Raw genomic sequence first — 72,089 nt, 5'->3', positions numbered from 1 at the left:
CAACACCGTTATTCAGAGGTCAGAGATGAGCACCTTGAGTAATTATGATGTCTTCAATGTACACATAATCTCCAATGAAACCAGGAACCCATGCAAACAAGTTATAAGTACCTTCATGAAACAAATCCACTCTTGACCCCTTGTTAGCACAGCTTTGTTTCGGTTTGCCAAGATCCGGCTACACCTGGTGCAGCAAGTCCAATCCAAGCATAACTTCCATCCATGATTGTCCTCAATTTATACCTAGAAAAGGTAGTCAAATTCAATTTATAACAAGAAAATGATAACCATGACAATAATTGAAACAAAAGGAAGTAGCTTCATAGAGATCAACCTGTCATGGATCAACAACCGATCAAATACAAAACCGCGTTTGTTCCGAGTATGGAACTGGGAAGGTTGTCTGGATAATCCTGGCCATGTAGAACAGAGCAAATGTAAGCTACCCTCGGGGGTTTTACCGAGTGTAATCCCCCGTAATTTTATACATTTTATTATTATATTTTGACGTGTAGTTAATTATATTTAAATAGAATTTACGAATTTCAGAAATAAATATGTAATTAACGAATATTTATTTTTATACGTTTTAAATATTTCAACGGTTTATGAAATTAAAATAATTTTAGAATTTTACATTGAAAATAATTTTAGAATTTTACGTTGAAAATAATTTGAATTACGAAAACACGTTCGAAATTGGAAATACAATCCTAACCATTTTGGATTTAAGCAACCTCAATCCTAATTCTAGCCCAATTGGGTGAAGCCCAAATAACAAAAACCCAAAATTCTTTACTCCCTCCTCTTCCTATTTAACGCGCGTGAAAGGAAAAAACCCAGAACCCTTCCCTTCTCCTTCACGTGAACCAGGACCCTCAACCTTCAACCTCCTTGTTGCTGCCGCCACGCCGCCGGACCAGCCACCAACGACCTCCGTCGTCCTTCACCACCTTGCCGCCGGTAACTTCTTCTTCTTCCTTTCTCTTTCGTTCTTTTCTTTCTCTTACCTCGTGTTTCTTGCACTTCCCCTCACTCAGATGTTTCTGTTTTGCGCCAGCGACCACCACGTCGCCACCACCACCAGCCACCTGCGCCGAACCATTGCCCTACTTCCACCAACGTCCTGCTGCCGCGCCGCTGGCCGTCAGCCGCCCTCCTCCTCCTTTCTCCTCCACGCGTGCAACAACCTCCTTCTCTTCTTATTTCTCGTATGAGGCAGCACAACCACCGTCATACTCCTCCACCTAGCGCCGCTGCACCCTCCGGCCAGCCTTCCTTTCCCTCACTTTTGGTTATTTCTAAACCCTTAAAACTAATTAATGTTTAATTATGTTTTAATAATTTGATTTATGTTTCTTGAATTAAATTTATGATTTATTAGTATTTTCAGATTATATATTATGGTTAAAAAATAATTTAATTTTCAGATTATGTAATTACATTGAAACAAGGATTTGAATTATTTAAAGCATGTATTTTAATGTTTTAATGGTTTTAAATCATGGTGGAATGAGTATGAATTATTAAAACTATTATTTTTGTGTTATAAGCATGATAATTTGGTTTAGGAAAGTTTTTAAATGAATTTATATTGCTGAAAATTAAAGTATAATGTTTGCAAAGAGTTTTCAACCAATCTCAATCACTAATTCAATAATTATGATGCTAGGAAATCAAATATTCAAGTTTTGATATTGGGGAAGGTTCTAAATATGTTTAGGATGCATTTAGAATGCTTTATTCACTAGTAGAAAAACATTTATTTGAGGCGTCACTTTTATATTAATTTGCTGCGTTTTTGGCGTAGCAGCAAATGGAGGGGCAGCAAATCAATGGGTATTCATTTGCGGCGTTTGTAAACGCCGCAAATAAATGATTTATTTGCGGCGTTTTTTGTTTAAACGCCTCAAATCAATCATCTTTTTTCCACATTAATGTGTGAAAAACGCCTCAAAACAATGATTTGCTTGGGCTATTTAGACAAAAAAAAACGCCTCAAATTAACAAAAATAATATTTTAAAAAAATTATTAAATGAAATACTAGCTATACGCCTATACCACCATCAGAAAAGCTAGCATACCACAATATAACTTCCATTAACACCATGCCACTATCATATACTACAAGTCATTGCCACCAATGCCATAACTAAATGTAATACATATTCCAATCCTTTTGAAAACAGAAAGAATATTACAACTAAAATAAACCTAATCTATGTACGTACAAAAAAAAAAGGCAAATTCATCTCCTTGTTTTGTTGAAATCATATATTCACTAAGAATTTACTCAACAGAAATACTCTATGTTGTTCTTCAGCTTCATACGGTATTTGGATAGAAGTTAGAGCGGGAGGCCGCGGTATCGGAAACTAGCCTTACATTTGCTTTCCCATAAGAGTCGTTATTTTGACCTTGTTTTTCTTGAGTGCTTTATCATCTATCTGGATGGTATGATTTATATATGGGATGACGAGATTTACCAACTGCTCTTGCTCTTGCTCTCTGCAAATCTGCAATACCATTTTATTAAATAAAAATAAAAGATGTCATACTCCATAGCTTGACAACACTTAAAAGAACAACGATTATAACCTAAGAATAATATATTTAATTTTTATGGTGCCAAGAATAGAATAAATCAATAAATGGAACGAGCTTCATAATCCTTGAGAATAAAACAATGTTGTTATTTTTTGAGGTTCTTTTCTAAGAGAAGTGAATGAGACTTTAATAAGACCATGCATATAAGGAACAATCACCAACATTAGATGGCATGAAGTTCCAAGCGAGACTTGATATTAAAAGGCACTGTCAATGTCAATGCATATCACAACGTTTTTTTATCAGTGGACTAGTTGATGGATAGTGAGGCATTTAGTGTCAATCTGGAAATCTTTTAGGTGGTCTTATAATAAAAATAATCTAATCAGAGAAGCCTGAGGAGTGTCGAGCATCTATTACAACGAAAGAAGATCAACGTACCAATGTGTCCTTTGTGTAATAAGGAATGCGAGGTAACCTCAGTATCGTTATTGCAAACCAATCTGTTACTGCATCAACCGAGAGATCTCCTTCATACCTACTTGTACAACAAGCTCATAATCAAATGGCAAAACATTACAAATGCTAGGCATATATCTCTAAGAAACTCCAATTAACTTGAATATTGAAGCTTCAATTCATAAACTACAAAGCACTCCGCATATTTGTCGGACATACATAACTAGCTTACCTAACAAGACAGTTGGATGTTTTACAGCCTTGAGGAACTGCAATCAGAGAAGGAAGACCTGCAAAAACAAAATAGGTAAGCATCTAACTAAAAGAAAAACATAGATCCTACATGAGAGTTCAAAGTATGACTGACAAACAACATGGGAAGAGCGTGAAACTCGAGCTCAATACAACCTAGCAAAAAAAATAATGCAAAAACAGATAGACTGAGACTTTATTGCTGGTACAATTACAAACCGCCTCACCACACTGGAGTTGAAAAGAGTTTCAGATGTTGGAAAAATAACAAGATAGAAGCTGGAAAAATGAAGGGATTGGTGGTTTAGATTATTTTACCACACTGGAGTTGAAAAGAGTTTCAGATGTTGAGCTACTTCTCAATGATTTATCGATTCTGTTCAGTCGGTCTTGTAGACTCCTAATTTGTGCATTAAGCACTGTAGCTCAAAACTTTGTGTAGTACACCCTGTGTTAAGAGAGATATCACCAACATTACTATTACATAGGACTCTCCAAGCTAACTATTTTTGTACAACAACAAGAGTAATTAAATGAGTTAACATAAATAGTGAATCAATGAAAATAAGCAGAGAAATTAAACAACAACGAAGGAAAAAAAAAACCTAATTTCCAGAGAGATTAAGAATTAGAAACTAAGGGCACAAAAAAGAAAGTCCATAAGGGACACTCTGGGCAGCAAAATCGAGATGTTATTTCAATCCATTCAATCAAACTAAAAAGCATAATCCGCTCAAAAGTTTATATTATTGAAGCTCCACTAACCAAAAAAAATCAAGGGTTAAAATTACCAATCACAAATTCATGTCAACTAACTCAAACTAGATCAAGCAAAACTGAATTCAATCACAAATATCAGGAATCGAAATGTAAACTACAATGAGCCATGAAATCTATATAATCATACAGAACATACTTTTTACCCAAAAAGATAGAAGAACATACTCGAAGAAGAGCCGACCCTTTCATTAAGAAATAACAAGGAAGCTATTCAGATTATAGACAAATATATGGATATTTACTCAAATCCTTAAAGTCCCTACACAATTTGTTACCTTAGTCCATGTATAAGCATCTTCGGCAATACATTCTGATTGCGTTGTAGGGTTAGAGAGAGCCGTAATCAGAGGTTTCTAGACCACATTTTCAGATGTAATTAGTTAAAGAACCATATACAATATTTCTACTATATCAGACTGCAGTGAAGAGGATAGATTACCTCGTAAAAGAGGCCATGGCCTCAATAAATTCTTTTGAAAATTGTTATCCTACTCCAGATCAATCAATACTGTCGAATTAATTTCCTACACACATAAAACACAGATCTATTTACATCACAAGATACAAACATAAACCAATAAAATACACCTCATTTAGTTTAAATTTGCACCTTGATATTGGAACTGCCTTCTTCTCGTTCACTCACAACGTCAGAACCCCCGGCAACAGTGCAGTCCGCATTCCTCACTCCTCACTCCAAGCGCTAGATTGATTACCTTCACATAAAATACCTAATTCCTAAAATCAAACATAACCCACGAAAAAATAAGAATCAACCAATAAAACCCCCAAAAAATTAATATCTTATAACTAATACAAATCCATATTGTGGTTATGGCAAACTTCAAAATTATCGACAATAATGGTTGGAAAAAAACTCAAATAATTATAGTCAAATAATCGAATAAAGAAGGAAAGTTCATGAAATTAATTTGAACGAAACAAATTATTAAAAACAAAAAATTAAGATCAGGGATCTAATAGGAGAGACAAACATACCACCAGAAAATTATGAACAAGCTAGGATCGCCGCCATTGAAGAACGAGGAGACTCAGGGGAGAGAAATAGCATAAGTAAATTGATGTAAGGAAAATAATGGAAGGGAAAGGCGTGATATTGAACTTTACGAGAGTGAGAACATGATCAATTATCACTTGTTGTTTTAAGAGGAGAGGATCTGCAATGGAGAAGGGGCTAATGGAGTTGAGGTTGTGGAGAAGCCAGGGTTTTGAAAATGTTGGAAATGAATGAACGGATAGGCGTGAGTTTTTTGGGAAATATTCCCTAATTAGTTTGAGGCGTTTAGATATTAACGCCGCTGACAAATGGTTGTTATTTGTTCGAAGCGATTTCACCCAAATCTACGCCGCAGATCAATACTCACGATTTAAATTGCGGCGTCTATAGAAAAACGCCTCACATTAATAGCCGCAAATAAATATTTTTCTACTAGTGATTATGGTTGCCAATGATTAGAAATTGATTGGGATTATTTGTTGGTTGTTTTAGGCAGAGAATTCTCTTTAGGCGACTTTTGAAAGTGTTAAAGTGGCCTATCAGTTTGTTTACATAAGGTACGTACATACCTGTGTGCTTGGAATGTGTGTGATTTGTTGAAACCATGTTGAAAGTGTTGATGAACTTGGTTATGTTGAAATTGTTGATGAACTTGGTTATGTTGAAAGTGCGTGTTTAATATTGTTGGATGGACATGTTAAGCATATATTTCATTATGAGAATTATAACATGTTAGTAGATGATTGATGCAAACATGTTTGATTGGGAACACTAGATTACTTTATATATATTGATTCAGATCGATTGATTGTTGTTCCCTTTTAGCTTTTCACTACTTTATGAGGGCCGAGGACCTTGTTTAGTAAGTTGAAACCTTATACCCATATAGAGGGGTTGATCAGTATTAAAGGAAAGGCTGGATTTAATTGGAATGAGTCTTGTTTGATACCTTTGTGATCACTTACTTAATTCCAAGATAAAACAATGGAGAATAATTGTTGATTGTACGACTTATGTGATTGTTGAGTCATAACAGAGTTTAATCTGTAAATCATGTAAAGTGAAACTGGGTAGCAATAGCTTTAGACTGTGCACGTCTAAAGTGACGGACAATCAGGAGTTGGGGTCATGGGTCGCCTATGGCTTTCTTTGGGCCGGATTGATCACCGGTTCTATTTTATTCAAAAGTCCCTCGATATCACAGGTCATTGGGGTTTACGGAGTCGCGCCCGTACCTCGTCTTCCTTAGTGAAGAAGTTTCTAGTAGTCAACTCAGTCCATTGACTATTTCAATTAAAATAATATTAATGTTATAAAAGTCTAGTCTAGTCTAGTCTAGTTAAGTGTGGTTTCAAATTATTATGTTTTGGTTGTCCTTAAGTACGTTATTAGTATCATGTTAGGATTGTTCGTTTAATAGAATCATGTTAGGATTATTATTGATTTAGTATGTAGTACTCAGCTTTGCTGATTACGTGCTTTTGCTTGTGCATGTTGATCATGGCTATGCCTTATTGATCCTGTGATGACCCAATCTTTGGTGAACAGTTTCTAGGAATCCATAAGCATTGTCCATTGTAGATTTGAAGATGATGCATCACTGGGGTTCGGGATCTGGAGAGATTTGTGTAGTCGTTATTTTATTTCATTTGTATTTGGTTTTGTTGGACTTGTTTTAATGTACTCGGATTTTATTTGAACTAATTAAGTCGACTTCGGTTTGTTGGTTTTGGGTAGTTGACTTATTTAAATTATTAAAGTTATTTATTATGTTTTCCGCTGCAAAATTCTGAATAAGCCGAAACGTTTTCACACGGGCGATAATACCTTGATAATTCTCTATAGTTATATTTATAAAAAGGGTTGTTTTAGAAAAAGGAGAATTATCGGGGTGTTACACCGAGAAGACCCCTTCCGATGCCTAAGTCAGCAAATAGATAAGAAGTCTTTAGAGAGAAAATATAGAGAGAAGGTGGAGCAAGTACCGTGTGTTAGAATGTGTCCCATCACGAGTGACGTGGGTGGTATTTATAGGCGTACTATTCTGTGCTTTGGCCTACTCAGATGTCGCCACGTGTATGAAGACGATGTACTTTATCTTTTTCGTTTAGCCTGCGGGTCCTCTTTTGGACTTTTGCAGTTCTACAAGATCATGCTCTGTACTCATGCATGCTTTGGGACCAATGGTCTGTCTGGCCAATATTCACTTGGTCTTAAGCCTGGGATCTCTCCCATGACTTTAGTTTATTCTGGGTTGGTGGATTTTCTCTGCCATTGGTGATCTTCCCTCGATGGGTAGGACCCCGTACAACGTTCTATAGACTTAGGAAAGTCATTTGATAATGGAAATTCGTAAGGCCAAATTTTAAGTTTCTTGTATCATCTGCTTCAAACATCAGTTGTCAACTTGTATCATTAGTTTTGATTATAAAGCATTAAGCGAAAAAAGGAATACATAAATGTATATGTACCTGGTGCTTTGCATCATCCTAGAGTTCATGGAAATCTCTGTCCTCAGAAATTGAATTCAGGTAAACACAATAAGGCCCAAACACTTTCTTCCATGGTTCCCCTTGTTGAAATGACATCGTTACATCATAACCAGCATAACGTGCACTGTGAAACATATGTTCCAAAGAGTTCGAATATTTTATAGGTGTAATAATAACTTTATCCAATGAATGATTTTTCTTCCCGGATACTCACAGCTAATGAAATTGGGCCAACATGGGATGTGAGATCTTACTTTACAGGTCCGCCAGAACGGAACTTATTGCTCGGTGTAATAATCCATAACCCAATTTGTGGATCAAATGATATCCAACCGTGCACCTTATTGTTTTTGTCCTCGCACGAGTACCGGTACTTGTCATCCACCTGGAATTCATTTGACAATGTCATAACATAAGCAGGTAATGGTAATTATTTACTGAACCAAATACATATAAACTCTCTAATCCTTTGACATGTGAAGTAATTAAGTTGATGCATCAATTATCATGCAGGTCAGACTCGCAACGTAGCTAGTGTTGGAAGTAAAGCTTGAAAAAGTAGTCCGCTCGATGATCATCGGGCGGATTGCGCCCGACCGGGCGCGCGTTCAAAGAAAAAAAGTGGGCGAGTGATTCGCCCGATCGGGCGGTGGGCGCTCGATCGGGCGGTGGATCGGGAGAAATGCAAAAAGACGTAAAAAGACTTTTTTTGGACGTTAGTTTTGCTTCCTTGGGATTCCTTTTGTAAACAACCTTTTTTTTGATATTTTGAGTGACTTAATTGTTCCAATTATGTTGAGTTAAGTTGTTTGATGATCCCCTATTAAGGAGGTTATTTAAACTCTTCATAATCATACTTAAGTCTATTGATGATGGTCATTAGATTCCTTTGAATCCTTTGGCTTCCTTGGGTTGTTTTGATTCCTCCACTAAGTCATATGTAACCTTCATTTTTCTGATTTTGATGAATTATTCTTTGTGGTTATTCTCCATGTTTATGGAGATAATTAAATATCTCATGATTATGAGTGATTTTATTATTCTTTATGGTCATTGATCTCTTTAGATCTTTGAACTTCTTTTGGTGGTTGGTTTTCCCAAAACCTTAGAGATTCCTTCTCTTCTTGATTGGAATATTATATATATATATATATATATAAGTTCTTTCATTCTTGGAAATCGAACATAAGAAAGGTTCACTCTTGTCATCTATTTCTCTCCTCTCATTTCCTTCTTTTGGGCATAAGTTTATGTGGCTCCATCTCATCACCCAAAAGTGTCTTTGTGTGATGAGGGTTGTGTAAACCTTAGGGAACGAATCGGTGAATACAATTGTGCACCCCGGTTGCACCGAATCTCGTTTTCAAGGCAGTGGTTTGGTTACCACGGCGCAACGATTTCCTAAACACATTCTTATTCTTATTCTAGTATTTTGCCTTGAAAACCCAATTATTACAACAATTTGAAAACGAGATTTATTTCAATGGCTAAATACTTCTTATAATTTGTGAGGTGTTATAAATATATTGTATTGTGGATGCCCATTATACCCCTGACATCCTTATCCTATATAATGTATGTATGTACATATTATATTGATGGGAATAAGAATATAACCGTTTGTTTCTCTCTTCCTTTCTCCCCCTTTCTCTCTAATTTTATAACACGTTATCAGCACCATCGCTAACCGACGGAAGATAACAATGGAAACAAAAAACGAATAGCAAAGGAGATCATCACTAATGTAAGTTCAGTTTTATTAATTTAAATTTGATTACTATGTACCGACAAAAAGTATGTTATTGTTCGACATATATTTTATATTTTTGGGGCTTATGATTTATCTACTTCGGTTTTTGGGTTGCGATTAATTTTTGTTCTTTGTCAATTAATTGTTAGTATTGTGATTTTTAGTTTTGTGCCACAATTAATGAGTGCATATCATACTGTTTTTTAAATTTGTTGGATTATTTACTGTATTGCTTTTGATGCATTAACCGTTTTTTTTTTTTGCAACTTTTAAATGTTGTATTCTTGCGTGTGTTTATCATCACTAATGCATATGATTGATTTTGTTTTGTTTGGGTGAAGAATACAATATTGAACGGTTATTCATAATGTGTTATATTGTGTTGGTATTAATTTAGGTGTTTTATTATCATATGATGATGATGTGTTAGTATTTTGATCAAATTTTCTTTTTTATACTTCGTAGTAGCATTTTTAATTGATGTTGGGGGTTGAATTTCCTAATTTGTTTGTTCTGCCCGTAATGAAGAGATATGTTTAGTGGGTATGTTCAATTGCTCCAACAATAGTTAAGAACAGAATATATGCAAAAATCAGGGGGAGATAGCTTTTAACTTTACAAAATAGTGATATATGGATTAAAATGGTACATGGATGTTAAATGTGGTACAGATTTTTTTGTTCATAAATTATGAAAATATAAGTTTATGATATTGATATCGTCCTGAAGATGAAGAAAGATGAATATGTTTATTGAAATTGATATGTACCACAATTACAATGTATACTCCAGAAGAGTACAAGCTATCTTCCCATAAGTTTGTTGAATTGTCTTGCCATTACAAATGAGACACCAGTTTGTGTCGTTATATCACATCAGAATATGTTCAAATTATAGTATGTTATAATTACAGTGATCACTTTGGGAAGATAACCATCAGTTATCGAATGAAACATTTGAATATGATATTATATATGTACGATATGATAATTAAGGCCATCCGAATTTAAGAACACCCGTCATGAGAATTTGAAAATTCATGTTAAATAAAAATTTATGTGCTGACATTCCCTCATATGTTGTATATATTCAAAGGCAAGACATAATGATGAGGTTGAGTTGTAATTCAATCGAATAGTTATAATGAATCGATTGAGAAAATAATACAAGAGATATTAATTACTTTGAAAACTTCTATAATGATATGATAGGTGACTTGAAGTTCACCATGATAGTAAGTGACCCGAAGTTCACTAAAAATGATAGTAAGTGACTTGAAGATCACCAAGAAGTTTACAAGTGTTATGTGATTGATTTAAGTATCATAAATCTCTTGATTGGGGCAATCATACGTCAGCACGAAATGAGAAAATATGAAGAAATACAACTGCACAGTGTATCTACTCCCCATGATTAATATTAATCTCCAGAAGAGAACGAAAGTATGAAACATTTATTAAAATACACGTTGAAAAGTGTATTATTAGTTGGTGAAAGATTTTATGCCCCATAATATATTGAAAATATTTTCCCAACTTAGGGGGAGACGAGCTAGAATAAGTTGGAAAAATTGAAAGATAATATATTGATCCCCATATGAGTAAGTGTAAATGCCAATTGTATGTCCTGAAAGTATGTTTGGACATAAATATCTATGACTTAATTATGTTAAGTTTTACATGTCTAGAGACATAAAGGTATATGTTAGTCATAGTGCTCGATGTTACACATAGTAAGTGTTGAGAAATATATCTTGCCAATATTTATTTAAATCTCTACACCTGAAGTGTAGATTATATATACGGTTCCAACATACTGATGAGTTACAAAATTATTTATATGAAAAGGCAAGATAATGCAGTTGATAATATTATTGAAAATAAAGAAAACATTAATATATAGTGTATGAAATACCCTTGAAGTGGTATAGATATCTGAACTATAATAGATGGCCCGTGAGAAAAGATGAATGGTACCTATTGAATAATTATTCAGATATCATTGATGAATAGCATGCAAAGTATATGTTAAAGAATTTTGATGATACCGGTATATGATGGAACCGAAATATAATGCATATGCGAGAAATAATGGATTGAATAGGGGATTGTAAATTTATGTCTATTTCGATGTAGACATCATTATAATGATCAAATGATCTCATAGACCTGAAATCCAACAAGTTATGGATTTGAAATATCCACACTGTACAGTGTTTTGCATCTGAGTCTTGCATTCATATACATGTGTAGTTAATAGGTAAATGCATCATTTATCATACATTTATTTTGTTTTATGTTTTGTCATGCTATGATTTTTATATCCAGTTATAATTTTATATTACATGTTTCAAAACTATTATTATGTCGTATATGAATATGCATCCAAAGAATGGTAAGACGGATTTGCAACTTTATGGAAATTTATAAGAGGGGGTTCTTACTCCATTGGGCTAATAATTGCGAAAGAAATATGTATCATTGATTTAATAGCATGTTATGAATCATGCAAATAAGAAAAGTTCCTGAAGAACTTATACATGATGTTCTTAAATATCTAGCCCTTTAAGTTTTACATATGAATGTCATAACATTGATCAAATATTATCTAAACTCTTGAAGAGTGTTTTTGAACTGTCGTCTCAACCAGTAATTTGAGTACTTGAGAATTATGAAATATACATATTAGTTTATGCACGGAAGAATTCTTGTACAAATATGAGTTGATTCAAAATTATAAAATAAGAGTATTTAATGTCCTTACATTGAGTTTTATTTTATGGTCCAGAAGAACCATAAATTACATTATACCCTAAGTTGGACATTGATATTATTATTTATCATGTATTGTCATGAAAGTATGACTAGAGAAATTTTGATCAACATTGATGATTACTACTACTTATGACCTCCAGAAGAAGGTTTAAATATGTCCAATATTTAAGGATACATTTTGTAATATTATGTACAAGAAAATATATTTATTTCAGGTATTATTGTCAAAAGTCTGGTGATATAAATACTCACCTAGAGTATATAAGTGAAGATTTGAAAATTCAAGTCAAATTGTGGAGAATCGATTTCCAAGGAGCTTCATGTTGCTACATTTGAAAAGTTATCAACAATATTAGATTCATTGAATTGGAAGATCTCAAGTGATGTATTCATCAGGGGGAGAAAATACGCGTTGCACTCTTTTTCCCTTAACCATGGTTTTGTCCCATTGGGTTTTCCTGGTAAGGTTTTTAACGAGGCAACATCCCAAACGTATTATGATGAGTGTTGTACTCTTTTCCTTCACTAGGTTTTTATCCCACAGGATTTTCCTAGAATAGGTTTTTAATGAGGCATTATCTCATGTACATTACAGAGTCATTGTATTATTTTAGATAATGGACATCCAAGGGGGAGTGTTATAAATATATTGTATTGTGGATGCCCATTATACCCCTGACATCCTTATCCTATATAATGTGTGTATGTACATATTATATTGATGGGAATAAGAATATAACCGTTTGTTTCTCTCTTCCTTTCTCCCCCTTTCTCTCTAATTTCATAACATGAGGAAATTTATATTAGTGAGTTTGAGTGAAAGATAAAGGGAAGTTAGAGGGTATCCAAAGATATTTTTCATTCACGTTTTTCTGGGAGCAGTCTCAAAGATTGACCCCAATCGAGGGTCATCCGTGGTCCGATTGTCCTGAAATTTTTACACAATGTCCGGGACTTCTTGGGCTTGATTTTTAACGGTCGGATTGTCAATTGATGATCTTGATCTCCAGTTACATATACCACAACGAACCTGATTTTTTTTTGGATAAGAAAAGTCAAAAGTAATGTCTTGGAGAAGATGATTGATGAATGGTGGTCATGATATCGTGATGGAGGATTAATTGAAGATTTTGGAGTGTCTTACAATACACATACTTGATTTAATATCAAGGGAGGTTCATTCTAAACTACTTCTTTTAATAAGATATTATTCTAACATGTTCATTTCTAATAGCCATTTCAACAAATTATATTTTGTGAAAATGACAATATTAATATTGATTTTTATCTTGTCAAATGATGTTTGTTGGAATGATTACTAGAAAGTAGATTATTTGAATTATTTATGGTGTATGAACATGTTATTGCACTCTATAGTTAACTTTGGTTTCATGCATGTTTAATTTCATGAGGAGACCTTGGTTTTATTAGAGTTATGTTCTTAGTCTTTTAAAGACTAATGTGAATTATTTGTGCATTGTCATATTTTCCTTGGTAGAGGAATTTTAGGCTTGTGACTTTGTGTACTTGTTTTACTAAGGGTATTTAGTAAGTAGTTTTATTCTAATGGTGATTAGATTATTAGCCTTGTACGTTGTCATTTCAAGCGCTAAGTTGTCATAGTAATATTCGTGCATATGTATAATTCCATGTTCTTGTTTATTACCATGAATATTGGGTATGTAACTTCATAGTTAATGGTTCTTGTTTATTACCATTAATAGTTCTTATGCATTGTTGGAAGTATGCATATTTAATTCCTTGGAGTTTTTTGTGTACCCATTGGAGCAAGTTATCATAAGCTTGTGATGACCCCCTAGAACATTAGTGTTTGAGTTTGTGGAAGCAAACTATGTTTAACCCTTTTCCTTGGAATATGTTGAGTGAGTTGTACGTGTAATATTTTCCTTGGATGTATACCTGATTATTCGAGTCACTACTCTTTTGGAAATTGGACCATTAATCTTGTCATGATTGGTATGGTGTTGTTTAATGAGTTTTCTATGGTTGAGACTAAATAGACTTTTTATTCTCATTTTGTGTTGGTGTTGGAATTTCATTAAAGTTGGCCAAAAGTTTTGAGACTTGAGTTTTTAGGGTTGATTGATCTTAAATGGTTTTATGGGAATTGTTGAGTACATAATTTTATTATGGTATTTCTCATAGTTTAACCTTGTTGAGTGATCATTTTATGATCTTAATTTTTGGGCTTATTATTTCCATGTGGGGGTTGTATTTTGTATGCTCATGTATCTTGAGAGTTTCTCTTGGGAAACCTTTAGACCCCGTTGTTTTTTGGAAAGTGATTGTAAGTCCAAGTCCTCGTTTCCGAAGTTTTAAAATTTAGGCGTCATGCAATTGAGACTTTAAGTCCTCTATGTGGGAAGTGCCTAATATTTCAATGTTGGACTAGTTTTCTCGGTCCTTGTATTTTTGAGGGTACTCATTTCATTTTGCGTTTAAACCCATGACTTTTTGGGTGTCCTCTTATTGATGAGTCTTAATATGTATTTTAGTAGTCTCATTTTAATGGTAATTTTCTTTTAGCATGTTTGTGCATGATGAATTTAATTGTTTGGCTATGCACATTGGGATTAAAGTGTCTCTTGCTTGATTGTTCTATTTTCTTCTAATTCTTTTGTTAGTAGTGAACAAGTTGAATTTAGAAGAGACCTGAAGTTAGTGTTTTCAAAGCATGAGGATTGCCCGTTATGCTAAAAGACGTTTTTATGTATGCCTTGAATTTATGTTGTGTTTTCAATTCCTATGAGTAAGACCTTAATTCCGTGATTTGTCAATGGAGACTTTTTGTCGTTAACCTTTGAGAGGGAACTATTAGGAGTAAGTTAAGCTTACTTAAGAGTTTCGCAACCTACCTAAGGAATGTGGATATCTAGATGTCTTCTTGAAAGGTTTTGTTGACTATTCACCGGATGGTTATTAGGAGTTTCAAGGTCGTACTTGATTTTTGGGAGAACCTTATCAAATTAAGGGATTGAGATTTTGTGATTCTTATTATTTTGGGATCAAGTTTTATGTCACTTAGATTTTTGGCGATTTGGCTTTCATTTCTATATTGCATGCTCTTTTTACCAAAGGTATGTAAAGTGATTGTTCTAAGTGGTAAAAGCATGAGTTGTGAGTTCCCATGTTTGAGGATAAGAATTATGTGTTTATGGAATTCATTATTTGTATTGAGGTTATCACCTTTGTAATGGTACATGTACCTTATCAATATCTTGATGCATATTGATTGTGTAGAATTTTAATTCTCATAGTTTTTTGAGTAATGACTTGTGTGGAGAATTTCAATTCTTAGTTTTCCAAGGTGATAATATATTTGGTTGTTTTACTCTATATGTTGGTGATGTGCTCAAATTAGTTTTACATCACATGTTGAATATTGAGTTTCAAACCTTCATTGAATTCCAAGTCTTCTCCCTTGAAAGTTGAAAGTGTTATTTAATTAAATGGTTTTGAGTAATATATGAAAACAAATGTTTGGTTTTCATAGTAAGCCATTTTCTTAAATTTTTGAGAAGTTTTGTGAAATATAAAATCATATCATTTGTGGGTGTGTGGAATGTACTATTTAGCACCAACCTTTAAAAGGACCTAAAACGTTATTTAGGTAGTGTATGCTAATATGTTTTCCACTATGATAATGATATGTAGTGTTGGTATTTTGACATAGCAAGTATTTGTGAAATTTCTGTGAAATAAGTGACTTGGTTTTATTTTCACAAATTTTATAGTGAATGTGAGTTTACTTCATTTTTTCAAAGTACCATGGATAAGGTATAGCGGTCTTCATTTGCATTATTTTCAAGGTATGTTACTTTGAAATTTTCGATGCGAATTATAGAGGTTGATATTGATGAAGTACTTTCACTAAGAGATGTTATGTTGATCTTGAGGATCATACTTTAATTTTTGTAAAAGAGAGTTATACAAAAGTGTCCCATCAATTTTAATTTGTTTAACCAAGAACAAATTGTTTTATGATTTCTAAACCATGTGTGATTTTGAGTAATCATATATTATCCTTGTTTGTGGTTATATTTCTAACGGAAATTGAAATGCAAGGTACGCACTATGGTAAGAATATTTAATTGGGACTTATGATGATCCTTGAAGATTGAAATGTCGAGTGGGATAGGCTTTATGCCCATTTGAGTAAATTAACAAGCATTACTTGTTTATCCCTATGACATGTGTTGTAATGCTTTGATGAGGTTGAGTCTTTGAACTCTTAATGGTAAGGTGCTAGTAGAGATGCACTTTGAAGAGAACCACCGTTTGTATGAGGGTTGAGTTGTATAAACTCTTAATGAATCTAACATATTGAAATGGACGCATTCAACTTGTGGATTCACCAACTAAAATTATTTGAGAGGTTGAACATTATATTATGTTCTTAATGAATTTATGGTCTTGTGGGGGTTGATATAGCTACGAGGTAGCTCTTGATGGTTCACTAAAAGTGAACATATTCTAACCCTATTGACTAAGTGCTATTTTGAGAAGCACTTGAAGATTCACCTACATGGTTGTGAAGACTCGCCATCTTCTATGGAAACTTGGGCGGTTTCCTAGAGCTTCCATGAGAACTAAGGTAAACGCATGGCTTAAAACGCGTACACTTTGCGGAGCCCACATGATCTTTGGAGTAAGGTATGTGTTGTGGGGGCGTGGCTTAAATCTTAGAGTTTCAAGGTTAGTCCACTCTTTGATCAAGAACTTGAGGGTTTCAAGGTTCATCCACCCTTGGGTTTGTGAGTCATAGTTCCACTTCACTAATCATTTGGTTTCAATTTACTTTATGTAACACCAAATGTTATGTATTAAGCTCCTCTTATGCCCAAAAATTCATCTTCTTTTCATCATTTTTTTTTCTATCTTTAGTGGGGGATTGTTGGAAGTAAAGCTTGAAAAAGTAGTCCGCCCGATGATCATCGGGCGGATTGCGCCAGATCGGGCGCGCGTTCAAAGAAAAAAGTGGGCGAGTAATTCGCCCGACCGGGCGGTGGGCGCCCGATCGGGCGGTGGATCGGGAGAAATGCAAAAAGACGTAAAAAGACGTTTTTTGGACGTTAGTTTTGCTTCCTTGGGATTCCTTTTGTAAACAACCTTTTTGTTGATATTTCGAGTGACTTAATTGTTCCAATTATGTTGAGTTAAGTTGTTTGATGATCCCCTTGATTAAGGAGGTTATTTAAACTCTTCATAATCATACTTAAGTCTATTGATGATGGTCATTAGATTCCTTTGAATCCTTTGGCTTCCTTGGGTTGTTTTGATTCCTCCACTAAGTCATATGTAACCTTCATTTTTCTGATTTTGATGAATTATTCTTTGTGGTTATTCTCCATGTTTATGGAGATAATTAAATCTCTCATGATTGTGGTGATTTTATTATTCTTTATGGCCATTGATCTCTTTAGATCTTTGGACTTCTTTTGGTGGTTGGTTTTCCCAAAACCTTAGAGCTTCCTTCTCTTCTTGATTGGAATATTATATATATAAGTTCTTTCATTCTTGGAAATCGAACATAAGAAAGGTTCACTCTTGTCATCTATTTCTCTCCTCTCATTTCCTTCTTTTGGGCATAAGTTTATGTGGCTCCATCTCATCACCCAAAAGTGCTTTTGTGTGATGAGGGTTGTGTAAACCTTAGGGAACGAATCGGTGAATACAATTGTGCACCCCGGTTGCACCGAATCTCGTTTTCAAGGCAGTGGTTTGGTTACCACGGCGCAACGATTTCCTAAACACATCCTTATTCTTATTCTAGTATTTTGCCTTGAAAATCCAATTATTACAACAGCTAGCTAGAACTAATGATCAAAACTACAAACAACAATATAATAAGCACAAGCCAGCCCAATGACCTTACAGTATTCTCCCGTGCATGAGATGAAAGAGTATAAATATAATCATAAAAAAATCTGATATTTATTCTGTTAGTAGCAATTAAAATGTCGCCAACAACTACATCAAATACCTGAAACAAAGCAAACAGCAAGCTCATATGAGCATATTTTAAGGAATCTGAGTAGAGTTCATGTTGCAGCTAGGTATACAGAATTGCTCTCAAAGAAAAGTAAAAAGTTGAGGCAAGGCAACAGACAATAGATTGATATTAAACATATATAGAAGCAACAGGTAAATTTAAAAAGAAATATGCTTAAGAAAATGCATACACTACTGTTATGTCATTGCTACTACTTGTAGTTCTAGTTGTCCATAATACTTAATTTTTGTTCACAGATTGCACCTGCAACACCACCTTGCTTTCAAATTAACCAGTGAAAGTAAATAAATTGACAAGATTAACCATACCAAAAGCAAAAGAATGACAACTAACCTTGAATTGGGAGTTTGAGTTTATATAGCAGAACCATAAACTAATCCAACATGCTCCTTGACTGACATTACAGAGTATAAAAAAACTAAAATCAGAGAAAGAACTACTATATACATTGTAACCCTAATCTCACACCAAGTAATCAAAGAATAAATAAAAAAAATCCAAATCAACAACGAAATTACAACATTTGAATCGATTAATATAATAACACAGATAAATCGAAATGATTGAATCACGAACAGCTTAGAGCATCAAATTATAAAACATAAAAATCGCAAAAAAAAATCAATCGAATTAGTAAACCGCAAATTTCAACCAGAAATCAATCAACACAAAGTAGTAGAAGAAAATGCGGCATTGAAATCATTAATAGATAAATTATCACAAAAATAAGCATGATAAATTAATCAATCGATCTCATACTGAAATATCGACAAACCTAAGATAAAAATTGTTGGAAAAAAAAGCAGAAAAACAACAAATAAAAGATATCTAAATAAAGAGAAAATTGGAAAATCAAAAGCAGGAATGCTTACACAGGAGTAATCGCTACCGTCTATGGGTGAAGGACAAGGAGGAGATAGAATGAGGGAGTCGGAGCCATGGCAATCGCTGATGCAAGGAGCTTGGATGATATAACTAGAAGTTGAAGAGAGAAATGACTCAATCATTCAAATGAGTAATGAAGTCAAAATATCATTTTTACAAATAACGCGACACTAGAAGATTTGCCCTGCATGATTATTCATCTTCACAAATAGGGCGACATTTACACAATCGCCCCTTTTGTAATTATCAAGGAAGACAATTTACAATTCACCCTGTTTGCTACTGTTAAGGAAGACAAATTTTGAATGTCCTATTTGATCTTATCAATTAAGACAAACTAAAAGTTGCCTCCCTTGTTGCAAAAAATTTGCCCTCTTTGGTCATATTTCTTGTAGTGTCTATCCTACATTCTTTCTACTTACTTTCTTTCTATAACATGTATAATTCTATTTTTTACAATAAAGTTAATCTCTGATATAGCTTTACTATTAATCAACTACAATGTTTTTGTTTGAATTTGTCATACTCATTTTTATAAAAATAAAAATAAAAATAAAATAAAATATGCACATTGTCAATCTATATTATACGCAATATTCATTTTGATTTTTAAGGTAACTTTGCCTGTAATATAAATTGGAACTAATTTTATTTCATAATTAGTGTAGAAACATACAATTACAACCCCCTCCAAATGAGTGTCTAATTACTATATAGAAATAACCAATAAGACGTCTAGTACTATCCAATGAAAAGGCCCAAAAATGGCAAAATTATTAATAATATTGTAAATTATTTTGGAAATAATACAATAATATAACCATAATGTTTGAAAGTATCCTAAAAAATTTAAATGCACTAAAATAATAATAAAATATTAAATTAATTTTCTCATGTGATCACTCAGCTAGGAGTTTATCCCCGGTAGTGGCTATCGTAATGTTTGGGAAAAATATCCTCCTAAAGTTTACTTCGATAATTTTATTTCGATGATCACAAATTTAGTTGTTTTCAACTCATTCGACACAAGTTTTAAGAAATTAATTTACACTCTATATTTACAATCATTGAATATAAAAAGTTTCACATCAAACTTTATGCTACTGTATTATTAGGTTAATCATAAATTTGTCATCATTTTGTAAATTACCAGATAGAATTTTCTCAAGATGCATGATGCAATTGACTAAAATAAAATTACTTGTTTTGTATGATTAATCATATTTGTCTCTTTCTTGAAATTTTATTTGACAACTTTTAAAAGTTTTAAATGAGGACATAATTAGAATTTAATATATTTGATAAGTGAAAAAAATAAAATATATTGATAACAATAAATATTGAAAAAATATGGCAAATCTATAAGAATAAGTCATTGAGTATCATGCATGTTCCTAATTGTTAGACATTATTTTCATAATAAATGCCGCCAAAATTAAATACCTTGGTGTCTAACTTAAATAGTTACACTGACATTACATTTTACTATTTTAAAATAGTTGTCAAACACGTTATTTAAAATTTGAGGCATGCATCACGAGCATTTAGATCCAATCATAAGCCTGTTGTAGCATATGTGCATTTGTACTCGTGCAATATCCACAATTTACAAATCCAAATACATAATTTGTACCAAATCAAATAAGTTCCATATAATGAGAATTGTTGTATTCCCTCCGGTATTTTTGTTGGTTACACTTTTTATTTTCATTCTTTTTTACTAGTTACGTTTCTAGTTCATTCCTATTTTGAAAAAGTTTTATCCCTTAATCCCACACTAACCATAAATAAAATTAACGTAGAAAGTACTATTCATAGTTAACATATTAGTCACTGTTCCATATTACATTGATTACCACAATTTGAGTGCTCAATAGATGTATTACTAAATTATTTCATCGGGTATTTTATAAATTTAGTTATGAGTTTGAATAAAATTTCATGTCCTCCACATCTCTCCTAATTTAACCATTTTCCCATTGGAGGGAATAACTCTAAAAGAAGAGTTGAGTTTATAAGTTAACACTATATCGAAACATTAACATTATGATCCTAAATGGATCAAAAGGAAGTCTCCTAGGTGTTTGTACTTTATTTTGTATATTTATAAATTATCAATTTTAAATGTTACGTCTCTTTAATTTTTGGTTTTAATGTGATAATACTAATTACTTAAAATGTTTGATAATCAAGAATAGAAAATTTGGCACAAAATATTTTTAGATTGTAAGGTGTTTTAAAGATTCAGGAACATTAGCAAATTAAGTCAAGATATATTTTCTTACTCCATATCAGATAAAATTAGCTAGATTGTGCTATGTGTTTTATTCATTTTCTCAAGGGATTTACCTTCTTGTTCACCAATACTCTTTCGAGTGAGCAACACACAAGATCAATTGATTCTTAATTGTATATCAATAATGTTATCGTGAACCCGATTGTTTCTTTGTGGGTCCAATAAATTAAAACACTATTAGAAAAGCGTATTATCTCGTGCCTTGAAAATTTTATTCGGTCTTCCCACAATGATTTTTGTAACAAGGTTAACCCTAAAAGAATACGGAGTACTTATAAAGTTTGTCCAAGTTGGTGGATGAGTCGAAAGAAAGTCCATATATACAAAGTTTGATTGTGGCATTATTTCATGCAATTGGATTGAATCACGCATGGGGTTTCATGACTGATGACTCAGTTGTTGTTGACTTGCATTCAGGGAACCTCATGAGTCAAGCTTATTTCTAGCTACTTGGATTTTAAATACATAAATCAAATAATATCGTACTCTATCCGTCTCTATTTGTTTGTCATGTACTTCCTCCGTCTTTTAATATTCGTAACGTTTGGACATTTGCCACTATTCATATAATCTACTTTGACTATTCTTAGTGCTTTTTATATAAGATAAAACATAGTCATGTGGGATCTTGTTAGATTCGTCTCAATGTGTATTTTCAAAATATCAATTTTTTATAATTTTTGCATAAAGAGAATTTAAGATATAAATGATCAAAGTTGTGCATTGACATGCGTGAAACTAACAAACGTTGCGAGTATTAAAAAACGGAGGAAGTATTATTAGACAACCTTATAAATCGGGGCTTTTTTTTCTAGCTAGCTACCTGGATTTTCAATTAATATTCAAATATTGTACATTATCCATGTCATTTTCCTTTAAAAGTACCTGCAAAACTACAAGTAATACTGGCATATTGGAGTTTGGGGTAATTAAGCTAGCTCATGGCCTCATGGATGCATCCCTCGTGTTGTTGGATTCATACCAGGATTATCATTGATATCCTATTAAATAATGCTTCAGCTACATTCCTAAATAAAAAGTTTTCTCACATTAAATTTGCGCCTCATAAAAAGTAGACAATATGATAATGATCAAATACTTTATACATGGTGCATGAAAAGATTGATCTAAATTTTTAACACTAGAGACTTAACCTTTAAACTATGAAATATATATACGTGGTACTTGACCAAAAAAAAAAAAAAAACGGAGTACAATAAGAGGCATTACAATATATAAAAAAAAGTTAAGAAAAAAGTGAAATTCAAATAAATTTTATGCATGTGAGCAATTGCAAATTTGCAACAAGTTACTAAAAGGGTTGTAGCTTTTTTTGCCATCGACTTGAAAAACTATTATCCCGGCCATAAAGCTACATTTACTCCAATAATACATAGTAAGCAACAATCTCGACAGATTTTTTTCAAAACCTTAGACTACCTTAGACGTAACCAGGTAGCTTTACAGAAATTCATTATCTTATGCTGGACAATTTGGAAATTAAGAACGGAATGCCTTGGTGTTCTCTAACACTAAGGTCTCTCCTTGTCGCTGCTATTTTAAAGCCTTCAATGCTTATAAAGAATGGGAGTTCAGGCTCCTTATCGACTCTCATCAACTTAGAGGTACCCCATTTCACCACTCACTCTTCTCCTTCCAACCAGCCAACCACTTCACCACCCATTTTAGTGAGGTGGTTTCCGCCCCCTACGGGCGCCTTCAAACTTAATTTCGACGGGTCACGCAAATCTTCGTCAGCAGCAGGTGGAATCATCATCAGGGACAGTACTGGGAAAGCAGTCGTAGCCAAATCTTACAATTTTGGCAATTCACAAGTCTATATGGCATAAGCCCTAGCTTTGCATAAAGGCATTCAAGAGGCAATCAGTCTAGGTATTAAAGACATCCACATAGAAGGCGATAACTTACTTGTCATCAACTCTCTGAAAGGTAATGGAATCCCCCTTGGAAACTTCAAAACATAATCCAAGACAGTAAGACTCTTCTTCAGCATTTTGACTCATTCCATATCAAGCATATTTTCCGAGAAGCAAATAGAGCGGCAGATTGGATAGCTAATGTAGGACACCTTATTATTGAACCTATTTGTATTTCCCCGAGCTCCAGCCCCAAATTAGAAGATATTGTAAACAATGATTACTTAGGTTTCACCCTTGTGCGAAGGGGAACCTAAGCTCTTTTTCCTTACCTCTTATAAAAAAAATAAAAAAAAAAATAAAAAACAAAAAAAAAAACTTGGTTCGGTTCCATACTTCCATGTATCTCAAGTTCGCGCTATAAACTAATAGAAGATGATGGGAAAAAAAAAAGTTACTGACGCAAAACAAAATTGCCAAGCTAGCTAGCTTTAGCCTAAGGAAGGCTTGAGCCATAAGTTATTGTGATCTTAAACTATTCCATACCTCTATCCACAACCCAATCAACCATTCTATCAAACTCCCTATTGAAATTGAAAATACAACACATATAAGGGTTTTGGATACAACGCTTCCTTTCCAAATGTACCTGAACAGTGGCGGTGCCAGTAGGGGTTTAGTGGGTTCAATTGAACCCTACTAGATTTTGTAAACCTAAAAAAAGAAAAATAAAAACAGAAAGTTATATACTATTTCCCGCACTATCTAGAGTAATAAAACGAGATGGTTCAGTGGTGCAATATTCCCTCTCTACTATCATGCAGACGCGGGATCGATTTTCTTTGTTTATGGTCTTTTCCCCTTTTTTCGACCAATTAAACTATTTTAAAAATAAGTTCCAATCGGTTAACTAATTAATATTTTTCTTGGAAAACTCTAAACCCTTAACATAAAATTTCTTACAGCGCTACTGTACCCAATGAGGGCTTGCTAGCATGGGACATAAAAGACTGCGATCGTGTTCGCCTATCCCACACCTCTATTTGCTTACCCGTCAGCTATGCTATTTCCTCTCCAGGTGTTGTTCCTTGGTAGTCAATTTCTAATTTTGTTGTAGAGAGTTGGTTAATGCCCTGTTCTTTTTGGCTTAATTTCAGTTTCAGGACTTATTTGGCAGTTCAGTTCAGTTCAATTCAGTTCAGTTCAGTTCAGTTCAGTTCAATTTAACTTATTAATAATAATAATAATAATAATAATAATACTTATATTATTATTTATATTATTATATTACCGGAGTACTTATTATTTATATTTATATTTATATTATTTATATTTATATTATTATATTAAGGAGTACCTAAGTATTGTTCCAAAATTTGCCACATTTAGGTTAGGTAGTGAAATTTCCCCCAAATATCCAAATCAAGTGTTTCTACAGAAGGTTTGACGCATGAGATCGCATCTGCTTGCATCACCCATTCACCCCCCGCGAAGAATAAAAGCCGCATGTTCTGACCCATGCCTTTTCGCCGTTGTTTCTTCTTCATTCTTTCTTTTTACAATTTAACATTCTTTTTTTCTCTCTTCTCTAATCTTCTACCAAATCTTCCTCAATCCCGACTTACCTGTATAAATACCTGGAAGATTGGAACACCAAATCACTCATCTTTTCAACCTTTTAATTTAATCAAATTCAACCAAACTTCGGGGAATATCCAACAACTTTTCGGCTGCTTCTTCTTCTTCCAACAATCATGGCTTCTGTCTATCTATCTCCTCCTTCTGCTGCTCTCTGCAATTCACAGTATGTTCTCTCTTCCTCTCCCTCTTTTAATTCGTACTTGGATTTCAGCACTTTTTCTAGGATTGGTAACTGGGTTTTCTTTCCAATTGTTTTAGCATTGGAATTATGTAGGGATTTGATTTTTAGCTTTAATGTTTCCTGGGTTTTTCCTTAATCCTAAAGTTATCATCTTTTTGTTTAATTTCATGATTGAATTACTGGGATATTTTTAATTTGGGTTGCTGGGGTTAATATGATTGATGGGGATATTGAAATTTGTATTAGGAGCTGATCCATGGTTGAAATTGATGGGGATAGTTTTGATGGTGATTTCTTCCAGAAGGATTCTGTCTCCAGAAATTAATTAGGAATTGAAAAGGTTGATGATTTCCTAATCAATTTGAGTTAGTAGAGACGATGAAGATGAAATTAGTTTACAAGCAATAATCAAGTAAACTTGTGCTGTCATGTACAAGCTTTTCAAATTAGTTATTTGCTTGGAATTTGATTCAAACATCTAGATATTTAGATGCTTAGTTCGTTTTCCTGTAAGAGTAAATCCTCGTTGATTATGAAAAATGTTGAGAATGGATTTTACTTAATGTAGAGCTAGCAAAAACTATGAAGCAAGGAATGGATTGCTTACCACAAAGGTTAGCTTGGCTGGAGGATTGAAATCAAATTTAGCCATGGTTTGTTTAGGGAGTAAATCATTGCGCAAGGTCAAGGGAGATTTTAGAACTAGAGCTGCTATTGTTTCTGGAGAGGGTGATCTATTGTCTTACTCCAGCAACAATGGTATATTGGGCCAAAATATTCTTGACAATGATCAATCCCTTGGAATTGAGAGGCAAGCCGATGCAGTAGCTTTGGGGGCACTTTCTGCAGATACTGCACCTACATCTGTTGGGTTTTCAATGGAGAATGATGAATGTGATTTAGATCGCCCAACTGAAGGTTTTGCTTCTATTGCTGAGGCAATTGAAGATGTTCGTCAAGGAAAGGTTTGTCCTTTTACGGGTTTGTTAATAGTAGAAGTCTTTGTGCTTGTTAAGGTAGTTATTCTGCTAGGACATGTTAATTGAATAGTGTGTTTGTAAACTTGGTGATATTGCAGATGGTGATTGTGGTAGATGATGAAGACAGAGAGAATGAAGGAGATCTGATAATGGCCGCAGAGTTAGCAACACCTGAGGCTATGGCCTTTTTTGTGAAGCATGGAACTGGGATTGTTTGTGTCAGCATGAAGGAAGACGATTTGGCGAGACTGCAACTCCCTCTCATGGTCAAAGATAACGAGGACAAGCTTTGCACAGCATTTACTGTTACAGTGGTAAGTAACATGGTTCTACATGTTTAAGCAATATCTGGTGAACTAGTTTCAAGAACTTCCTTTTGGCTAGATATTGTTACCTTAAACTACAAGGATCAAATTGTCTTGGAACACACATTTTTTTGATTTTCTTTTGACTCGTTTGGAAATCTGTAGGATGCAAAACATGGTACAACCACTGGCGTGTCAGCTCGTGATCGTGCTACTACAGTAAAGGCCTTGGCATCAAAGGACTCCAAGCCTGGGGACTTTAACCGTCCTGGCCATATCTTTCCATTGAAGTATAAAGAGGGAGGTGTTCTGAAGAGAGCTGGACATACTGAAGCTTCTGTTGATTTTGCTATGTTAGCTGGATTAAATCATGTTGCAGTTATTTGTGAGATTGTGGATGATGATGGCTCAATGGCTAGATTGCCTAGGCTCCGTGAATTTGCACAGAAGGAAAACCTCAAGATAGTCTCTATTGCAGATCTAATAAGGTATTTTATCATATTGTTCATTTGGATCATTGATCGTCTAGTTTTACTTTTTTTCTCGTAGAAAGAAAAATGATATCTTGTGTGGAAGGGACTGAGGTCAATTTTCAGACTCACAGATTTTTATTTAGTGTGGTTTATTTTTCCTTTATGGGTTTGAACTCCCTACATTGTTATAAACTGACTGCGCTCCCGGCCTCCCCCACTCTCTAAAAAAAAATTGACTTTTACGTTGAGGATAGGGGTTAAGGAACAGCAACACAGTGACTGCAGAGAAAAGTTCTGTCGCTTTTTCCCATGGATTGTTCGAGAAGATTTCAGAACATAGGTAAATATGTGTAAGGCGTAGTAGAGAAATGTATGCTGAGCCAGTTGAGGTGGATATATGGGAACACCGTGAAGGATAGAATTAGGAATATAGATGTTCTGAGGGAAGTTGGAGTTGTGGATATTGAGGATATGTTGGTTTGGGCATGTGAGATGCCGACATGAGGGTGCATTGTAAGAAAGGTGGAGGATTGGGATAATGGAGATTTCAAAAGACATTGAGGGAGCCAAACATGAAGAATTGCATGGAGAGAGTTAAAATGACAATTAGAAAGTGAGTTTGGAAGGGAGTAGCATTCGTTGGAAGAGGATAGAGGAACAGGATCTCTGTGGATCACTATGGGATATGATTCGTGGTTTATGCAACCGACCCAATACATTAGAGAGTAAGGCTTTGGTTTTGTTGTGGTAAGTGCAAAGTCAAACAATAATCTATTACTAAGGAAAAGTGGAGGACAAATATTACTATGTTTCTAGACTTCATATATGTAGGAGAGTGAAATTCAGATCTGAATTATCATCTTATCTTAATATTTCTGGTATTAATCTGCATTAATAGTTGGATACTTGAATTCGTTACGCTGAGGAGTTGCCGAGTTGGTGGAAAATCCTTTTGGATACTTTTTTGGGAGCCGAGGCTTGTAGATAATGGACTTGTAATACATGTTGAATTTTAACAGTGTACGGACTGTGGAAACAGCTTCCCTAGCTGTTAGATTGGTAGCAGTTCTGTTAAGCTGGTAATAGTTTCCGTAAGACTGAAGCATCATTTCCCAGTTTGAATTTTGGCAAAAGTTAAGGTGCAAGATTCCTCTTCAGTATGTCCTTACTTTTTGGCACAATGCTGGTTCTCAAATTACTCTAAATCTCTAATATCAACAGTGATGTCTGTTGTAAAAAAGATTGAGGTGGTGAATTTAACTTTCTGATTACTATTTGGATCCTCACTCAAGCTTGGTTTCCATACCTCTTTCAGTTCAATCTTGATAAGTTTTCTGTTTCCAATTTGACTTCTCTATTATTTGAGAACCAGGATTTGACTAGCCTATTGACAATTTGCCATTGACATCACCCTGAATTAAATGATTGACTGATGTTGTGATTTGCAGGTACCGGAGAAAAAGAGCCCAATTAGTAGAACGTTCTTCTGCTGCAAGGATCCCTACAATGTGGGGGCCTTTCACAGCTTACTGTTACAAGTCATACCTGGACGGCATAGAGCATATTGCAATGGTTAAGGTGAGTGGTTTTTGAAGAGGTCGATTGTGATTAATTATTTTCTTCTTAATTCCGGTTTATCTTTGAATTACAGTTGACCTATGGAAAAAATGTTCAAAGAAACCTAGGTGTTCTGCCCTTTTCTGCTTGTTATTCCTTTTTCTTGTCTTGTTTTTTGCACCTTGAGTTCATTTAGCAATAGTTGTACTTGGTCATCAACCCTTGGTTTTTTCCTCAGACTAATTTTTCTGCATCTGTAACTGATTCATATTTTTCTTTTTCTTTTTTTCCCAATAATAGGGAGAAATGGGCGACGGACAGGATATCCTAGTAAGAGTTCATTCAGAATGTCTTACAGGAGACATATTTGGTTCAGCCAGATGTGACTGTGGAAATCAGCTTGCACTTGCAATGAAACAAATAGAGGCTGCTGGAAGGGGAGTGTTGGTCTACCTCCGTGGCCATGAAGGCAGAGGAATCGGTTTAGGCCATAAGCTTCGTGCATATAATCTACAGGATGCTGGTCGTGATACTGTTGAAGCCAACGAAGAACTGGGATTGCCTGTTGACTCACGAGAGTATGGAATTGGTGCACAGGTAGTAAACTTCACCCCTTCCCAATTTTTTTTCCAGTTCCTTGATTTCTTCTCTAATTCTCATACTGGTACACTAGATTTTTGGCATACTAAGAGCCCATTCGGTATCGTTTTTTGTTTCCATTTTTCTGTTTTTTACAAAACTAAAACCCAAAATATGAAAACCACAAAAAGTAGTTTCCAGTTTTGAGAATTAACATGATTACTATAAGTAGGATTGTTTTTTAGTTCATGATTCAATATAAATCATATGACTTATAAAACCAAAAAACCAAAAACTGGGAATTGACAGTGATACCGAACCAGCCCTGATATGTTACTACCTGTGAGATTCTTAAAAAGTTAGAGTTGATCATGAGCCACGCTGAAACGACACCAAAAAAACAGCTCATATCAGCCTTAAACATCTTTCTTGATCAATATTTTGGGCCGGAAAATTTTGGCCAACCCCAATAAAATTATTTGGGTGAAGGACAAGGTATAATACTTGTCTGGCCAATCTAGCAGGTTCTTTTTGTACAGCCTGCCTGAATTGACCCGGGTCTGCCATTGTTTGATCAGCTCTGATAAATGTATTCTATGAATGACTATGAGAACAATGCTAAGTTTGTCTGAGGGACATGACTTGGTATGAATATTAATTTGACCTTATAAACTTGGGCATATATGATTGCAGATATTGAGGGATTTGGGAGTTAGAACAATGAAGTTGATGACAAACAACCCAGCAAAATATATAGGGCTCAAGGGTTATGGTCTTGCTGTATCTGGGAGAGTGCCTCTTGTTACTCCGATAACAAGTGAGAATAAGAGATATCTGGAAACAAAGCGTAAAAAGATGGGTCATGTTTATGGCCTAGACCTAATTAGCAGCAATGGAAGCAGTCCAAAGACCGAAAATGGCAAACTCAACACAAACAGTTCATCAGATGCTGCAGTTAACTTATAGGTTTGAGCATTTGACTATATATATATAAAAATATTCTACACACTAATTTAAAATCCAGGCAAATGCTTTTAGAAGCTCCTTGATCAAGCCCCTTCACGTTCATGCTATGGAGTATGCTTGCACCTCGATGTCAAATGATCTGCAACTGTGCTTTTATACGCTTTTGTATTCATAGAGAAAGATCTCCGGTTTTTTTGTAATATCATGTCATTTTTTCGTTGATGTGTAAAATAGCTTTGAGCAAGTCTCAGAGGAATGTAATTTGTCTACTTCTCATTCAATGGAATAACACGTTCTCTATATGTTGACTCATTTTACAAAAGTATCCACTTTAATTCTTCAAACGTTCGACTCAATTTACAAAAGTATCCATTTTAATTCTCTAATTCTTGAAGATCTGTGTAAAGTAGGTTGGTCTCGGAGTTGTAATCCTTCATCTTCAATAAAAATACGAGTTGTGGCACCAATATAGACTGGTGTATTATACATCCTTTAACCAAGAAGTATTAGACTTGAAATTAAAAGTTAAAATTGTTGAAAAGGAAACACAACAGAAGCGGTAATTAAAGCATGCATAAATGAATTCTTGCTAGTTGTTATGCTATGATACTTGAAAGAAGCTAAATGGAGTGTTAGCTTTGGACTTAGAACAGTTCAAGATAACAACTTTCTACATTGCAATGTATTGAATCAGAGTATATAACAAGGATTTTCGAATGCCCCAAACCACGTGCTTTTTTAGAATGAATATCTACCACTAAAAAGTCCAAAGCTAACTCCAAATTCATAATCACAATTCATAACTGTAAATCCGTAAGTATATATATATCTGCTAAAGCGTCACAAAATGGGAAAATACAGGCTTATGGTCACAATATTCACAAATCACATGTATATTATGTATATATTATTGCAATTCTCAATTGTAAGGGATTGGAGATATGATAAACATACTATCCCGTTTGGGAGAGTCACCATCTTTTGGAGTTTATTTAATACCACTAACATACATTGCTGCATAAAGCTTTAAAACAGAAGAGAAATGTAGCTGCTCCAATCAAGTGTTTCATTCATTTCGGCTTACCCTAATGTGAGGAAAGCAAGGCTTTATATACAGCCCTAGGAGTTTACACAAACCAGTAAGAAGAGGACAGCTAGCATGCTAAGCAAATCAACCTAGAGAAGCACACCATGTGATCCTTAGAATCAGTCACATGATGCAACATAAATGATTGACAAAAGTAGTAAAAACGGCTAGCAGTACATGGTCTTCACATGACCTTTTACTTAACATTTTAGTACACTTGGTTGGGCTTCATTATGGCTCATATGGCCTTGCTTCAATACTCCCCCTCAAGCTGAGAGTGAGAAGTTCGAACTCCCAGCTTGGATAGAAGGTGGTTGTGTTGCTGAGTGGTCAGAAGCTTGGTGAAGATGTCTGCTGGTTGCTGAGAAGATGGGATATAGACAGGTTTAATCAGCCCTGCAGAAGCTTGTTCTCTTATGAAATGGCAGTCAATGTCAACATGTTTGGTTTTTTCATGATGAACTAGATTAGCTGCAATAGCAATAGCTGCCTGATTATCACACTTGATTAAGGTTGTGTCTAGTTGTTTGATTCCCAGATCTCTTAGCAGCTGTTTGAGCCACATAACTTCACACACAGTTAAGGCCATAGACCTATACTCAGCTTCAGCACTGCTTCTTGCTACCACATTTTGCCTCTTTGACTTCCATGAGATAGGTGAGTTGCCTAGAAGGATGCAGAATCCAGATGTGGACCTTCTTGTAGATGGACAACCAGCCCAGTCACTGTCACAGTAAGCTGTCAGGGTGGCAGCTGACTTACTTCCCAATAGAATCCCTTGATTTGTGCTATTTGCAAGGTACCTGAGAACTCTCTTTGCAGCTTGCATGTGAACAGTTGTTGGTTTATGCATGAACTTGCTTAGGACATGGACAGTGTATGCTATGTCAGGCCTAGTTAAGGTGAGATATATGAGTTTTCCCACCAATTTTTGGTACTCTTCTGGATTCTCAATGGCATCACCTATGTCAGCAGTGAGCTTAGTGTGACTGTCCATAGGAAGTTTCAGTGGTCTGCAGTTTTTCATCTTGTATTCTTCTAAGAGATCAAGAACATATTTCTTTTGGGATAGAAAGATTCCTTCCACTGATCTGTCAACTTCAATGCCAAGGAAGTATCTTAGCTCACCCATATCCTTCATATGAAACTGTGAGGAAAGAAAAGCTTTAGCATCATTGATTGCCTGCATGTTGTTTCCAGCTAACACAAGATCATCCACATATACAAGGATCACAGTGAAGGAGTTTCCACTGTGTTTGGTGAACAAGGAGTAGTCTGACTTAGATTGTGAGAAGTTATAGCTCTTTAGTGCCTGACTGAGTTTGGCAAACCATTGTCTTGGAGCCTGTTTAAGACCATAGAGAGATTTCACAAGTTTGCAGACTTTGTTTGAGGTGTTTTTCAATTGTTGAGATTGCTCCCCTTCTCCTTGAATTGATATCCTTCCCCCTTTTTCACAGTAGCCAGGTGGGAACTTCATGTAAACAGTTTCCTGTAAATCACCATGCAAGAATGCATTTTTAACATCCATTTGATGAACAAACCGGTCTTCTAAAGAAGCTACAGCAAGCAGTGATCTCACAGTGGCCATTTTGTCTACTGGGGCAAAAGTTTCCTCATAATCTACACCATATTTCTGTCTATTCCCTAGAACCACTAGTCTACACTTGTCTCTTTCCACCCTTCCATCTCTATGGAACTTTGTTCTATACAGCCACTTGCAACCAATGGCTATTTTTCCTGGAGGCAAGTCGTTGATTCCCAAGTGTTATTGTTCTCAAGGGCTTCTAATTCTTCATTCATTGCATCCACCCATCTTTTGTGTCTTATAGCATCTCTATAGTTGGTAGGGACTGTGTTTTTGATTACTTTGGCCAGAAAGCAAAAGAAGTCATAAGTAGCTTTGGTTTGAATCGGTTTTTGGATTTTTGAGGGTTGGACAAGGCAGGCATAGTTGGCTACATGATAATCACTGTGCCAGCTTGGAGGTTTGGTGGTTCTGGTGGATTTTCTGGTAGGAATAGGTGATGAGGGTGGTGTCTGTGGTTGGGTTTGTGTTTGGGTTTGAGGTTGAGACACCTCATCATGATCTATGTGATCATTTGGAGTTGTATGGTCAGTGTATTCTACCCAATCATTGCAAGTAAGGGTGTTTTGTGGGTTTCTGGCTATTTGTGGTTTAAAGATCTTATATGGGAAAATGTGTTCAAAGAATCTCACATCTCTACTAACAAACACTACATTGTTTGTTAAATTTAGAAGTATATACCCCTTTTGGGTTATAGGATATCTCAACATCACACATGGTACACCTCTTTCTTGAAATTTATCAGACACTCTACTTGGGTTACTTGCCATGGCAAGACAGCCAATAGACTTTAAATTATCATAAGCATGAAGAGTTTTATGGAGTACCTCATATGGAGTTTTGTTGTCCAACACTGAACTTGGAAGTCTGTTTGTGATGTATACTGCAGCAAGTACACAGTCTCCCCAGAAATGCAGAGGTAATCCCCCTTGAAATCTTAATGCTCTAGCCATTTCAAGTAGATTTCTGTGTTTTCTTTCAGCTCTGCCATTTTGTTGTGGTCTGCTCACACATGATGTTTGGTGTATGATGCCTTGTTTGTCAAAGAATGGCCTGCAAAGCTGATTATCATCAAACTCCAGAGCATTATCAGACCTGATTACTTTCACTTTCTTATTGAACTGAGTTTGGCACATGTTCACAAAGGTGTGAATGGCCTCAAATGCATCAGATTTTTGTTTGAGAAGGTGTACCCATGTTACCCTTGAGTGATCATCCACCACAGTGAGGAAGTACCTGTGATTTCTTCTTGTCTTCACCTTGTATGCACCCCAAATGTCAATGTGAACTAGCTCAAACAGATACTTTGCCCTGGATTTGTTCAGATTGTATGGCAATTTGGTGAACTTTGCCATAGGACATGTGAGACATACATCAGTGCAATTGTTTTCAAATCCAGTCAAACCTGGTATTCTTCCTATTTTCTTGAGTGGAGCATGCCCCAATCTATGATGCCAAAGTGTGGTCTCACTCAGGGGTGCAGTACTAGACACTGTAGCTGGCAAGTCAAACCTTGTAAGGTTTGTATCTGCATTCATTGCTTTCCCACCATGAGTTCCAGTGTTCTGTTGAGACATGACTTTCTTGATATCACTCAGAATGTGTTCAAGAGGCTTGTTGATCAAGTAATATAACCCATTTTCTGCTCTGCCCACTCCTTTAATAGCTTTGCTGTTGATGTCTTGTATAACACAAAAATTGGAGTGGAAGTTCACTTTGCACTGAATATCTGTGGCCAGCTTCTGTACTGAGAGAAGGTTGTGTTTGAATTCAGGCACATACAACACAGAAGAGAGACTTAGGCCATTTTGAAGTTTGACTTTTCCACAATGTGAGATGATTGATGTGTGACCAGTTGGGAGATTGATTTTTGGCTCATTCTTACTCTTTTCAGGTTCCTGTAAGATTTCAAAACTTCCAGTCATATGATCTGAAGCTCCTGAATCAATTATCCAATCTGTTCTCACACAGTCAGCATGGTGACAGCTCACCATTCCAGCATAGCTCATGTCAAAGTCATCTTCTAAGTCTGATTGACTTGCCTTGGATGGAGTTGGAAGGAGTTTCATGAGTTGCTCAAGTTGTTCAGCAGTGAACATAGCTGGTTGTACATTTGAGTTTGAACGGCTGGCACTGCCTTGTGCATGTGCAGCTGTTCTACCACCTCCTCTTCCACTTCTACCCCTTGACCATCTACCACCCCTTGCATTGTTGCCATAATCTCTATTTTTCCCTTTCTGATCTTTTTCTTTCTGACCCTTTGGGTGCCAACTAGGAAAGCCTACAACAGTCCAACACTTCTCCCTAGTGTGTCCTGTTCTCCCACAAGCTGAACGGTTCTCATCAGTGCCTTTGCTGTACATAGCCAGTGGTTCTGACTCCTCTTTCACAGGTTTAAGAATCTCTCTTTGAGACTCTTCTTGTTGCAATGCACTGCAAGCAGAGTCTACAGATGGCAAGGGACTCATCATCAGAAGGTTGCTTCTCAAACCTCCATATGCATCATCTACACCATTCAGAAACTGAAACAGCCTCTGCTCCTCTTGTTGTTGATGGAGGGAATTTATGAATGCATTTACTTCAGTGGTCATAGAAGTGATTGGTGGGTATGTTTGAAGAGACTCAAGTTCCTCCCACAGTCCTCTCAGATCTGTATAATAGTCTGTAATTGGTTTCCCTTGTTGCTTCATCTCATAGATCTGTTTATTCAGTTTATACTTCCTTGAACCATTTGTCACTGAGTACCTTTGGTCAAGTTGTTTCCATATTTGTGCAGCATTTGTGCTAAACATCACAGACTTTTTTATGCTTTCAGTTACATTACCAATGATCCATGAGATCACCATGCTATTACATGTGTCCCAATGTTCTTGTTTTACTGCATCAGAGGGGTCTCTCTTAACTAAACCAGTCAAAAAACCTAGCTTTCTCTTAGCAGCTAAACTGATTTCAAAAGATCTCTTCCAGGATCTGTAGTTAGAGGCTCCCTGAAGTTTTTCTACCACTACTGAAGTACTACCATCAGAAGAGTGCAAGTATAAAGGGCTAGTTGTTTCTATGGTTGTCATATTTCTATTGTTGGATCTAGACCTGGGCATGAACTCAACTTACACAGCACTGCACCAGTATATATATGAGTAATAAAGTTTGAAACTTTAACAATCAAACTACTCTAATCATGGATTCTACTAACACTGATTGAAGCATACAAATTTTTGGAAAGTGTTGGGACATTACAAACCTGAACCTGGTTGCTCTGATACCATGAAAACATTGCTGCATAAAGCTTTAAAACAGAAGAGAAATGTAGCTGCTCCAATCAAGTGTTTCATTCATGTCGGCTTACCCTAATGTGAGGAAAGCAAGGCTTTATATACAGCCCTAGGAGTTTACACAAACCAGTAAGAAGAGGACAGCTATCATGCTAAGCAAATCAACCTAGAGAAGCACACCATGTGATCCTTAGAATCAGTCACATGATGCAACATAAATGATTGACAAAAGTAGTAAAAACGGCTAGCAGTACATGGTCTTCACATGACCTTTTACTTAACATTTTAGTACACTTGATTGGGCTTCATTATGGCTCATATGGCCTTGCTTCAATAAAGATCATTCTGGAGCTTTTGCAACTCTCTGACACCCTGATGAGTTTCATAATCTGTTGCAGAATTTAGGATTTGATCAAGAAGATTTTTGAGATTAAAATCATTAGAGACACAAACCCACATCTTCAAAGTGAATTCTTGTTGAATTATCTGATCATTGAAGATAAGTTGAGCAAGAGTTGTTTTCCCCAAACTTCCTATGCCAACAATGCTGACAACAGAAACATCGGCCTCTCTCCCAATAATCAGCCTCTCTACTAACATATCAATATAAACTCTACTAACATATCAATATAACATATCAATCAGGACCAGAAATTGATTAAAAGGACTGATTTTGGAAATTCTGAAAATCCACAAAAAATGATTTTTGAATACAACTCTTTCTCTCTTCCAGGAATTAGAACCGTGACTATGGTACCATGATGACAAATGTCAGGGAGAATTGATTTTGAGAGAAGGAAAAGCACTGATTCTCATTGATTGATTTGCATAATACCACATTACCACATACAATATACATATAGTGGATGCAGTGCAAGCAGACAAAAGATGAAAACAGTAAATGACAAAAAAGCATAATAACTCTTTTAGAGTAATAAAAGCAACAATAGGATGTAGCGCAGCACGCCATTACACAATGCAGTACAGCTCTCTTATCACTCCAAATGTGTCATTTTTGTAATTTTCGGTGTTTAGATTTTAGAAATGATCCATTCTACATTTTTCTAATTAGCTTTTGGTTACACACGGGCAAGTTTTTTTTTGAAAAAAACTAGCCTATAAAATCATATCAGTGATGTTGAACAAATAATTTTTTTGACAATGAAAAATTTTATCACTAAATAAATCCGAAGTAGATAACTATATACTTTCTCCGTTCCGGAATTATCGCACTATAGTTGACTTTTACTCTTCTAACCCATTAATTGGACTCTTAAAATCTCAAATCGTGTGCAAGTAAAAATTATAAAAAAATAATAATTAGAAAATATATATCGATACGAATCTAACATGACCCCACATTACTACAATTTTCTTACGTACGTATCACAAAAAATGGCCAAAGTTGTAGTGTGAATAGTGTAAAAAAACAAAATGGTACGATATTTCCGGAACGGAGAAAGTATATATATCTGGTAACTTTTAAATATTTTAAGTTAACTTTATTCCGTTGTATAATATTTATTGTAATTGCAAATAAGAATTTGTGTCAAACCAATATGAATCATCTATTAATAAGCTGAGGAAGTACTAGTAAACTACAAGATTTTTATATAACGTAGTTTCTCGCAAAAAGTTCGACAAAATCAAATTTAACTAAGGGTGTGTTCTCTTGAGAACGGCGAGGCGACATTCGGAGATGTATTAGAAAAAAACATATTAGAGACATAAAAATACAATTTTTAAAAAACAAACGCTATTTTTCACATTAAAAACGTCATTTTTCACATTAAAAACGTCATTTTTTACTTAAAAAGCTCAATTTGATTGTTGTGTTTTGTCCATCAGTACTTTATCATTTAGTGCTTGTCCTTTCCCTATTTTGTCTTGTTGTTGGCTGATATGTACGTAGTATCTGATGTGGGTTTTTACTTCCTCGTGTTCACTTCAACTTATATGACCATAACATCTGAATTTATCTGAACTTATAGGACCTTATTTAACTTATAAGACCTTATTTAACTTAAAGGAACTTATAGTACCTTATTTAAAGGTTATTAGATTATTACTAAATTTTTAATCATTAAAATATTGATAATAGTTGATTGTAAATGTTAATAAAATATAAATTAATAAAGCAATCATTATTTAGTTCTTATATTAATAATTACGTTTTTATGTTATTTAATAATATGAATCATTACTCTGTAATAATTATCCAAAATTTATAAAATTTAAGTACGAATTCGACCAATTTGTAAAAAAATATTTGTAAGTAACTCTTTAAATAAACATATTTATACTCTATAATGTAACTTTATCACAGACGAAAAATTGATACTCCGTAAGAGAATTTCACTCGATGCATTGATGTAAAGAAGTAATATTATGATTTTGCGTCTCACCAAAAAAAAATCGTCCATTGATTTCTGATGTACACGTTCTTATTTAGATGACATTTTTTTGTCACATTTGCTAATGCGATATTTCAATCATTTAATATTTAATTAATAATGAATAAAATTATAAAAAAATAATATTATAAATATATACAATGAGACGATAATAACAAAACCCCAAGTTACCCTTTTTTTTGTAAGTATATCACAATTTATAGTCAAAGTAGATTATATAAATAGTGACAAAAATTAGATTGTGTCATGTAAAAAAGAACAGAGGAAGTAGGAATATAGGTTAATTTACGCCCCATCAATATCTCTCGCCGCTTTGTCTCCCTCTCTCTTTTTCTAGGGTTTATTTTATTGGCCGGAAATAGTGTAATTTCTTCGGAAGTTATACTATTTTCCGACCCTTTGTCTTCAATTAATTCATCTATTGTCTCTTAAATTCAATAAATTTCACAATATGGGCGGAGTTCGTTCTTGTCCGTTAGTCTCCCTGTGGTGGAGTTAGTTTTAGTATGTACGTTTGGTTTGTCGTTCATTCGTATAGTGGATGTATGTAGAATTGGCCTGTTAAGCTGGTAATGTTTTATGCGTGATCGCAACGGATATCAATTTTATGAGCACATTCAGATGAATCAAGTGGAAATCATCCTCGCGGCTACAACAAATCGTTAGACCTTCTCTCTGAAAAGGCTGCATGTTCCAGCGTTGTATACGGGAGACGTTCTGCAGTGCAAGATCTATTCAACGATCATAGTTTTGATGAAAAAAACCTTTATTTGATTCAATTTATTATGTATTTATTAGACCTATATTTCTCTAGATATCGTATGACTCTTTATTAAGGAAATTCAGTGAAACACTACCTTTAAGTTTGGTGGTTTTGTGAATTGCTACCTTTTAAAAAGGAAATTATATTTTACTACCTTATAAGTTTGGTTTGTTTGACTAACACTACCATTTGCCGTTTTTTGTTAATGTTTTACGTCTTTGGACTCCACTACAACGGTTATTTAATATGGCAAATGCACAAAATGACAAATGAACAGAGATATTTAAAAGAATAAAAGAAATACACGACGGAAAACATTAACGAAAAACGTCAAATGGTAGTGTTAGTCAAACAAACCAAACTTATAAGGTAGTTAAATTAAAAAAAGTTTTTATAAGGTAGCAATTCACAAAACCACCAAACTTAAAGGTAGTGTTTCACAAAATTTCCCTTTATTAATGAATTAGCTTTTGAGCCCGTTCATAGAACGGGCGGTTGTATAGTGGTTGTTCATATGTCTTTTGAAGTTTTAATTGGTGAGTACTTCTGATTTTTGGTAATATATGAATTAAATAGAGGTGTAATTTGAAGGTTGGAAAAATATAAAAATTATATGTTGAATAAATATTGGATGTTAAAGGGGTGGAGTAGAAGAGACTAATGAGTATATTAGACTAGTAATAACTTGATTTTGAATAAGAAAAATGGAGTGGAAGAGGCATTAGAAGTTGTAAATCATAGAAATAATAAAGAAAAATTGGAAAAAAATAAAACAAAACAAAATGATGGATAAAATGAGAGATGCCACATGGCTTCTAATAATGAGATATCATATGTCTTCTAATAATATATGGTGTTCCTTTTTAAATACTAGGTATAGATCATTTTCATTTAAAAACAAGAGGTTGACACCTCATCAAAGGAGGAAAGACATAGTCTCTCAAATCTCGTTTTTTCCGTTCTAGCTTACATACGTAAGCCGGGGTGATCCATATTCGTGCTTGGGTGGAGTCTGTATTCTGGACTTAAAAGTTGGTCTTAAAGCGGATTTATAATCACATACAAATGCATTATTTTTACGTTTCGTAGTTATTACAAAACATCTATACTATTATAAACAAGTTTATGTGACATGTGGTGTAACATCTCGAAATTTTTAAACTTGATTTATTAAAATTAAAAATTATTTATTAGCTTGATTTCGTTTTAAATAATTACGAATAATCAAATTTCGTTATTTTAAACATTTTTACGATTTATTTTAAAACGATAAATTTATAAACGAAAATTTATTTATTTATCGTTAACGATATTTTTATAAAGAATTATTTTAGCTATAAATTTCTATTTTTAGTAGTTTCCAAAAATGGCAATCAAATTTCTGAATTTATTCCAACTATGTAAAATTACAAAAATGCCCTCAGAAAATTAAAATTCCATTTTTCCTCTTCTCTTTGCTCTCCACGTACATTGCAAGAATGAAGAAAATTCTTCATTCCTCTCCTTCCCTCAATTCAGTCTTGATTCATGCCTTGCTCCTCAAGGATTTCAGCTTCTCTTTCACTCTACTTGACTATACAAATCAGTCTTAATTCCAATTAGAATTCAACATCAGAAATCAAAACCAAATTTCAATTTTCATTCTCTTCTCTGCTTCGAACCATCACCACCATCGACAACCACTAGAACCACCGTCTGCCTCCAGCGCCTGCCACCATTATCACCACCTCAACCACCCCAACCCCATTCTACCACCACTCGACCACCACCGCACCCCCACCATACTTTTTCCCCTCCCCTGCTCTCTCCTTTGTCGCACTCCCCCTGTCTCCTTTTTTTTCTCCTCCGGCGCACCACCAGTGGTGCGACCACCACCCACAGCCATCTCACTCGACGGTCGAGTTAGTTTTCGTTTCCTCCATCGCCGGCAAACCACCACTTCCACCGCCACAACACCGCACAAAATCCCCTGTTTCTTATCCTTGTTTTCGCCCCTGTTCGTGCTGTCTCCCCTTCCTTTTCTCGTGTTCTGCCGCCGCAAACAACCACCGTCGCCTTCTGGCGCGATTCCGTGCTGCGTCGCCGCCCAGACCTCCGGTCACCACCTTCCCCTCCGTCCTCTTCGTTCTCCCCTGTCCCTCGTTGCTCCCCCGCGCTTTCAATTCCAGGAACCAAGTTTCAATTGAAACTTTGGTTTCCCAAATTAATTTAAGCTGGCCCAATTTTTATTTGGGCTATGGGGTAAGTGGCATATGATTTTTATGAACAGATTTTTCCACATAATTAATAACACTCACTTTTTTTTAAAATAAATAAAGTTTGATAAATTTAATTGTGTACTAATAAATCGTTATTATTTTTCAGGTTTAATTATTGAATTTACTAAAATAAATTACTAGATTTATTTAACAAAACGAAATTTAAATAATATTTATGAAAATCGATTTATGTTATATATATATATATATCCAAAAGAAAGTTTGATTAAAATTTTGATTAATAATATTTTCAGTAAAATATGAAATTATATTTTTCTATTAAAATTCGTTATTTATAAATTCTTTACTTATAAAATTTCTTATTTATAAAATATCGATTTTAGGTTATTCTCGTTTTAATAACTAATTCAATGATTTAATATTCTGAAAGAAATCGGACTTGGAGCTCAGGACGAACGATCCATCGAACAGGAAGTATAAACTACGGTTGAGGTAACATCTATTGCTAACACCCACAATCCCCTTATGAACTGTGCTTTATGAGATTATGAAATATGTTTATAATGATATGTTTTTATTGGATTGTGGGATATGAAATATGTTTATAAGTGTGTTTTATGAATGATGATATTTAAATGTGTTTATGAATGATTTTATAAGAATGATGTTTATGAGTTACGAATAAGATACGAAACATGATAAATAAAAGTGTAACAGGTTCTGGCAGTTAGTGGGGTTACTATTTCTAGGTCGTGCACGTACCACCGTACCGCGGGACACCCAACAAGGGAGAGTGCTCCTTGAGGGTTACCGCAAGCTAAAAGAGAAACTATTTAGGTACGGGCGTATGTCCAACAAGGGAGAGTGCTCCTTGAGGACTATCGCAAGGTGGGAAACGTCCCACAAGGCTAACTTGTCAGTTACCAAGTAAAATGAAGGTTTTATGAAAGATAATGGGAACTATTAAAGTTTCAAGTTATAAATGATGTTTTATTATAATGCATTTATGAAAGTGTTTTTACTATATTCTATTCTCCCTGATTGCAAAGTAAATAAAATGAATTGAAATGAGTTTACGCTGTTAGGGTAGTATGTTACTGGGCCTCGGCTCACGATGTTGCTTTTGTTTTAGGTACGAAGAAGATCATGTGATGCCTTAGAGTGAGGATGCAACCATCAAATTCACGATCGATGTTTAGTAAAGATAACTATGTCTCACGAGTAATAATGGATGTATTAACTAAACTCTAAGTTTATTTTCAAGTATTGAGTTAGATTTTTAATATAAATGTTTAATCAATGCTAGAAGTATTTATTATTAAAGTTTATGTAGTAATTTAAAAAGGTTATGTCGCCTTGTATTTCCTACGAGGGAGATACCGCAGTAACGCTCCGACTAAATTAGGGTTTCCGCTGCTAATTAAAGATAATTAACCTAATTAATGGTGTTTAGAAGTCGGGGTGTTACAGTTTGGTATCAGAGCCAAGGTTCTGGATCATAAGTGCTAAACCTTACGGGTTTTGCACGGAATAGAATTCAATAGGCTTTAAGCAAAGAATTTTAAGGAATAAGTTAAAAAGAATATGTTAAAATCAAGTCAAGTTAAAATGGAATGAGTGTGAGTGTAGGAACGGGATTAAAGGGATTTATTCTTCTGGTATTTATGTTTTCTTGATTGAATATGTTATGCGAAATATCGACTATCGAGGTTACTAACGATGCCACGAACGAAGCTCACAAGCGCAACATTCACGACGACGTCGTCTACAATGATGTTTTCCATGATGATATTTATGAAGACCAATCTATGGAAGACCACAAGAGATGTTGGAACGATTAGGAACGGCAAGTACGATGTTAACTGAATTAGTCAAAGATTCTCGGCAAACGAAAGAAACTAAAGCAAACGAAAATGCGTCACTATAGGAGAAAATTTCACCCTCGAATCCACCAATCTATGAAGACAAGCCCGATTCGATGGAACTTGAAGAATGGATCAACAAGATAGATCAACTATTCGAAACTTTGCAATGCCCGACGAATAGGAAGCAAGTATCTTGCAGAAACGAATACGTGTTATCGATGTGGAGGAAAGATCATTTCATCAAAGACTGTGCTAAACCACCTTTCACGAATACCGGAGGAGCAACCTCGATCGATCACAGACGGAGCAACGATGCTAAGGTTAATCATATTCTATCACGACCACCAACATACGTAAGAGCTTACATGATGAAAGACGAAGATGACGCCAATACTGATATTATTTTAATTTATCTCTCTCACTCTGGAATCAAACTTCCCTTGATTTCATGTTTATCGAGTTTCCTACCCTAGACAGACTAGGCAAAGTTTAAGCATTACTGTTTTCTTGGAAGAAGTTAAGTTAAGCACGATGCGAACTCAAAGAATTTGTGGATATGAATTGTTTTGAGGAAGTTTTATGGTTATGAAATCTTTAAGGGTGATATTAATGTTAGAGTACCAAACGAGCATAAGGTTGTATTTCGTGAGTAGTGGATCATTAATTAAGTAAAGGTTATTCGAGGTTTAAAGTGTTCAAGTTAAGAATGAAATTGATTTTAGGGTTATCTTCCTGTGTTATTCATGATGAATATTTTGGTGTTTATAAGTAAAAAAAGTCTACTATCTAAATGATGATTGATATGCCTCTATTAAGGAAGCTAAGCTAGAAATTTTAAAGGTTATGCAAGAATATTATGTGAAATCGAGCATGATTTATGGTGAAAATATGAAAGTGGGTTTGCATATAAATTTTCCAGGACCTTACCAAAATAAGTTATTGAGAATTAGTTTGTCTATTAGGTTGATGATATCAATGAATGTTATGGAATCGAAGAGAATTATGAATGATTGAGGAATGCAATGTAATTGAGAATAGAACGTCGAAAAAATGACATGTCTATGGAACCAGGTAGTCTGAACTAAGTTCTCTAGGAGCTAGGCACGCTTGATGGCTTAGCATTATCTGCAAAATACGAGATTTACTGACTTAAAATATTAAGGATGAGTAACGAAGTCGTATGTCTAACGATATATTTCTAGTCACGTGATTGGACCCAAACCCCCGCAACGAACGTAGTCAACGAAGTTATCCAACGTAGAAGAAAAGATCGGAGATCGAAATCAAAACTAATCGAATAAAGAAAGTCAACGACAAGATTACTACAGCAAAGAAGCTCAAGAACAAACGAAAACGCAATTAGTCGCCTAAGAATGATATAATGTACGAATCGCGATGTTTTATGTAAACGTGTTATGAATCAACCATGCTCGTGTGTTAGATCAAATGATTATGATATGAATGTTATGCTTATGTTGAATGTGAAATTTTCAATTATGTCTTTATGATATGCTTTGTGGAATATGTTTATGCTGGTATGATTGTATTGGTAATCTAATCGTCATACAAGGAAGCCGTCTTCGATGGAAGTTTTCCTGAGCTCAGAGTACGAGATTGTTATAATAAATGATTTTTACAAATTACTTGGCTATTATAATTGTTAGATAAATATTTATTTTCATTACATATAATTTTGTATTAAAAATTACTATTTTTAGTGGAAAATATTTTCAAACGGGATATCACAAAGTAAAATGGGAGCCTAGTCTATGCTAACAAGTTTGCCCCTTTTATGTTCTTTGCTCCTCGATCCTATTTTATGAAGTAAAGTGGGGATACGAAAAACGATGGCGGAATGTAATTGACCTTAATGACGATTAAGGATCAATATATAATTTTTCCCTTTTTGTATTCTTTACTCTTCGATTCTAGGTCTCGAGTTGAAGCGAAGTCATCAAAGAAGATGGCGGAATGGAAGCTAGACATTGTCGGAATTTGAATGAAACTGTGAGATCTTGGTTTTAAAATATAATATCATACTTTTGTTCAAATGTTTTCGATTTTCAACAATCATTTTATACGTCTAATTTTCAAGTTTCGAGGACGAAACTTTTTCTAAGGGGGTAAGAGTGTAACATCCCGAAATTTTTAAACTTGATTTATTAAAATTAAAAATTATTTATTAGCTTGATTTCGTTTTAAATAATTACGAATAATCAAATTTCGTTATTTTAAACATTTTTACGATTTATTTTAAAACGATAAATTTATAAACGAAAATTTATTTATTTATCGTTAACGATATTTTTATAAAGAATTATTTTAGCTAAAAATTTCTATTTTTAGTAGTTTCCAAAAATGGCAACCAAATTTCTGAATTTATTCCAACTATGTAAAATTACAAAAATGCCCTTAGAAAATCAAAATTCCATTTTTCCTCTTCTCTTTGCTCTCCACGTACATTGCAAGAATGAAGAAAATTCTTCATTCCTCTCCTTCCCTCAATTCAGTCTTGATTCATGCCTTGCTCCTCAAGGATTTCAGCTTCTCTTTCACTCTACTTGACTATACAAATCAGTCTTAATTCCAATTAGAATTCAACATCAGAAATCAAAACCAAATTTCAATTTTCATTCTCTTCTCTACTTCGACCATCACCACCATCGACAACCACTGCAACCACCGTCTGCCTCCAGCGCCTGCCACCATTATCACCACATCAACCACCCCAACCCCATTCTACCACCACTCGACCACCACCGCACCCCCACCATACTTTTTCCCCTCCCCTGCTCTCTCCTTTGTCGCACTCCCCCTGTCTCCTTTTTTTCTCCTCCGGCGCACCACCAGTGGTGCGACCACCACCCACAGCCATCTCACTCGACGGTCGAGTTAGTTTTCGTTTCCTCCATCGCCGGCAAACCACCACTTCCACCGCCACAACACCGCACAAAATCCCCTGTTTCTTTTCCTTGTTTTCGCCCCTGTTCGTGTTGTCTCCCCTTCCTTTTCTCGTGTTCTGCCGCCGCAAACAACCACCGTCGCCTTCTGGCGCGATTCCGTGCTGCGTCGCCGCCCAGACCTCCGGTCACCACCTTCCCCTCCGTCCTCTTCGTTCTCCCCTGTCCCTCGTTGCTCCCCTGCGCTTTCAATTCCAGGAACCAAGTTTCAATTAAAACTTTGGTTTCCCAAATTCATTTAAGCTGGCCCAATTTTTATTTGGGCTTTGGGGTAAGTGGCATATGATTTTTATGTACAGATTTTTCCACATAATTAATAACACTTACTTTTTTTTTAAAATAAATAAAGTTTGATAAATTTAATTGTGTACTAATAAATCGTTATTATTTTTCAGGTTTAATTATTGATTTTACTAAAATAAATTACTAGATTTATTTAACAAAACGAAATTTAAAAAATATTTATAAAAATCGATTATGATATATATATATATATATATATATATATATATATATATATATATATATATATATATATATATATATATATATATATATATATATATATATATATATATATATATATATATATATATATATATATATATATATATATATATATATATATATATATTTATACAAAAGAAAGTTTGATTAAAATTTTGATTAATAATATTTTCAGTAAAATATGAAATTATATTTTTCTATTAAAATTCGTTATTTATAAATTCTTTACTTATAAAATTTATTATTTATAAAATATCAATTTTAGGTTATTGTCATTTTAATAACTAATTCAATGATTTAATATTCTGAAAGAAATCGGACTTGGAGCTCAGGACGAACGATCCATCGAACAGGAAGTATAAACTACGGTTGAGGTAACATCTATTGCTAACACCCACAATCCCCTTATGAACTGTGTTTTATGAGATTATGAAATATGTTTATAATGATATGTTTTTATTGGATTGTGGGATATGAAATATGTTTATAAGTGTGTTTTATGAATGATGATATTTAAATGTGTTTATGAATGATTTTATAAGAATGATGTTTATGAGTTACGAATAAGATACGAAACATGATAAATAAAAGTGTAACAGGTTCTGGCAGTTAGTGGGGTTACTATTTCTAGGTCGTGCACGTACCGTCGTACCGCGGGACACCCAACAAGGGAGAGTGCTCCTTGAGGGTTACCGCAAGCTAAAAGAGAAACTATTTAGGTACGGGCGTATGTCCAACAAGGGAGAGTGCTCCTTGAGGACTATCGCAAGGTGGGAGACGTCCCGCAAGGCTAACTTGTCAGTTACCAAGTAAAATGAAGGTTTTATGAAAGATAATGGGAACTATTAAAGTTTCAAGTTATAAATGATGTTTTATTATAATGCATTTATGAAAGTGTTTTTACTATATTCTATTCTCCCCTGATTGCAAAGTAAATAAAATGAATTGAAATGAGTTTACGCTGTTAGGGTAGTATGTTACTGGGCCTCGGCTCACAATGTTGCTTTTGTTTTAGGTACGAAGAAGATCATGTGATGCCTTAGAGTGAGGATGCAACCATCAAATTCACGATCGATGTTTAGTAAAGATAACTATGTCTCACGAGTAATAATGGATGTATTAACTAAACTCTAAGTTTATTTTCAAGTATTGAGTTAGATTTTTAATATAAATGTTTAATCAATGCTAGAAGCATTTATTATTAAAGTTTATGTAGTAATTTAAAAAGGTTATGTCGCCTTGTATTTCCTACGAGGGAGATACGGCAGTAACGCTCCAACTAAATTAGGGTTTTCGCTGCTAATTAAAGATAATTAACCTAATTAATGGTGTTTAGAAGTCGGGGTGTTACATTTGGCGTTCTGTTTATGATTCATTCACTTTATGTGATTTTCACATGCATTAAAAAAGTAAAGTCAATAGGATTTGCATAAAGATTGAATCTCCAATCTTGGATTTAAACATTAAAGCATTTACCACTAACACATGACACATTTCATGTTATCATTGCGAAAAAAGTAAGTAAATGAAAATATTACTCTGTATTAATATAATAATAATCCGGGACATCACACGTTTAAAACTAGTGTTATTTTCAAAAACCGTGAACATTTTTCTGGTGCATAAGAGTGATGGTAACAGCTACACGACAAAGTGAATTCTTTTAAAAAAGGTTTTCTCTCCCTTCTCTCTAAAAAAAACACCAAAACCCTAGATCTTCTTTGGCTTGTCGGCGGCCTGATTTTGCCGTCCAATTCGGGTCGCCGGCAAGCTTCTCTATTCATAGCTTAGGGTCTGCATCGTCGTAGTACGGTTGTTTCTCTCGGTGGAGAAGTCGAAAGAGGAGTCAAGCATCGCTTCTACCTTCTCTTAGTTCGTCGCCCCTTCTCGCCGAGTTCTAGTTTGTGTCACCGGAGTATGAGCGAGATGATTAATCGGATCTGAATTTCTTCAACCTTGGGTGACCTAATTCCAAAGCTATCCCGAGCGCCGCCGCCGTTAAACACGCCGGTAAAGGTAAAGTTAGGGTTAGAGTTTCTAATTTGGATTAGGTAGAGTTAGCTTAGGGTTGTTGGGTCTGATTTCTTGCGGGGTTTTAGTGTTTTAATGGTATTCCTAGTCGCTGTCGTCTTGCGGTTTCGGTAACCCCGATCTTGACGGTTGGTAAAGACTAGAGGTCTGGTTTTTAGGGGTTTTGGCTATTTTCATCGGTGCTTTCCTAGTTGTCGTCGTTCTTGCGGTTTCGTTAACCCCGATCTTGACGATAAAGGTGTAGACTAGGTTAGGGTTTCTGTGTTGGTGTAGTATAGCCAAATTCGTTGTCCCTTCAGACTTTGTGTGCCAAGGTTTGTCCCCCTATCGTTCTCCTCGTTGGTGTCAGGTTGTTGTGTGGTTTATTTAGTTGTTTTTTGTGTGGTTTCCTTCAAATGTTCGGGGTTTGCAATAGCATTTGGGTAGAAGTAATGGTGTTCTTTTCTTTCATAAGTAGTTTCTCTTTTAATGCGGTCACTTGTTGTTTAATTGGACTTCCATTGTGGGGTTGTCCATATTGGTTTGTTGTTGAGTTGGGATTAGTTATTTGGTATGGAGAGATGTTGTTAATTGGTATCCTTCCCTCTTCTCAAGAATGGTGTTTGGGTGTTGGAGGAGGTGTGTTGTGTGTTAAGGAGGAATCAATTTTCCTTGTTTGTGGTCTTGGAGGTAAAGTTTTGAGTTTCATGTCAGGGATAGGAGGTTTATGTGGGAGGGGGTTTTGGTGTCCATGGATTTTGGTTGCTAGTTGGTCTTTGAGGTTAACTTATGTTAATTCTCAATTTAGGTTAGTGATTAATTAGAATGTTTCTCATCACTTTCAAAAAATCTTATTTGAACGCTGCTCTCCTTTCGGAGGTTCATAGTATGCTCCCCGAATCACTTATAGTGATTCATGAGGCTTGTGAGCAATTCACAAGTCATATGCAACCAATTCATGTCATTACTTCTCTTCCTTTCCTTTCTTGGCTATCCAAGTTTCACAGGTGTTCAAGGGAATCTCTCAAGGTTTACCAATCCAGCTACGACTCAATTTCAAATAAGGAAAACAGAAGCGGAATTGGCTTTGGCACGCTATGCATAATACGGTGTTGTAAACAAAGTCACGACAACGACCAGGAGGCTACAAGCGAAGAACGTGCTACCCTTATGGCTTTTAGAAGCTTGTTGTTAGTGTTTTGTGTAACCCTCATAGTTTGTAGTTGTAGTTTGTAATAGTTTGTTTTATATATGCAAATTAAGCCAATGTCAAAAAAAAAAAAAAAAGAAGAAGAAGCTACACGACATATAATCACTAACTGGTAAAAACCCTCTACTACGATTACGGGTAGATTTTATCTCATCTTACGTAGTCTCTTATGTCTTATTAACGAATATCAATCCCATTGATTACATGTAGACCTGTCAAAAATCAACAAGAATTGAAACCCGAACCGAAATATTGGATCTTGAATAAGATTTTGTGACTCATTACTTAATTTTATCCGAAAAGTAATGGATCAAAATCCGACTAAACTCGGTTTTAACCCAACTTATCGAAATGTTGTATTTATAGTAATAAATGACTTTATAAGAAATTTTAATCACAATAAACACGTTGTTTTTACTATTGTTGGGTGGAAGAGGGAGTACGCGTGTTAGAAGCTCTCAACCCGTTGATTCAAGAAATCAAAAGTTACCTTCCCGAATGAACCCAAATCAGAAAGTAGTTTTTTATAATCCGAACCAACCCACTCTTTTGACAGGTGCAGCCCGGCCCCAACAGGCGGGTTTCTCTTATACGGGATATTCTCTGACTGAGATTAGTTGGGTATTCCTTTGGTCAAAGAAGGGTCGAAGTTGCATTCATAAACAGCACTCTTTGTTCCCTCACCTCCTTCTAGTCTCTGTTGATGAAGTTTTCCTTTATAAGTAGTACAGTACTCCGTATAGTAAGAAAACAAATGAGATAACAGACGATACTGAATAATAAAATGCTTTTGGTTGAAAAGAGTTGGAGAGAATACCATGGTTGAGTTGAAACTTGATATAAGGGTGAGTTTATCCCCAGACTCACCTCCAATCTTCAGACTCTGTTACATCAGCTTTTCACTAACTTTTTCATTATTCAGACTCACACAAAACTCACCCTATTTTTACACATTATCCCCAGACTCACTTCAGACTCACCTAACTCTTAAAAATAATATTTTATGTATATATTTTTTTTGGTACATTTTCTAAATAATATTGAAACTATGTTTTCTTATATATAAACAAATTAGACCGGATCAAAAGGCTCCTTGGGCCGGGTTCGGGTCGGGTTGAAGACATAAAAATTTGTCCATTATGTTAGGGTGGGCCGGGCCAAGCTTCGGGGCAATTTGGTATGCCCAAAAACCCGCTATTCGAGCTAAAAATAGCGGGTGTTTCGGGCCAATTTCGGGTCGGGTCAAATTTATAACTAAAATTGTTGTTTTGCGTTGTCCAAAGCCCGTAAAATTTTTAAAAAAATCGTGTCGGGCCGGGCCTTATGCCCAAAACCCGATAATTTTCGGACTGGGTCAGGCCGGGCCAGCGCCCCGGGCCCATATTAGTCAGCTCTAAAACAAAGTATTTTATAATTCGAGAAAAAAAAATGAAAAATAAAACAGAAAATGTTAATTTCGAAATTGACATATATTCCGTACAAATTAGAAACAATAATACAACATATTAAATTCAAAAGATCTAGAACATAAATTTAAAGGCAAATGAAACAAAATAATACATAAACCATCAATAATTTAGTTGAGTGAAATAAGATAAATTAAGTTTAATGATGTGGCATGATTTGATTGGAGGAATAAAAAAGTGGAGTCTTAAGAGAGTCTTGAGTGAGTCTTGGATTTTCAAACTCACTTCAAGACTTGGTGTAGTCTTTTACCACATTATCCCAAGATTTAGGCTTGAGACTCACTTCAAGACTCCCTTCAAGACTAGGGATAAACTCACCCTTAGGCGAATAGCCTAATTGACTGTAAATTTCATTTTCAGGTGTCTGCCTTTTCCTCGGTCAGGACACCTCGAGAAATAATCCCAAATAACTCAAATAAAGAGGGGATCGGAGGATAATTGTTTTTTTTTTTTTATGTATAACATTTATACTATCTTGACATAAACAAATTCTAAACTACACCACAGCTTCCAATTAATGTTACATGAGAATGAGACACCTTTTCACTTGCTAACCTAAGAATTTCCCATACACAAATCTGTACACGAACGAACAACTACTACTCGATTTAATAATACAGTTAGATACGGCTTCACTCAATCGCCCCATAACGAGGAGCAAGAATCTGAAACCCCGTTCACCGGCGTTAAAAAGTAATTAAAACCTCAACACTAGAGCTGCAATGCCAAATCTGTCTGCACTGAATCAGCCTTTCCACCACAAACTGGAGATCCCGGTGACTGGAATCCAACATTTAGATCAAGCGGTGTGGACCCAACCTTTTGATTGGTCCCCGTTTTCTGCAAACCATCAATAGGTTTTATTGTACAAGAATTTTCCAACTTTGCTTCTCCTAAACCATTACTGTCGGTGGCCGGCTGTGTCTCGGTTCTGGAGACTGTCACAATTGATGGATTGGACTGAAGATTGAACATTGTAGGTCTTCCTGCCCCAATCATTTTCCCCATCTGGGCCGCAAAATTAAGCCCGTAGCTACCGTTATTATGCCCATTAACACGGGAATGCACACTCCAAGTTTGATTAATCGGACATGGGTTTTCGGGTCTCATGGAACCACTGCCATTATTTAATATGTTGACCACAGTACTCGACGGCGGACTCGCACTAGCTTCAGGTGCAATCAAGTTGGGCCCAGCACCAGTGCTGGGTACGTTGGAAGAAGAAAGTGGAGTGGCATCATTACCAGCAACTGGAGGACAAAGGGGTTTGCCTGATTCCTCATTTACATTCGATGTATTACACGGTTTTTGTGACTCAGACAATTGCTCCCCTTCTGTCTTTAACACTGACCCATCACCACTTGAATCTGCTATACCTTGAGTATGAGCAGACGATGTATCTGTAGGTGCAGGCAATGAGGACGGTGGCGGTGTTTTCTGACCAACAGAAGCAGGTGACTGTTGCTGCATCAACCTTTCTGCAGGAGCTTCATTTTCCCCTACCCATCCTGGGCCAAACTTGACAGCAGTCGGTAAGCATCTCTCAATCTTCTTAGACGCGACTTTCCAAGCAACAGGTCCAACTTTTGCAGCAAATCGTGCCAAGCTCCTTGCATAACCATACTCTGTATGAAGACCAACCTGGGTCACACAGATAAAAAAATACAAGTCAGAAAACTGAAGCAAGAAACGTCCGGAAGTTGGGACCAACAGAAATCAAGGACTGCACATTTCTTTTTTATGCATATACCATTAGTCAGACCACAGAGGATGAAGGATTGATAGGGTTAGCAAAGAACCTAGTGCACATCATCTAGGGAAAAAGGGCGATATTGACACACTCAAAAGACATTCTGAATGAGAAACACTGATTTCAGTTTTAACAAAAGAACCTACATTTGTTAATTTTGGGATCAAGTATTCACGTATTCCCCAAAAGATCTCCTCATCCATACTAACTCTATTACTTTCTGTAAGGAAACAAAAAGCATTAAAAGCAGGACCACGCCAATATGCGGTATCCAATTCATCTTCTGGATTATGATGTTTTGGCTGATAGCCTGATATCATGCTAAGCCTTGCCAAGTAGCAACTCAAACCACCACAATCAAGCTTATTGAAAAGAAATGACTTCATGTCTGACAAGAATGATATACAACACTAGAAATTGTTATTACTCTGTATTTCAAGTGATGAATACTTACAGCAATTAGCTGCTTTCTTTCTCTGTCGAAGGCCGTCAATACTGAAGGTTCCTGTCCGCAAGCTGATGAGTAGGAATTGTATGTATTTCGTCTAGTTTCGTCAAGCACGATATGTTTCTTTCCATGCTTCATTAAAATCCCCTTGGAAGCAGAGCCTAATAAAAAAAATCACAGGGAAAACATCAAACCTCCTAACAGAACAAGCACAAGAAATATGAACACTGAGTGGGTCAGGGTCGGGGAGCACATTTAGCATGATGGGTGCTTACCTGACATGTCATCAGCTCTCTCATATCTTTCAGCTGACCAACCAATATAAGTCTCACCAACACGAGAGCCATACAAGGACCGTGAAAATGAATCAGTTGATCCAAACTTCTCCGAATGAGATGCCTTCCTCACCTCATTGTTGGACCGGTTAGTAGTTCCGCCAGCAGTAGCAAGAGTTGCCTCGGGAAAGTCAGAGTTAGCCCTCTCTAGTGGAGGTCTACCTGGTGGTGTCTTCAGATTCTTCGTCGGCGGTCTTCCCCTTCTTACAACCTTGGGTTCCGGTTCGGGTTCATTATCATCACTATCTGCCCTTAAATTATCAAAATTTCTTATAGCCAACTCTTGTATAGACCGTGCCTGGTAAGAAAAACAAAATTAAATAGAAAGACATAAATAGCATACAAATTTTTATGGGAGAAAAAAGGAAATTACTTTTACCTGTCTAAAGTAGATGGTATCTGCAGCATTATATTGCATTGCATTGGAACAAATCAAGAAAATATCATTCTGCATAACAACAGAAAAGTCAGAAAAATGTTAACTGGCAGTGTCAGATAAACACACAGTTATACTAGGTCATATAAAAGCAGTCAAACACATGGCAAACCATACAATCAACACCCCTTCCCACCCACCCCCCGTCAAAAAAATAGGGTTCAACACAAAAACATATGGTATGATCGGTATCGCACATAACGAATCTTTAAATATAGAATTGAGCATATGGTCATGTATAATTCCCCAAATCTTGCATAGCATCAAGGTCTCAATCAATTTAAATTAACGATCTTGTATTTTTATTAGCCAACTCTTTAAATAGTCCACCAGATTTCCAGAATTCTATGCATATGTAGAGTTAAGATCAAGAAGAATATCAAAATAGGTGAGAACTTGAGGTTTAGGCCTCTTTTTATGGAGTATCAAGGAGAACTGGGAGTCTGGGAGAGTATAAACTAAATTCATGCTGCTGTAGATAAAATCATGGTGTCAGAATCACATCATAAGGCCCTCGAAAATCCAGATATTGAAGATCCATATTCCTGAGTTTCGAGGAGAATCTCCAACACAATTGAAGGCTTGAAGCTAAGAATCTAAAAAAATTATGTGGACAACATCCACCCAAAAAAAGTAAACCATGTAAATGACAGTCCTAAACAAGAACTTAACCCAGCCTCTACCCACAAAAAAAGTACTGACAAGAAAAAGCACTGCTCCATCTCCTCACACAACACTGCAAACTGTAAGCAAACAGATCGGCAATGAAAATTTACAACTATCAGAAGAATCCATTCTCATATACTGGGCTGCCCTACAGAACTCAAAATCCAATTAGTCCTACAATCAACAGCATCCAAAAGCAGAGTCATGCATGCTGTAGACAAGCAGAAATGCTGAGAAGGAAAATCAAACAATTTCAAAGGGAATTCTCTTTTGTAAGAAGGATTATCCATGAAAAGCCCATAGCTCAAACTGCAAAGTCCAGTTCATCCTGCAGCCGCATCAACCAAGACAGCATAAATATCATATGATATTCTACAAAGATGATGAAACCCAAAATAAGACCTAATACTACACATAGATAAAGAGGGAAAATCAAAGTTCCTTCTTTATCTTGGCCTCTTTAAAGGACATAGTAACTAGCCAAGTTAATATTTGCATCATGAACCCTATTTTCTCTGTTTCTAGTGCTCTGTGATCATTTGTTCTTCTTATCTATCTGTATCTCTCCATTTCTCCTTCTGTAGCCTTAATTTTCCCAAACAAGAATCTCGCATCCTGAAATTTCATGAGTGCTTCTTATGTAGGAGAGCTTCTTCCAAACTGAACCAGAAGTCCTAATTCCAAAAAAAAAATCTACACAAATGCCATGAATTTCAATTTTAATCGAAGTGACAGGAAATGTGGTCATTGACCTACACTGGAGAGTTTTTCCAATTCCATGACTTCTACCAAAGGTACTGTTGAGAGAAATTAGTGCAGCCAACTAGTTCACTCTGTCCAGGATTCAACCTTGATCTCCTAATAAAAAGCAACCCCACAATTATAGCAATAAGCTAACACTGCCCAAATTTCTGGCTCATCCTTCCACCAATTTCTATAGTAAGCTCCTCCTCTTATCCCATTTCCTCAAGAAATGAGAGCAATCAAGCACTTGCCTAATCACCATACACAAAACAACAATAAAACAGTTCATGCAACGACCATTAGCCTACTTTCTCAATCCACTGACACAGTAAACGAAGAGGTGAAGAATCATGGCATATCCTGCAATATACGCTTTGCATATACAATTTGAAAATAGTAGTCCTGATTCGAGGCCCTTAAGGTTCAAACAGTAAAAAAATGAGAAGAGTAAACATAGGTTATTCCTAAAAAAAATCACAAACTGAAACACACTCTTTCCTCATTAGTCATTCCTAATTCAGCTTAAAAGAAGTCATGTATCCTAGGATAACATAGAGTCTAAAGAAAAGGACAGAAAAAGACTCTCATCAGTCCTAATTTGTAAAATCCATAACTGTATAATTTGTAAAATTCACGCTCATTAAAATCAAAAGCTGAGCATTAAGCCTAACAACTATCAACCACAACTTTGCCTCAATATTGTGCAGGCAGATATAAAGAAAAAAATTGTTACAAAACAAACCTCAAATTGTTCCAGGGTAGCATAAGCACCATTGGCAAGCTTCTTCCTTACTGTACTAAAATCCATTGGGTCCGATATGACTTCGTGGTAGTCTGGAAGCTGTCAAGGAAAACAGACAACACATTCAAACAAGAACCAAACTGGCAACAACTGCCATGATGTTAAACAGCATCAGTACTTTCAATTCACCTCTTCTGGGTCCACTGGATCTGCAAAAACCCCATAAGTATCCTTCCTGAGCACAGAAAAACTCACCCTCTAAGTATACTCAGCACAAGTCAAAAAGCCAAATCACTAAAAGCAAGATTAAAAAACCCATTTAGCTAAAAAGGTCATACTTTTGGAGTCTATCAAGAATAAAAAGCAACAAACTTTTATCGGGCAAAGGGGTCATAGATCCATCATCCAGTGTACACTCTGCAAAAATCATCAAAATTGACATTCAACACAGGATAATCAAAAGAGGAAAGCAAACACAATTCTACAATCTATACTCTAAGCTCGCAATTCATTTAAGAACATATATAAACTGATAATAAGAAACCTTGTTGAGTGCTCGCCTGCTTTGTTGTTGCAACAGCACTACCCTGCTTTTCACTCTGCAAAAACGAACCCAATATCCGTCAGCATTATATATTATCCACAATAAAGCAAAAATAATCTCAGGCAAAGCGACAGCTATATATAACCTGCATAGTAACATAGTACTTCAACCATATTTATTTTTAAAAAAAGGAAATATAGTTTAAAGTAAAGACAAAATTGAACTTTTTGTTGAGATGACAGTCTTATCATTTAATGCCCACAATCAACAACATAAAATACCCACTATTTCTCTTTAATTTAGGAAGAAATAAAAAAGATACCCAATTTATAGAAGCTGAAAAAAATCAGCAGCCAAAAAGATAACAAAATTCCTGATATCTTACACCAAATGAGGAGAGAGACCGAGTCAAAGTGCGTCACCCTCACTTCCAAATTAAAATGCGCGAAATTCTAGGAAGAATGTGTAGTAACGATTTTTCAAAATTATTAACACAATTAAACCATAAATCAAAGCTAGCTAAAAAAACCCGCGCTTTTATCAATTACAAAAAGAAAGCGTCAAAACCCCTCAATCAAATCCTTCCAACAAAGTAAAAAATAATATTAAACCTTATCAGTCTCCTCAACACCAGATCCATGAGAAATCGAATCAATTTTGCGCTTCCTGAGATTCAAACCAGGTGAAGCATCACCCTCAGGGCCAGATTCCGACCTCGAATTATTTTCTCTACCCTCATCAGAGTTCACCTCCTCATCATCTTCACCCCCTCCATTCGGCAATTTCAACTTTACAGCCTTGAGCTGCTGCTTCTTCTTACCAACACCAGAAGGAAGCTCCTCGTCGATGTCGGAATTAGGGTTAGGGTTCCGGCGAGTGGATCGGCGAATTCCGGCGGAGGAATTAGGGCTAGGGTTTGGAATTTTGGAATTGGGAATTTTCTTAACATTATTCTGAAATTGCTGTTTTTTCTGCTGAGATTGTTGATGTTGTTGTTGTTCTTGTTGTTCTTTTAAAGAACGCTTTTGAAGATCTAGGAGAGAAGGACGACCTTTCTTCTTCTTCTTCTCCACTACTACCTTACCCATTTTTTTTATTTTTCCTTTTTTTTAATTTATTTTGGGGGGGAGAAAGAAGGGGGGTTTTCTTCTGGTGTTGTGTTGTTGTTGGTTGTGGGTGTGTGACCCCTCTCTGTGCCCCTTCTTTCTCTCTCCTCCCCCTTCTCTTTTTTTTTCTCTTTCAATTTTTATTTTTTTAATGGATTTTTTTTATTGGGGTAGGGAGGATGAGGGAGCAGGCTTGTCACGTGAACTCACCTAATGTAGTTCGTGTGGTTTAACTTACACGTGCCGTAGAGTGTGTTCTTGCACAGTGGTAGTTTAGTCGTCTTTTAAACTTGTAACTAGTTTTTGAGCCCGTTCATGAGTACTTCTGATTTTTGGTAATATATGAATAAAATAGATGTGTAATTTGAAGGTTGGAAAAATATAAAAATTATATGTTGAATAAATATTGGATGTTAAAGGGGTGAAGTGAAAGAGACTAAAGAGTATATTAGACTATTAATAACTTGATGTTGAATAAGGAAAATGTGGAAGAGGCATTAGAAGTTGTAAATCATAGAAACAATAACGAAAAATTGAAAGAAAAAAAAACAAAACAAAATGATGGATGAAAGGAGAGATGCCACATGGCTTCTAATAATGAGATGTCACATGGCTTCTAATAATCTATGGTGTTCCTTTTTAAATATTAGGTATAGATTTTATCGACGACTTGTGATTTCAGTGATAATATATCATTTAAATAGAGGTGAACTTTGAAGGTGATATAACTTAAATGATGAATTATGAGTGTTAAAAGGAGAGATGGAGTGTAAGAGACTGACTGAATATATTGAACTATTGGTGAATTGATGTTGAATGAGAAAAACTAAGTAGAAAAGGCGTTAAAACTATAAAATATAGCAAATAATACAATGGAAAAATAGAAAGAAAAAAATAAAACTAAAATGATAGATGGTAGGAGGGAATGACACGTGTCATCTAACAAGTTATAGTTTCTCTTTTTAAATACTATGTACATTGATAAATGTCAAATATGTTAATCTTTATGAGAAGGATATATGATGAGTTGGGAACTTGGGATGTCATTGGGGCGGGTTAATAAGTGAGAAACGTACTTTACATTCGTTTTAATTAGGGGGAACGGATGGAAATTGGTAACTGATGGGGTAGAATGAGAATGGAAAGACCAACCTCCTAATCCTCCATGTCTCATCGATATCTCTAATTATGGCCTTAATAGAGTAAGAAACCCCTTTGCAACCACTCTTGCCTTGTACACGAGTCCTCTGAACTCCGGTGTAGCCTCTTTCTTCTTATAAACCCATTTTCACCCCCACAATCTTCTTGCCCTTTGGTGCAAGGCATAAGTTCCAAGTATTGTTCTTCTTCAATGATTTCATTTCTTGCTTCATGGCCATCAACCATTTTCCGACATCTTGTAGAGACATAGCTTCCTTGTAGGAACAAGGATCATCGTTGTCGGTCTCTACTTGACTTGCAACGGATAGAGCATATTGTACATAGTCACATGCCTCATTGTACCTATTTAGAGGCTTGATTTGCCTCTTTGCTCTCTCCACCGCAATGGATGTCTTTTGGGCACTTGGTGTAGCTTCACATGGCCTCCTTGGTGAGGGGTCATCTTCATGTGGATGCTCATCATATTCCACCTGAAGGAAATAATGCCCTTGGTCCAAGTATGCATATAATGTTAAGTCTAATAAATGCGGTTTCAGTATTAATTAACAAGTTAATAATTCAGTGAGATCAAGTGAGCTGAATGCCTAGCTAGAGGCCGCTTCAGTTCAAGTGGAATTAATGATATTAATCCACAGCTTACTCTTGACTAAACCCGTAGGGTCACACAAATAGTACGTAAACGGATCAAGTATTTAATGGCATTAAATACTCCATCTATGGATATTCGGAATCGACGGATCTTGGTTTTAGTGGGAGCTGAGATCGTCAAAGGCAAGCAAGTGAATACTCCGGAAACGATGATATCGCCGGAAACGGAAATATGGATCGTATCGGAAATATAAATATTATCCAAGTCCTAGATGTTGCCGGAAACGGAAACATGGTACGTATCGGAAAATATTATTGGAAATGGAAATATTGCCGGAATCGGAAATATTGCCGGAAACGGAAATATTGTCAGAATCGGAAATATTATCGAAATCGGAAAATAATTCCGGAAACGGAAATATTAAATATTTGTTCGAAGCGGAAATTAATTCCGGAATCGGAAATATTAAATATTGTTCGTATCGGAAATAAATTCCGGAATCGAGAGTTTAATCGGAAGCGTATCGTACGAATTAGCATCGGACGAGGCCTGCCAGACGAAGGCCCCGCACGAAGCCGGGCCATCGCCCAGCAAGCCAAAGCGCAAACACACGCCAAAGCCAAGACCAGGCCCAGCGCGAAGGCCAGGCCCAGCCAAGGCCTTGGGCGCGCCTGCATGCGGAGCAAGGGGCTGCAACGAGTGGGCTGTGCGCTGTGCGTGGGCCGTAAGGCCTGCGTGCGGTGCATTGCCACTCGTGTGTGTTACTCGGAATCTTAAGGCTACCGTGATTCGTGATATGATTAAATCTAATCCTAATAGATAAAGTTTGTTTAATTAGAGTCCTAGTAGGATTATAATAAAATAGATTTGAATTCTAATAGGATTATAATTCCTTTCCATAAACTCTATAAATAGGTGCCTAGGGTCACATATTTACATCGAGAATTGAAGTATTCAAAGGTAAGATTTTGGAACAAAATCAGCCAAACACTTGTAGCCTATTAGCCGAAAATTATTAGAACCTTAAGGGCGATTCTAGTTGGTCAAGCTTAAGACGGATCCGGACGTGCTGTGGACTATCTACGGAGGGACGACACTTGGAGTCCTAAAGACTTGTTCGGTTCGGGCGCAGCTAGGGAGGGCACGCTACAAAGTGTATGCATCTGAATTATGCTAAATGATTATGTGTAAATAATATGTTTCCTGACATTAAGGTTTTCTGCATGATTTATGTTTTGTCATATGTATCATAACCTAACAGTGGTATCACGAGCCTCTTATTATTTGCATGAACATGGTTAAATTTTACAAATTTGCAATGAATTAAAGGGGTGATTCGTTTTCGTAATTAATTACATATTGCGTTTATTTAATTATATGTACGCAGTTTTTCGGCAGAATACTCGTTACTCATCCAAATCGAGTGATTTTTGTGTCAATTTCGCATGTAAAAGGCATTCTAAAATTTTGACAAAACGGTATTTTTCGGCCGAACCCAGAATTCCCAAATTCGAAGCCTAACTATGACTTTTCGGAGGTTTTAGTTTTTCGAACGCAAAAGTTTGTAAATTTAAGATGTTAAATTGAATATTTGCGATTCTTGTTGATAAATCTTGAGTTTTTGATTGACCTACAGTATATGTTTAACAAATTTGAATGCCTAGACTTGTTAATTATACAACCTAATTTTTAATTATGATTAATTTGTTGAAATTCGAATAATTTAGAATTGATTTGTTTTTCATCATTAATTAATAATTTAATTAGGTATCCATGATTAAAATCCACCATAAAAATTGTTAATTTATGTTAAATTTTAATTTTTTATGACCTAGATTTGAATCCATGTTAATCGGAAATTAATTGATTAATAAATTTTTGATTTTTCGCCCTAAAATTATGAAATTAATATGTTTTATTAATTTGTCATTAATTTTTAATTAAAAATTTAAAATTTTTATGAAAAACGCCCATAAATGTTGCACGCACAAAGCAATGGAAGCTACGTGTTACCCTTAAGGGGTGTTGTATAGTGCGGGCACGCGACGACGAGCAAGGGAGCTCGTCGCCCGTGCGGTACGAATGCAGTGAGCAACCAAGCATATGGCGCGCGCGAGAGGCAAGGCAGTCTGGGCGTGTGTGCTATGTGCATGGGCGAAGGGCGATGGGCATGGCACGATGAGACGAGGCGCGCGCGCGAGGGCGAGAGCTGGGTCGCCCAACGTTCGCTGCTCCGCGCACCAACGAGCGTTGCCTTGCCACGAGAGCTTGCTTGTGCCTAGCAAGCGAGCACTCCTTCGGTAGCTGCTGCGATGCATGCGGGCGAGCAGGCTGCGCGCAAGCGAGGCTTGGCTTGCTGCGTTTGCGCGTGGCTGCTGCTGCATTGTGCCATGGGCATTGTAGACACCTACTTTTGTCCCCGTTCCCGCAAGGGAAAGGTTCGATGATGAAAGCATAAAAACTCCACTTGACAACGCATCTCCTATAAAATAAACGAATCTCGATTCCCCATTTCATTTCACCCGAAACCTGCTATTTATGGAAACCTTCTAAAAATAGTAACTGCCGTAAAAGGTAGCTTCTAAAAGTGGCAAATCATAAAAGATAGAAACCTGTCAGAATTAGGTGTTGCATTCCAACATAAATCCTAAATGAGATAGAAAACTGCGAGAATCCTATTCCTAATAGGATTTGGAAATAAGAGTTACGTATTAATTAAAATCCTAACGAGCCTAGAGTTCGTAACGGGCCCAGACGCATTCCGTCACAAAATTGATACGCGCTAAAAGACTCGAATTAATCTCAAACTCTACGGATTTTAGGAATCTGAATCTGACTAAACAAAACTGCCCAGACCCTATTTTCAACGCCTGGCTCTGGGCGCCGAAATCTTCGGCGCCCAGGCCTGGGCGCTGAAAATACCTGGGTACGTCTCTTTTCCTAATTCTTTGTAGATTAGAACTCTGCAATTCTATCTTTCCACGAACTCTTCCCTATAAATAGGCCCCTAGTTTCGACGTGAAAGAAGACACAACAACACATAATATATTCTGAGTATTGACTCTAAACCCCTTAGCCTAAGCCTCTCGCTGCGAAACTGTTCACGCGTCCTGTCGCAATCGATCCATAAATCGAACAGAACGTATCCTGTCCCATAATTGAGATTCTTTAAATAAAAAGGAGAAATAGCAAAGTCAAAGTGGTTAGTTTTCTGAGAACCGTGACGCACCTCTCAAGGGTGCGTCGTAATGTGTCCCTTTTCGATGATTTAACTGCTTTCCTCGCCCTTTTTATGAACTGTTAAACTAACCTAATATGATTGTTCTATCACGCCTAACAAATATAATATTTTTGGGAAATCGGATTATCATGCTAGGTCCCTTAATGCTATTTAAATCAGATAATCACGATCGAATTAGTATTATATGTTGCATATTGCTAAAATCAATTCAGATTAGTTTAATAATTAACGCATGTCCCTTCAATTATTTATGCTGAGCTAGTAAGGATATCCTGCCTCTAGAGTTATCGACGAGCGAATTACTCCTCTCGGTAGTTACAGTCCCCCAACCCTCAATCTCTACCTTGCGGGTGTATATTGAGAGATCCCCACACCAGGGATCACAAGGGAACCTACGGCCGTCGTGGTCAAACATAATTGCACTCCCTTTATGTCACGATAACCGGGTTTTGTCAGTTTTTCTCATTGTCGTTAAAAACTGAATGGCGACTCCTATATTACTAGTCAATTGGGTGTATACTCACAGGAAATCCAATTACACTTGATTGAATAAAAAGAATCGTCACACCCACAAGGGACAAGGTCACGCATTAGCCTCGCGCTTTTTCGACCCCCTCACAGTGGCGACTCCACTGGGGATAGTGAAGGAAATACTAGTGCTTGTAGGTAATCAAAATAGCCGAAGGGTGAAACGATCCTACCCCGCGTTTATTTCCCCATCAAGTTGGGACGACCTGAAAATCAGCATATTAATGTGAACGGGCAGAACATCATAACGAATCTCGGCTCCCTCGGGAGTTGGGACTAAGGATACCTTTTTTTTCGCCAATAGGGGGGTGCATACGCCGCGCATGTTTCCCACTCGGTACTTGTGCAGGTAGTACACCTATCCCGAACCCAATCGCTCGCCCATTAGGTCCCTCTCGCCTGCATGCCCCCTTGGCTTGCACTTGCGGGTTGGCCTCTTGAGCGAAATTCGTCTGTTGAAGACACTACCTCGACCGGGGCATGTGTTGGATCTACGATAGAAGCGGTACCAAGCCAGGCGCAAATAAACTACCCATAGAAGCCTATCATAAACTACGTGGCATATTTAATTTTCAAATCCATGTTTGTATCGTAGTTATGTGTAGCGAAATATGTGATTGTGTGTGACAAACTATCCTAGAAAACCAACGACCTTAAAAAACTGCCCAAACATTCATAGACTAATTTGCAAAAGAGTTATACCGAAACACGTGTTCCGCAAACCCGAATGATCGCCACAAAATAAGCGACGCTCGGGATGGCCTGTAACGAATCCCGCAAACGCTGCCACGCGTAAAGGACGTTATTAGGTAAGCACGCAAATCGAAGTCGCATAAACAGAAGACAGAAAACGAGAACCAGCCAGGGACGCATTTTCAACGCCCCTGGCTGGGCGCCAGAAATTCTCACGCCCCTCGCTGGGCGCTGAAGTTGCTGCTTGGCCTTCTGGACAGGCGCAGCAGCTTCGGTGCCCGCACTAAAGGAAAATACGTAGCAAAAAAAATGTTCATAAAAATAATTGCTACGAGGGCGTAAGGAAAGCACTCGATTTCAAAAGCGACTCGCGAAAAATTAATAACTCTTTGCGTCGTTGTTAGGCCTCCTACGACGGCAATGCTCGACGCTAAAAGTCGACCATGCAAATAATCATGAATGTCACACGGGCAGAAATTTTCAAAAAACATAAAGAGTTCAAAGTGCACACATAACAGTCCAAATATACTAGTCCGCCTTAAGGGTAGTCATAGAATGTCTAAAAAAGCCGACTCACGAAACAAACTAATGTGTCTCCTACTCCACAACAATAATGCAGGGCCCCTGAGTACTTGCCCGTGATAGCCATCAAGAAACGCGATGGAAGAATCATATCCCGAACATCTGTACCTAGAGGTCGCACAAACCCAAGAGATGCATGCTCTGGGACACGACCCTTTACGTTCTCAAAGGCCACTCGCCCCAAAGAACCATGCTATGCCAAAAACACTCCCCAACTCACATGCTCTCGGGCTATTGTTTGGGTTAGAAAAGAAAAGAGCGAAGAAAGAAACAGAAATTATGGCATTAGTTCTCCAAGATGAAGTGTTCGATCCTACTAAATTGATCGCTCCATCACCCTCAAAAGATGACCAAATCCAACGAGGGTGGCGCAAGACTTTCAAATGGACTAATGCTCGTGGGATGAAGTTCAAGATATCTGCGGGGGAGGTCCGATGTACGAAGAATTAGAGTCTGAATCCGAGTCCGAACCTAGCAAAATTGTAACCCCTCCTAAAAATAGTTTAGACCCGGAAATCTCTACTCCGGGAGATCTTTTTGATGTAATGCTTCATGACTTTAATAAGATAAACAAAACCTTTGAGTATGTGCCGCTTAAAAATCAGAGTAATAATGAAGAATGTCTCGCCACTAATGAGCACGAAAAAGAGCCAGAAGAGGAATATACCAAACTAATAAAATCTGTAAATGAACAAGAACTCAAAACTCCTATAATTGAGGACACAGAATCGGTAAATATTGGAACAGAAGAAAATCCTAAAATTATTAAAATTTACCTCACCTTAACTCCCACTGAAAAGGCCGATCTAATCTCCACTTTGCGGGAATTCGAGGGTGTCTTTGCTTGGTCCTACAAAGACATGCCGGGAATAGATCGAGAAATCGCTGAGCATAAAATTCCGCTAGATCCCAAAATGACGCCAGTAAAACAAAAGCTATGGCGGCTCAAACCAGAGATAGCCTTGAAAATAAAAGAAGAAGTCACTAAACAATTAGACGCCGGCTTTATAAAAGTCTCCAACTACCCAGAATGGGTGGCCAATATTGTCCCCGTAGCTAAAAAAGATGGACGAGTGCGAATGTGCGTAGACTTTCGAGACCTCAACAAAGCCAGTCCTAAAGATGACTTCCCCCTACCTCACATTGACATACTAGTAGACAACACCGCAGAACACGCGCTCCTCTCCTTTATGGACGGGTACGCCGGATATAACCAAATACTAATGGTAGAAGAAGACATGGAAAAAACAACTTTCATTACCCCTTGGGGAACATATTGTTACACTGTAATGCCTTTTGGTTTGAAAAACGCGGGGGCCACCTATCAAAGAACAGCCACCACGTTACTCCATGACATGATACATAAAGAAATCGAGGTCTACGTGGACGACATGATCGTCAAATCTAAAGACCGGCACGGTCACCTCCCGACACTTAAAAAATTCTTCACTCGAATCTTGAAATATAACATGAGACTAAATCCACAAAAATATGTGTTCGGGGTAACCTCGGGAAAATTGCTAGGATATGTTGTTAGTACGCGAGGAATCGAGATTGACCCATCTAATATCAAAGCCATTACCGAAATGCCCCCACCAAAAACTGAAAAACAGATAAGGGGCTTCCTAGGAAAGCTGCAATACATTAGTAGGTTCATTTCCAAGCTTACTATGACTTGTGAGCCAATATTCAAAAAATTAAGAAAAGAGGAAAAGGCCGAATGGGATGAACAATGCCAAACTACCTTCGATAAAATCAAAGAATACCTAAGCAAGCCACCCGTCCTCTCCCCACCTTTGCCTGGAATCCCTTTACGCCTATACCTAACCGTCACGGATACTGCAGCAGGAGCTATGCTCTCACAGTGTGTACATTGATCCGAGCGAGCCATTTACTACTTGAGCAAGAAGTTCATACAGTACGAGACGAGATACGCAGAACTTGAGAAAACCTGTCTCGCCCTCGTCTGGGCATCCAAAAAACTCAGACATTACCTATTGGCCCACACTGTTCATATAGTGTCACAACTAGATCCCTTAAAATACGTGTTCGAAAAGCCCGCCCTGAGTGGTCGCCTGTCCAGGTGGCTAGTCATGCTCTCAGAATTCGACCTAAAATTCATGCCGGAAAAAACAATCAAAGGAAGAGCGGTAGCCGAATTCCTGGCCGAGCATGCCACGAATGAGGAAACCCCAGAAGCTTACCTCCTCCCCGACGAGGAACTTCTGATGATACAAGACGACTATTGGACACTATACTTCGATGGCGCGTCCAACCAAAAAGGATGCGGCGTCGGAGTTCTCCTAGTCAGTCCCGAAGGAGCCCATATACCAATTTCCGTCAAACTTGACTTCGAGGCCACAAACAATGCCGCCGAATACGAGGCCTGCATAGTCGGGCTAGAGGCCGCAGTTAGCCTCGGAGTCAAATACCTACAAGTCTTCGGGGATTCTTCCCTAATAATCAACCATATATCCAAAAGATGGAAGGTCCGAAGCACTAGTCTCTCAAAATATCAAGCTCACTTGGACCAAATAGTCGAGCAATTTGAAAAAATCGAGTATACGTACTTGCCAAGAGACGACAACCAATTCGCGGATGCACTAGCGAAGCTAGCTTCAATGCTCAACATCCCGAATGAATGGGACGGAATGACCCTTCGGGTCGAGCGAAGGAAAGAGCCGGCTTATTGTTGTGCCATAGACTCCGAACCTGAAAGCACCGAAGAAGAACCATGGTATATGGACATCCTTCGTTACAAAACAAGTGGGGAATTCCCCCCAAACACTTCCCCGCGAGCACAAAAGGCCCTACGCCTCCTCGCTTCACAATATAGCATAATTCTGGGAGAACTGTACAAATACACGCCGAATAAAATCAAGTTACTTTGTGTCCATCAAAACCAAGCCCAAAGACTAATGGAAGAATACCATAACGGCGTGTGCGGACCCCATATGAACGGAAAAATGCTATCCCGAAAAATATCCCGCTCAGGGTACTATTGGACCACTATGGAAACCGATTGCCATCACTTTGTAAAAACTTGCCCAAAATGCCAAATCTTCAGTAACCTTAACCATTTGCCTCCCTCAGAACTATACACCTTCACTTCTCCATGGCCCTTTTCCACCTGGGGTATAGATATAATCGGCAAGGTAACACCAACAGGCGTAGGGGGACACGAGTACGTTTTAGTTGCAATTGATTACTTCACTAAATGGGTAGAGGCAGTCTCCTATGCAAAGTTAACAGCCAAACATGTCGCTCGATTCCTAGAAAAGAACATATTCTATCGATACGGGGTTCCACATGAAATCATAAGTGACCAAGGTTCCCACTTTAGGGCCGAAGTCCAAGACCTGCTCAAAAAATATCATGTCAAACACCATAAATCCTCTCCCTACAGGCCGCAAATGAACGGCGCGGTAGAGGCGGCCAACAAAAATATTAAAGTCATAATCGAAAAAATGGCCGAAAATTATAAGGATTGGCCCAATAAATTACACTTCGCATTATGGGGCTATCGAACCTCAATCTGCACCTCCATTGGAGTAACACCCTACTCCTTGGTATACGGAATGGAAGCAGTCCAACCGGTCGAGTTGGAGATTCCCTCCCTCCGGATCGTCCTAGAAAGCAAGCTACCCGAAGCTGATTAGGTTCAAGCTAGGTACGACGAACTCGTCCTTTTAGACGAACGGAGGTTGAGAGCTCTACATCACGTGCAAGTGTATCAAAAGCGCATCGCAAGGCAATTCAACAAAAGAATCAAACCTCGAAACATCAAAGAAGGCGATTTTGTTTTAAAAGAAGTCCGCGCACCTACTACGGACCCTCGAGGAAAATTCCGGCCTAACTGGACAGGACCATATTTTGTAAAGACCATCCTACCTGGCAGAGCAGTCCAACTAGCCGACATAGATGGAGCGGAATTCGCTAACCTCACGAACTTAGACCAATTGAAAAAGTACTATATTTAATAAAATTCAGTCCGGAGTTAAGGCATCTAATAAAACATATTAAGACTCATAAGCAAACATTCTGCGCATTACTCTAAACAAACGGCATAAAACTCGATAAAGTAGAAAAAGCGAAGGACAAAACTTCAACGCCCAGGACTGGGCGCTGTTATTTCTCACGCCCAGGCCTGGGCGCCGATATTTCCTTCGCCCTAAATCGGGCGTCGTTCTCTCTTGCCACCTACCCTCCCGCTTCTACAAAGTGTTCGTACTCCTTTTTCTAACCCTCAAAAGAACCACGAACACTTGGGGGGGAAGCAGACGAGTAATGAACACCCTTTCAAAAAGTTTTTTTCAAAAAAGCTAGAACTACGCGCGACCTGATTCTGACAAGATACGTAGGCAATCCTTCTCAAGGATTCGGTCCAATAAAAAATTAAAAAATAATAAAGTCATGCAACGCATCAAGAAGAAAAGATATTGCAAAGGGCACTCTACCCTAACCCATGCACGGGCAAGACCAAATAAAATGAAAAAGCCACAAGAGTTTCCAGGAACAAGCCCAACAAAGGAGTATGACACGAGTCGGCAAAAAACAAAAATAGTGAACATGCATATGTAATACCCCAAGTAGTCGGTTAGTCTAAAAATATATGTGCACTCTTATATGAACTCATTATTTTTACGAAAGTCTTTTCCTTTTCGAAATTCGTCGTTGGTTTAGGAAGCTAATATTGCTATAATATGTTAAAACAAAGCCCACAGAAGGCTCAAAACATTCTTGCACCAAAAATCGCAAAAAAATATATATATATACATGCGGAACACAAGAATGAATATGTATAAAACAGGAGGTAAGCCTAAGACTCGTCATCGGCTCCATGTCTCCAAGCCTCGCCGGTCCATCCACTCCACTCCCCGTGGTATGAGGGACCCCAGCCAGAGTCACCCCGAAAATGAGGTTGCGACTGCAACTCGGGGCTAGGCTCTCGGGCCACCGACACGGAACGCCGCCTACGCTCCGGCTCGGACCTCTCCCCGGAAGAACTCACCCCCGCGTCAGAACGGCGATGCCGTAAGGGCGAGTGCCGTGCTCTCTCTCTCTCGCGACGACCGTGTCCCCCGCCCGAGGGACCCGCGTCGTCGGCCCCAGCACGCCTAGTAGCCGTCTGCATAAAGGGACAAAAAAGAGAGTGAATAACCGAAAGCCAAACCAAAGGTACAGATCAAAAGAAAAAAAAGAGAGGGCACATTACCCGAGTAGAGTGGGGGCTCCTGCAAGAAAGTGCAGACCGAGCTCGAACCAACGCGGACTTCATCCGGTTGATCACCCCCACCATCGCATTGGCCGTACGGGCCGGAACCTAAAACAAGAATGTCAGTAAAAAAGAAAGAAAAAATATAAAGAAGAGTACACAAATAAAAGGTGCATACCGCCTCTACTCCCTCAGGGAGCGGAGCATGGAAAACCCGGTCTTCCGGGAAGGTCTCCACAATCTCGGATCCACTCTCTCCGGTATACGAGATCCGAGCATCGGGAAGCACCCATCCCCCCAACAAAGGGTCAGGACCCTCCTGCACAAAACACAGTAGGCATAAACACATGGGCACGAACATGAAAACACTAAAATCAATACAAAGAGAGGAGGCAACTTACAGCGCCATGCTCCGGGAGACGAAGAGAATCCTGGATAAACTGGTAATAGCTAGCTCCCTCTATCACCAACTCTGTCGCCGGCACACCAGTCCTCGAGTGGACCCTCCACGACTCGCCTATCGAGCGAGTAGACAACATGGTCGCAAGCGGAGGCCTGGGCACCGAAAAAACCCCGACCGTCTGCATACGTACCCGCTCTCCCAGGTACCAGACAGGGTCCCGGCGGCCAACGAACAAGACCCGCATCTGGCTCAGGGCATAACTCTCCCTGACCGAAGCATGGGTACCCCTAAAAAAGAGCCATGGGGTCCAAACCACCTGTTTTCGAACAAAACGCAGTCAGATCTCGCACATGAAAAGAATGACGAAATACGAGATAGAGGATAAGATTCTGTACATGCTCAGGGTTCCCGTCCCGGATAAGATCCCACACGGTATCGGGCGGTGGACGCACTGTCAGCTTCTTCCTCCAACCCAACGGCGACCGGCAGGGAACTCCAAAGGCCTCTGCCCCTTTCGGGGAGCCAGCCAAGGTAAGTGCTCAAAGGCCCACAGCTGCAAAAAGAAAAGGATAATAAAACGTTAAAAAAAAGAGGCCGGGTAAAAGCGAGAAAAACAAAAGAAAGTCTAGGCACATACCTCGATCAAACGCGACACTCCCGCTAATGTAATCACAAAGTGACGTCTACTCGGGTCCGAGTCACGCACCGACAAACTCATCTGGCCGACAAGCGTCGCACAGCCCAAATCGCCCCAGCGATAGTCACCCAGTGTAGACACGTCCTCCACCATGCCTATCCACCTCGGGTCAAAGGTGTCAGTCGGACCCGATAGAAAAGTGGAAGTAATAAAATGGAGGTAGAACAGCCGAGCCTGTCTCGAAGGCGACTCCTCTACCCCGTGCTCCAAATCCCACATCAGGTCAGCGAAAGGAATCCCACGGGGCTGGTACGAAGGTAACCTACTACCCATCCACGAGCCCAGGAGCCTGGTACCCTCAGCAACAGTCGGCGATGGGCCGTCCGACCTCAGACGAACGGGGTTCCCTATAAAGGTCAAACCCGTCAAAGCTGTGTAGTCCTCATGAGTGATCGTCATCTCGCCCCAAGGAAAATGGAAGGTGTTGGTGGTATCCCACCACCACCTCATGAACGACCGCAGAAAGGACAGAGAGATGTTGAGCCCCAGTATCTCCCAGAAGGTCTCAACCACCGGAAACAGTGAGCTCGCCCTCACCAAGGCCTGGGCGTCCGAGCTCAGATAGCTAAAAACGGTCTCACTCGTCGCGGCGCCATAGCCGCGAACCGTAGTCTCTCTCCTCGCGTGAAGTCGGGAAGTCACATGGTGCTCTAGGTCGTAGTGCAGATCACGACCATCGTAAAGCTCAGGGCCCACCCATAGGGGACCCGGGCCAGTCGACTGACGCGTCATGCCACGCACCTCGTGGCCACCAGGAGGGGGTAACGACTCGTCAGACATGCTGATCAACAATACAACAAGGCATTATACCTTTGACAAAATCGGCACTCATACCGATCCCTAAAAAGAGTGCATTTCACTCATGAAATGGAGTCATACAATTTTTGTTCCCTAAAAACATGATACTAAGTTCATACTTAGCAAAATTCCCTAAGTAAAAATTAACTCCAGCAAAATCAAAATTCTCCCATAATTTTTCATTCATGAATTATGAGGAACGC

At 37.0% G+C, this 72,089-nt stretch overlaps 2 protein-coding genes and 1 long non-coding RNA gene across 3 annotated transcripts; 2 read left to right on the top strand and 1 right to left on the bottom strand.

The window, feature by feature from the left end:
* Nucleotides 1-24,678: 24,678 nt before the first annotated feature.
* LOC110802506 (bifunctional riboflavin biosynthesis protein RIBA 1, chloroplastic) lies at nt 24,679-30,147 on the top strand. The gene is made up of 7 exons (XM_022007928.2): nt 24,679-24,969; nt 25,556-25,952; nt 26,066-26,281; nt 26,438-26,760; nt 28,194-28,323; nt 28,603-28,899; nt 29,575-30,147. Exons 1-7 carry the CDS (start codon nt 24,920-24,922, stop codon nt 29,845-29,847), a joined length of 1,686 nt encoding a protein of 561 aa, XP_021863620.1. The 5' UTR covers nt 24,679-24,919; the 3' UTR covers nt 29,848-30,147.
* Nucleotides 30,148-45,884: 15,737 nt separating this feature from the next.
* Nucleotides 45,885-47,912, top strand: LOC130460093 (uncharacterized). The gene is made up of 3 exons (XR_008920014.1): nt 45,885-46,286; nt 46,835-46,896; nt 47,538-47,912. It is a non-coding gene; the product is annotated as an uncharacterized lncRNA (long non-coding RNA).
* A 3,726-nt stretch (nt 47,913-51,638) lies between these two features.
* LOC110793329 (uncharacterized) lies at nt 51,639-58,109 on the bottom strand. The gene is made up of 9 exons (XM_021998195.2): nt 57,485-58,109; nt 56,874-56,928; nt 56,668-56,746; nt 56,519-56,564; nt 56,330-56,428; nt 54,121-54,189; nt 53,682-54,039; nt 53,413-53,567; nt 51,639-52,849 (listed from the first exon to the last, which is right to left on the bottom strand). The coding sequence occupies exons 1-9, from the start codon at nt 57,959-57,961 to the stop codon at nt 51,920-51,922; spliced, it is 2,268 nt and encodes a 755-aa protein (XP_021853887.1). The 5' UTR covers nt 57,962-58,109; the 3' UTR covers nt 51,639-51,919.
* Nucleotides 58,110-72,089: the final 13,980 nt, after the last annotated feature.

Source organism: Spinacia oleracea, chromosome 4, assembly GCF_020520425.1.
Source record: "Spinacia oleracea cultivar Varoflay chromosome 4, BTI_SOV_V1, whole genome shotgun sequence".
Lineage (NCBI taxonomy): Eukaryota > Viridiplantae > Streptophyta > Magnoliopsida > Caryophyllales > Amaranthaceae > Spinacia > Spinacia oleracea.
This window is presented reverse-complemented; position numbering and strand designations above follow the sequence as displayed.

Coding starts and splice junctions, on each gene's coding strand:
- LOC110802506 (XM_022007928.2), top strand. CDS start 24,920: ATGGCTTCTGTCTATCTATCTCCTCCTTCTGCTGCTCTCTGCAATTCA. Junction 26,282..26,437: donor CAGCATTTACTGTTACAGTG/GTAAGTAACATG, acceptor GGAAATCTGTAG/GATGCAAAACATGGTACAAC. Junction 26,761..28,193: donor TCTATTGCAGATCTAATAAG/GTATTTTATCAT, acceptor TGTGATTTGCAG/GTACCGGAGAAAAAGAGCCC.
- LOC110793329 (XM_021998195.2), bottom strand. CDS start 57,961: ATGGGTAAGGTAGTAGTGGAGAAGAAGAAGAAGAAAGGTCGTCCTTCT. Junction 56,747..56,873: donor GCAGGCGAGCACTCAACAAG/GTTTCTTATTAT, acceptor TGATTTTTGCAG/AGTGTACACTGGATGATGGA. Junction 54,190..56,329: donor CTACCCTGGAACAATTTGAG/GTTTGTTTTGTA, acceptor GTTGTTATGCAG/AATGATATTTTCTTGATTTG.